This window comes from Pelobates fuscus, chromosome 8, assembly GCF_036172605.1.
Source record: "Pelobates fuscus isolate aPelFus1 chromosome 8, aPelFus1.pri, whole genome shotgun sequence".
Lineage (NCBI taxonomy): Eukaryota > Metazoa > Chordata > Amphibia > Anura > Pelobatidae > Pelobates > Pelobates fuscus.
The window spans coordinates 154,488,735-154,560,823 of NC_086324.1; the positions used below are offsets into that span (position 1 = coordinate 154,488,735).

Sequence of the window (72,089 nt, forward strand, 5' to 3'; positions counted from 1 at the left end):
AGATTGTATCAAAGTGGTAGAATTGGTTTGAGAGCTAATAGCTTTTTTATTATAATCCATCCACATAATATTTTGCAAATTCAGGGTGGGAGTGGCAGCAGATTCTATCATAAACCAGGGTTCTTGGATCATCAAAGGATCTTGTAGTAAATATATGTGTCTGATCATATTAGCGTAATAATTATATGTGATATTTGGGAAGTTTAGACCACCTTTGGAAAGTTTTTTTGACAAGATTTTTCGAGTAATCCTAGGGGTTTTATTCTTCCAGATAAATTTGGAGAAACAGACTTGAATCATAGTAAGCCAAAAGTTTGAAACTTTGAGTGGAATCATAGAAAAAAGATACGACCACTTTGATAGAATATATGAATTAATAATATTAATTCGGCCCAACCATGAGATTTCCAAGCTTTTCCATAGTCTTAATTTGGAGTTTGTATGTTTCATTAAATATAGCAAATTCTTCTCCATAGTATAGTTTATATCTGAGGGAATTATTAGTCCTAGGTAATTCAATTCTTTATCAGTCCAAATAAAATTAAATTTCTGTGATAAGGTTTCTATGATGTAATTGTCCGTATTCATATACAGCACGGTCGATTTAGATATATTTAACTTAAAATTTGAGACCTCTGAGTATTTAGCTATTTCCTGCATTAAATGAAATAATGAAATTTCTGGGGAAGTAAGAGTAATTAGTGCGTCATCCGCGTATAAGGAAATTTTTAATTCTTTGTCTTTTATTGAGACGCCCTTAATCATAGAATTATTTCTAATATAAATAGCAAGGGGTTCTAAAGACAAAATATACAATAAAGGGGATAAAGGACACCCCTGCCTAGTGCCATTGTGGAGAGCGAACCATCCAGCAACTATATTAGGTCCTACGGTTCGGGCCGAGGGAGTAGAATACAAAATCAAAATTGCGTTTAAAATCCAGCCCCTAAAGCCAAATGCTAACAACAACTCTGCCAGGTATCCCCACCCGACCCTGTCGAAAGCTTTCTCAGCGTCCAAAGACAGGGTCAGGAGGGGAAAACCTAGTCTTTGAGCCCCATCCAAGATATCCAAAAGTCTTCTTACATTATTGGATGCCATCCTTCCTGGAATAAAGCCAATTTGGTCAGAATTGACAATATTTGCTATAATTTTTTTAATTCTTTCGGCTATAATAGCCGAGTATATTTTTATATCTATATTGATCAGAGCTATTGGTCTATAATTAGCGGGATTTGAACAGTCCTTATTTTGCTTAAGTATAGGGATAATATTGGATTGCAATAGTTCTTTGGGGATAACTTTACTAACAGCAATATAATTGAATAATTCAGTTAATGGTTTTATCAAGTGGGTCTTCATATGTTTATAATATAGGTTAGTAAAACCATGAGGTCCCGGTGTTTTTTGAGTAAGCATTTTATCTATTTGAAATTGGACTTCTTCATATGTAATTAATTTATTTAAGTTAGTAAAATCTGAATCCGCTATCTTAGGGATCGGAATATTAGATAGATAATCTTTAATATCAGAGGTATTAGGATTTAAGTTTAAATTGTATAGATCTTCATAAAAAGTATTAAACGTCTTACCGATCTGTTCTGGGGAAGAATAGGTGTTTTGTCCAACTATAAGATGGTCTACTCTATTTTTAGCATATTGCATTTGTAATCTCTTTGTAAGGTTTTTGTTCGCCCTGTTTCCGGTAGAATAATTTATGAGCCTTAATTTATTGATATTAATTCTAATTTTTTCTTCCTCAATTTGGTTAATCTTCTTTTGTACTTCTTTTATACGAAGTGTTAATTCTAAAGTTGGAAGTTTTTTATTATTAGAGGTAAGATTATATAATTCGATATACAAGTCAGACAGATTTCCGCCCTTTTTTTTTCGGGAGATATAATCTAGTTTAATTAGATATCCTCTCATGACGGCTTTGTGTGTGCACCAGTTTATGGCTGGGGAGGTATCTACTGAATGATTTTCTTCCCAGAAATGTGTTAGTAAATTTGTCAACTCCTCTCTATTGCCCTGATCCTTGAGCATCGTTCAACTTCCATGTATTTCTACCAGAAGATTTAAATGAACCTAACTCCATTAAGATATAGCTATGATCCGACCAGGGATTAGTATTGATTGTAACTTTTTTAAAAAGTGGGATAGAGGTAGCATTCGTTAAACAAAAATCTATCCGAGAATAGGAGTTATGGACACTAGACTGATGGGAATAATCTCTTTCTTCAGGGTGGAGTAATCTCCATATATCGTAAAGATTATATAAATTTAAAATATGTTGAAGCTTTTTAGCTTGTTTGGAGGCTCTATTATCTCGCACATTTGGGGATGTATAAGTTTTGTCAAGTTTAACATTGGGGACACAATTGAAGTCTCCGGCAATAATAAGCGTGCCCTTCATCATTTTCGCATTTTTTTCCATGATATGGGAAAACAAGGCCATTGGGTCTATATTTGGGAGATAAACGTTAACCAATGTATATATCTTATGATTAATCTTACATACTAAAATAATATAACGAGCATATTTATCCTGTTCTACATAGATCATTTCCAAATCAAGATCCCTGGCAAAGACAAGTGCAACTCCTCTTTTCTTTTTATCAGGCAGGGAAGCCTGGATTATATTTGGGAAATTTAAACCTCCCCATTTTTGTATAGATCCCGATAACCAATGGGTTTCCTGTATAAAGGCCAGCTGAATTTTTTGCTGCGTCAAAAGATTATAAAGCCTATTTCTTTTAGTGTTGGTATTCAAGCCCTGGACATTTAGGGACAGTAATTTCAGCATGAAAATACTCCTGCAGTATCATATGAAACTCTCCTGCTCTGAGAGAAAAAAGAAAAAAAAAACACAAGCACCCCACATAAAGAGAACATAAAGGGTTCTCGTACAAACATATATACATTTACAAATAAGAAGAAAAATAAAAAAAGTAGTATTAAATCCGAAAAAGCTCATAGAGCTAATCGAAAACAATGTAGTGCACCTACACATAGAGGTGCGGAGACCCATAGAAGAAGATGCGTATTATACCCAACAGGGAAAACAAAAATTAATTTACTTATTATTATACAAAGACCCTCATCGACGAAGAATCCCTATAAGGTACCAAAAAAATAATCAATCATTACATTGTGGGGCCCAGTTTCCGACCGACTTTATCTTGTAAAATATTATATCCATTGTTCCATCTCATAGGAGACTTTAAATAGATCAGTACTTATTATTGCGCGGGAAATCTCTTAAGCAATGTAAAATGGCTTTAACCTTATTCATTTACAGTAACTTTCTTAAAACATGTGAAAAATCATCAGAGTAATCAGTGTAAAGAGTGTACAAAAGGTCCTATGTGCAATAATGTAGTGATTATATCTGTTAATCTGTGGGGTATATATATTAATATAGCCTGTAGTAGAAAAAAAACCCTCATACATATAGTAGGATAGCATTCAATAGTACCTATATAGATAACTATCGTGGTTAGGAATGCGATAATCAGTGCATAAGAGAGCCAAAAGTTCCGTGTATAAATAATAAATATATATAGGGTAAGTGTCATATAACCTGTAAGAAACTCACCTAACAATACACCATAATTAATTGTTAACAATATAAAATAACATTAGGCAATAATGTGTAGCGTGACCATCTCATGGCCCGTATATAATCACCAAACAGTAATAAGTGCAAATCAAGTAGGGGAGCTACTTGTGAATAGTAACTTGATTATATCTATAAATCAGTGTGGTATCAATGTTGCTGAATATTATGTGCTTTTACCATACACTTCTGAGCCACATTGAGTGCTATTAAATAGTGCTTGTATGAATTAAGGATACATATGCAAGTATAGAAATATAGATAACATACAATCGTCAGTAACTGATTAGAGCCAGGATATCATATATAAACAGTGGGTAAACCCACATGACAATATATAATAGCATTAACTATTGCTTATATTGGATAATTTCCCTAAGACCCATATGGGGTCACCAAGCATTAATCAATACATAAATAGAACCAAGGTAAAAAAAAAAAAAAAAAAAAGCAATGTTGGGGTTTTCGTATCTCTATTCTATTCTTTTCGATTTCATCCATTCCCCTAATTTATCATTTGAGTCAAACGTATACAATTTCTCCTTATACGTTAGACTTATCTTTGTAGGATATAGCCATCTGTATTTTATCTCAGATTTTCTCAATATCTGCGTAGCCGTAGAAAAAGTCTTTCTTTTCTGCCTTGTCTCAAATGAGATATCTTGAAAGACTCTTATATTGCGGTAGCAGTCCAACTTCAACTGCTTTTCCCTTGTGTATTTCAATACCAAGTTTTTAAAGTCCTCGGAGTAAAAGCGAGCTATAATGTCTTTAGGGTTGTCCGACGAGACTGACTTGGGTCTATATATTCTATGACAGTGTTCAATGGTGTGATCATGTACATTCACCGAAATTCCCAGTGCAATAACATAGTCTATTATAAGTTGTTTTGTATCTTCTTGTGTGCCATCTTCAATAAGATTTCTAAAGCGAAGATTCTTTCGTCTACTTCGATCCTCCAAGTCGTTTATTTTTTAGTTCGGCGTCTTCAATCATGCGTTGCAATTTTTCAGCATCATCCTTTAATTTATTTACGCAGAAATGAATTTCTTTTACTTGATCCTCAAAGTTCTGTATTTTATCCGCCAAAGACTTAACTTCGAGTTTGATCTCCAATTTAATCCCTTCTGCTGAGAGACTTAATTCCTTTTTTATATTATCCAAATTTACTGTGAGGATTGATTGTAATTGTGAAGTTGTAATTGGCTCTTTATCGACAAAGGATTTTTTAGCGTCGGAGTCTAAGCTCTCTAGGCTTGTGGACGTATCGTCCATCATGGATTTTGTAATGGACAGTTTGTCCGTTTTCTGATGAGGGGAGAAGTATATAGGGAGAGTTTTCTCTTGTGAGTTTTCTTTTTTCTCTTTTCTAATGAAAGATTTTGAGTCTTTCTTAGCGGCCATGGTTGACTTTGATTGTAATCTAATTACTTCAGCAATAGAATGTATAGGGCACTCTCTCTTCTTATTTGATTTTATTCAGAATTTGTTATTCAGACTGCTGTTAGTATTTCTTAGCCGTTCCTAGTAGGACCTGCCACTGAACTCTAATATGAGTCAGCTGGGGTGTTACTCTTAGCGGTTTTTAGGTATCTTTGGCTTTTAGATATTAGATAGCTTTTGGATATTAGTAATGGTCGCTTGTCGGTATTATAACCGGATCTTTTAATGTAGCCCCTTTGGAACTTATCGAAGTCCTCCTCTTTAGCTGAATCAGTCACCACGTAAAACCGAAACTCGACAGTGTATGTCTAACCTGAGGTAGTTAAGCGAGGACGGCTCGTGGATCATGGACCGCCCTATTAACGTATATGGGGAAACCCCCTCTCATAGGAAATCCCGGTCCGTTTCAGTGTTTGATATCTCCACGGCTCCTGTTTTGCTCCAATTTTCTGGATTAGCAGATTAATATCCGAGGTCGAAGATATGCTGAGTTGAAATGGGAGATGACATAATTCAATAGAATGACAGAGTCGATACGAAATCGATGTAAATCGTTGGCCGCCAGACAAACGCTACACGCGGTCACATCTCTCCATGGGTGTCGCACCTCCTACTCCATCATCACGGCCGTGCGTCTACGCGTCAGCACAGACGCACGTCAACACGTCATGACGCCCCCCGATCCAATTTTTGGATACATGTAAATGAATATAAGAAACTTGGGGGAAAAAAACAAAAAACAATACTCCTCAGTGACATTAGACTGTCAGGTTACCTAGCCTAGCTCTGCGCCCTCGTGTGGTCCTCATAGACGAGGATTGGGGACATAATGCCCATGCGCAGCAGGTTCCACACCCTCTTCCAAGCTTCCACATAGGAAAGCATTGTTGTCGATGCTTTGCTACGAGCTTCCGTGTCATGTGACCGAGTTTTCGTTAGGAAGACAGCCCTTAGAGGTGGATTTAACAAAATTTGGCGTTTTAAAAAAAAGGTGCAATGTTTTACATTGCAGGGTGAAAAGGACAGGGACACTGCACCCAGACCGTTTCATTGAGATGAAGTGGGTTGGGTGACTATTGAGTTCGTTTAAGGATCCAGAGCTTAGTCAGCAACCCTGAGTGTGTCTAGACTCTAGAGAGTTCATGTGTTACTGGAAATTGTGTTTTGTTTTGTTACATAGAATGAGACACTCTCCACCTGATCCATATCTCCAACACTTAGCTGATACCACAGGCATCTGGTTTGTCCATGCAAATAGCGTAGCTTTAATGATGTGAGCCAATTATAGGTAATAAATAATACAGGATCCATAAGCAGCTTTTAGCGAATTGTACAAACGTGGCTGTTAATGAGGAGTTTTATTGACTTTTATTGAAATGATGTAATCTGCCAGTCTATTAGAAAAGAGCTGTATACGAAGATTGATCGGAACTCAGGCTGCAGATAAAAAGGACTGCCAATCATTCGGAAGAGCTCTGTTAATTTGCAAGCGAAATCTGAAACACAAAAAGCAAATTATTCTGCCGTGAGATGAATCAAGGGAACGAATGATGGAACATGGCAGGAAAGGAAGCCTTCTCTACATGAACACGGACAGATCATATGTCCGTTAGTGAATTGTACAGAGCAGCATTAGCATCTCGCGTACCTACAGAGACAGAAATAACTGGGAAGTCACCGGTTGCCTTCCCAGTGATTCTATTTAAGGTAAGACTTCATCCAATAAGAAAATGTTTTTTTAAAATTTGGTATTTTTTTTCTCATTAATTTTTTTTTTTTTTTATTGCATGCTTAATTTACCATTAACTTTTTGGATAGTTTTTCTTGCAAAATAAAATCTAGTCAATGCTTATACTTCCTATATTAAAGTAATACTATAGGCAGCAAAACAACTTTAGATGAATTAAGCAGTTTTGGTGTATAGATCATGCCCTTAGAGTCTAACAGCTCTGTTCTCTGCCATTTAGAAGTTAAATCACTTTTGTTTCTGTCCATGCAGCCCCAGCCAAACTTCCCGTGGATGTCACTCACATGACCTGCATGAATAAAAATGGTTTCTCTTTCGGTCAGATGCTAACTTGTTTTAGAAGTTTTTATCTCCAGCTCTGTAAATTGAACTTTGATCACACACTGAAGGCTCTTGTATTGTCTAGAAGGCTTTTAACAAAAAATAGAGGTAAGCAATTCTAAATTAATCAGAATTTGCAATAAAGGAAGTTTGAACAGATCTCTCTTTACAGGAAGTTTTTTTAGCAATTCTGTGCAAGTCACATACATGGAGGTGTGACTAGGGCTCCATAAACAAAGTGATTAAACTCTTTATTGGCTACCTCACGGTAGGGAGGCTTGGGGTGTCAGTGAGTGTGTTACTGTGTGACTGTCTATTAATGAGTGTGTTAGTTTGTGTGTGTCTGTTAGTGTGTGTCTGCTAGTGAGTGTCAGTAATTGTGCTAGTTTTTGTGTGTCAGTGAGTGTGTGTGTGTTACTGTGTGTGTGTGTGCACACCGTCCCTCCATACACACAAACTGTACCCCATGCATACACACTGTCCCTCCATACACACAAACTGTACCCCTCACACAGTGGCGTACACACAATCCAAGGGGCCCCGGTGTAAAAATTGATCAGTGGGCCTTCCCCCCCTCCCCCCGGGCAGCTACACATGGCGGCAGGCACCTGGTCGCAGGGCTTCGACCCCTGCAACCTTGGTATGTACGCCAGTGGTTGCAGATACACATTATTAGTGTGTGTGTATGGGGGCAGTGTGCGTGTATGGGGGAGCAGTGTGTGTATGGGGGAGCACTGGAGGTGTGGCTAAGACAGAGATTACACACTTCCTTCTAGCCATAATGATTACTACCACAATGGACGTTGTGATAGGCTGAAAGCTGTCAGATGACACTCTTAGCCAATCACTGCCACCCTTAGCTGTTGAGGCTAATCTTTCCTCATTAGCCCAAGCAGTACAGAGATGGTGGGCTCAGGTTTAGCATTACAGAATTAGAAATTGTTTTAAGCTGAATGGAAAGATGGCACCAAGGCAATCTAGGCGCCATAACCACTTCAAAGAGATGATGCTGTTTCAGTGCCAACAGTGTCAGTATTATAATGATTGACAAGAGCTGTGAGGGAGACACTCAGTCCCAGATTAGAGTTAGAGTGGTGTGGACTTTTAATGAATTTTATTTAATTTTTCAGACCTCACAAACACACATTTGTTGAATACAGGGGATATGAAGACATAACAAAAAACAGGGAAGTGAAATTCCCTCTTTAATGACCATATAGAAAAGGAAGTTGAGAGGAGACATTGGCATTTATAAGGCCCTGGACAGCCCCCTGTTCGACGTCCACAACATATTGAGGTTTCACACCATACAAAACCGCCGGGACCTCAAGAATGTCTCTCTATCATTATTGCAACCGCCTGGTCACATCTCTCATTGCCTCAGCTTACACTTGACATGCTCACCTGGCAATGGAACAGTTAAACACACAACCGGATGGGATAAATTGGATCTAGGTTATTTCTTTTCCGTTTGAGAATAATCTGACGTATTAATCATGCAGGAAACTTTTGACAAGGAGGTACGAAAAGAGAAAGCAAACGCTCAGCTGGACTGCAAAATATAATTAAACGTGCTGTAAATGACAGGTTAAGCAATCAAAGAGATCTCCAGAAAGCCAACGCTTTGAAAATAAAGTCGACACAAATAGTGCCTTTGCTCCCACGTTGCTAAGAAGTCAGTGAGTCACAACACAGGCCGTATTAATTATATTCAGAAAGGGGGAAATATTTACAGAGGTAATACTTTAACTGTGGAATGAGAAAAAGAAGCAGGAACACAGCGGGAGTTGTTGAGATGGAATCCTGCCTGTTAATTGAATTTTTCTGCATTTAAGATTTCAATGTAATCCATGAGTAACAGACTGTCCTAGCGCTCTATATTCCTGTGTGAATCCACCATGTTACAGTGCCATTAGCTCTCGTATACAAGTATCACGCAGCAGGGCTAATCTACAATATGGAAAGGTAGGGTGCTCACTACAGCTCCCCACACTACCTGAGCAGCACACTCACTGCATCCCCCCACACCTCCTATAAACACACACTACCTGAGCAGCACACTCACTGCAGCTCCGCACACCGCTCCCACAACACACACTGCCTGAGCAACACACTCACTGCATCCCCCCACACCTCCTATAAACACACACTACCTGAGCAGCACACTCACTGCAGCTCCTCACACCTCCTATAACTCACACTACCTGAGCAGCACACTCATTGCAGCTCCCCACACCTCCTATAACCCACTACCTGAGCAGCACACTCACTGCATCCCCCCACACCTCCTATAAACGCACACTACCTGAGCAGCACAGGCATTGCAGCTCCTCACACCTCCTATAACCCACACTACCTGAGCAGCACCCTCACTGCAGCTCCCCACACCTACTTTAACCCACACTACCTGAGCAGCACCCTCATTGCAGCTCCCTACACCTCCTATAACATACACTACCTGAGCAGCACCCTCATTGCAGCTCCCTACACCTCCTATAACACACACTACCTGAGTAGCACACTCACTGCAGCTCCCTACACCTCCTATAAACACACACTACCTGAGCAGCACACTCACTGCAGCTCCTCACACCTCCCATAGCTCACACTACCTGAACAGCACACTCACTGCAGCTCTCCACACCTCCTATAACCCACACTACCTGAGCAGCACACTCACTGCAGCTCCTCACACCTCCTATAACCCACACTACCTGAGAAGCACACTCACTGCAGCTCCCCACACCTCCTATAACCCACAGTACCTGAGCAGCACACTCACTGCAGCTCCCCACACCTCCTATAACCCACACTACCAGAGCAGCACAGGCATTGCAGCTCCTCACACCTCCTATAACCCACACTACCTGAGCAGCACACTCACTGCAGCCCCCCACACCTCCTATAACCCACACTACCTGAGCAGCACCCTCACTGCAGCTCCCCACACCTCCTATAACTCACACTACCTGAGCAGCACCCTCACTGCAGCTCCCCACACCTCCTATAACCCACAGTACCTGAGCAGCACACTCACTGCAGCTCCCCACACCTCCTATAACCCACATTACCTGAGCAGCACACACACTGCAGCATCCCACACCTCCTATAACTCACACTACCTGAGCAGCACACTCACTGCAGCTCCCCGCACCTCCTATAACCCACACTACCTGAGCAGCACCCTCACTGCAGCTCCCCACACCTCCTATAACACCCACTACCTGAGCAGCAACTCACTGCAGCTCCCCACACCTCCTATAACCCACACTACCTGAGCAGCACAGTCATTGCAGCTCCTCACACCTCCTGTAACCCACACTACCTGGCCAGCACGCTCACTGCAGCTCCCCACACCTCCTATAACCCACACTACATGAGCAGCACAGTCATTGCAGCTCCTCACACCTCCTAAAACCCACACTACCTGAGCAGCACAGTCATTGCAGCTCCTCACACCTCCTATAACCCGCACTACCTGAGCAGCACACTCACTGCAGCTCCCCACACCTCCTATAACCCACACTACCTGAGCAGCACGCTCATTGCAGCTCCTCACACCGCTCCCACAACACACACTGCCTGAGCAACACACTCACTGCAGCTCCCCACACCTCCTATAACACACACTACCTGAGCAGCACGCTCACTGCAGCTCCCCACACCTCCTATAACACACACTACCTGAGCAGCACACTCACTGCAGTTCCCCACACTTCCTATAACACACACTACCTGAGCAGCACACTCATTGCAGCTCCCCACACCTCCTATAACCTACACTACCTGAGCAGCACACTCACTGCAGCTCCCCACACCTCCTATAACCCACACTACCTGAGCAGCACACTCATTGCAGCTCCCCACACCTCCTATAACACACACTACCTGAGCAGCACACTCATTGCAGCTCCCCACACCTCCTATAACCCACATTACCTGAGCAGCACGCTCACTGCAGCTCCCCACACCTCCTATAACACACACTACCTGATCTTACCATATGTCATAATCTATAGTCTAGCATCTGCACTTTATTCTCTAATTCCAGTTCTAATTATATATTTTTATCGTACAAAGCACGTTTATCCAGAGCGTTTTACAACTTATGCAAAAATAACATTAGTGATTATGCACACAGAGGATAAATATTTAGACACCCTGAAACAAAAGGTGGTCCGGTGGCATTGTGGGGCCCCCCGACTGCCTATACTTGCAGACTGCAAGAGCACATTACAGCATTTCCCTCTCTCTAACTCCCGCAAGCGTGGTCTGCGTGCCGCGCAGAGCGTTGCCATGGTAATCTGTGGCAATGCTCTGACGGCCGCGGGTCTCGCGGGAGTTAGAGAGAGGCAAATGCTGTAATGTGCACCTGCAGTCTGCTGGGCCCCCTTTGCAAGCATAGGGAGCCGGGGGCCTGAGGCTGCACATATATATAGCGATATGTATATGTGCAGAGAGGGAATGTTGTGCCCAGGACTGCTAAAGCAGTCCGGGCCCCCCAGGGCCGCCGGGCCCATGACAACCGTCATGGTTGTCACCCCCTGATGGCGGCCCTGAGGAGACAGACTAGCCTAGTAGAGATTGGAACCCCAAACTGCACAAACCAGTTAGGGATATTCAATGTTCTAATGATATCTCAAAACGACATAGAGTAAATAATGGTGATAGAGCCCCTCATTTGCTACGTTGGCCAATCTCCATGCTGACCAGGTGACCTATCTGTGACCAAACCTAGAGTTGATTGAAAACAGGAGTTCACATCATGTGGATCTCTTACCAGAAACATCTGCTTCAGCTCTTTAAATGAAAACAAGAAAAAAACAAAAGATGTGAATATAAAATGATTGTGGAAAATCTGTATCCTCTGAAACGTTAAGGCTAGCTCGAGGAAATACAGAGTTTTAGCTCAATCTGCAAATTGTTCCAGTTTATCAGTTTGGTGCTAAAACACACATTGTTGGAAAATAATAGATTAAAGGCTTGGGGAGATTTGCTGTTTGTTGATGAATTTTGTTGTGTTTACACTTTATATCACAGCATGCATTGAAAATGTCAGGAGAAATACCTATTCTCTGCACCAATGACTCTGCGTTCCACTGCAACAAATCTTTTCACTTACTGAAAAAAAAACTAAAACAAATAATTGTGTTATACATAAGAAAGAAATATTACTAACACGGCAGAATATTAACAAAACAAACAAACAAAAAATGTCAATGTAAATAGGCCTACCAGATCATTAATTACAAGATTCCCAAAAATGTTCAGTCGCAAATAGCCAATGATACTTGCAATGTTGCCGAAGAACATAATCTCGAAACCTAAATTGCTCAGGCAGGTTAAAAACTGCTAACGGACATCACGTTCTTTAATATGCATGAGTACATGCGTTGGACTGCTAAAATTAATATTTAATTAGTATTATACATACGTAAATGACTGTTAAGAATTCAACGTAAATATAAAATTTAAGCTAAAATAGCTCAAATGAAAGCATAGCTAACTTGGAGCATTTCACCATTTCAGCTTTATTTTAGTAAACGACCGCCTCCCCTCGAACGACTTTTGAGAGTTCTTACACAGACACTCCAGGCTCACCATACGGTGTGTATCCAGAAAATAAATAACATTTAAACTTTACTTAAAGGATTTCTCCAGCCACCATGACCACTTCTGGTTCTAGAATTGGTCATGGCGGTAGAAGTCTGTATTTGCATCGTTTCAGCTTGACACATTGCAGATACGAAGAAAACTAGTTGCACCAGCTGCTCATGTGATGTAGGCAGCCTGAAACTCTGCCCCTGTCTGCCTAATGTGAATTCTGTGCAAACACTTATGTCATTTGTCATCTTGTGATGGGACCACAAAAGGGGTGCTGGGTGCCAGATAAGTTTCAGCTTATTTTCCAAATTATAAGGGGGAAGTGAATCGAATTCTAAAGTTAAAAAAAGAGTTAGAGTTAGAGTAACCTTTTAAAAAACAAAAGAGTGACACACAAATATGAGTTACAAAGTATACAGAGAAAGTCATGATTTTTCTCTTTAAAAATACAAGCTAATCCAAATTCGTGTTTAAGTACCCATAACACCTAAACAGAGATCAGGGAAGATAGGTAGGCCCTGTATTATTAAATGCTGGGGCACAGCTGGTATATCCTTTGCTCACACCTACGAGGCACAATAATTGTAGACTATGCTAGCTTTAGTGTACCTACAATCTTAATGTTATTATTGGCAGGAGGCGAATGTTTGCTTAAGTCTCTCTTTACTAGAATTCCACAGCAGCACATTAATACCGAGAAAAAAAAAACAATAAAAAAAAGTAATGTACAATAAAACTCCCCTCCCCACACATAGCTTCCTCTTTCAAGGTGCGACAAAACAGAACAAAAGGCAGAAAAAACAATGTAGAGAAAACCTAGGATATAATGAATGCAACAACGTCATCCACCCGAGAAGAAATGTCAAACATGGCACCACGGACGGACTGTAAACTGAAACGAGAGAAACAGAATCGAAAGGGCTGGTTAGAAAATGACACAGTGTAACAACCAGAAATACCGTAATATACAGAAATCCCAACCCTTATGTAGGAAGCGGAAACACAAACAAGTGACAGGTAGCAGAGACAACAAGCAGAGTTATACACATACCTGATTACCCCAAATATCTGACAACTAGCCCAACAGGGAATGGATGAAATAGGGGGGGGAAATATTCGCCTCCTGTCATTAATAAAATTAAGATTACAGGCATGGGCGTCCTCAGGGAGGGGGCAATTTTCGTGAGATTTAAAATGAATTGCAATACCAGCGCTGGCCAGTAGGTGAGAAACAGGGATAGGAAGCTGCATCTATCCCTGCTTCTCTCTGCTGATTGAAACCGCAGGGGAGCAACACATGTAGCCAGAGACAGGCAAGTGAGGGATGGGGGGGGGGCAGCCTATAGATTAGGCAAGTGAGGGATGGGGGGGCAGCCTATAGATTAGGCAAGTGAGGGATGGGGTGGGGTGGGGGGTTAAAATAGCCTATAGATTAGGGGAGTGAGGCATGGGGGGCAGCCTATAGATTAGGGGAGTGAGGCATGGGGGGGCAGCCTGTAGATTAGGCAAGTGAGGCATAGGGTGGCAGCCTATAGATTAGGCAAGTGAGGCATGGGGTGGCAGCCTAAAGATTAGGCAAGTGAGGGATGGGGGGGGGGGGGCAGCCTATAGATTAGGCAAGTGAGGCATGGGGGGCAGCCTATAGATTAGGGAAGTGAGGGATGGGGGGCAGCCTATAGATTAGGCAAGTGAGGGATGGGGGGCAGCCTATAGATTAGGCAAGTGAGGGATGGGGGGCAGCCTATAGATTAGGGAAGTGAGGCATGGGGGGGGGCAGCCTATAGATTAGGCAAGTGAGGGATGGGGGACAGCCTATAGATTAGGGGAGTGAGGGATGGGGGGCAGCCTATAGATTAGGCAAGTGAGGGATGGGGGGCAGCCTATAGATTAGGGGAGTGAGGCATGGGGGGCAGCCTATAGATTAGGCGAATGAGGCATGGGGGGCAGCCTATAGATTAGGCAAGTGAGGGATGGGGGGGCAGTCTAAAGATTAGGCAAGTGAGGGATGGGGTCAGCCTATAGATTAGGCAAGTGAGGGATGGGGGGCAGCCTATAGATTAGGGGAGTGAGGCATGGGGGGCAGCCTATAGATTAGGCAAGTGAAGGATCGGGGGGGGCAGCCTATAGATTAGGCAAGTGAGGGATGGGGTCAGCCTATAGATTAGGCAAGTGAGGGATGGGGGGCAGCCTATAGATTAGGGGAGTGAGGCATGGGGGGCAGCCTATAGATTAGACAAGTGAGGGATGGGGGCAGCCTATAGATTAGGGGAGTGAGGCATGTGGGGCAGCCTATAGATTAGGCAAGTGAAGTATGGGGGGCAGCCTATAGATTAGGCAAGTGAGGGATGGGGGGCAGTCTAAAGATTAGGCAAGTGAGGCATGGGGGGCAGCCTATAGATTAGGCAAGTGAGGCATGGGGGGCAGCCTATAGATTAGGCAAGTGAGGCATGGGGGGCAGCCTATAGATTAGGCAAGTGAGGCATTGGGGGGGGGCAGCCTGTAGATTAGGCAAGTGAGGCATGGGGGGCAGTTTATAGATTAGGCAAGTGAGGCATGGGGGCAGTTTATAGATTAGGGAAGTGAGGCATGGGGGGTGGGGGCAGCCTAAATGAAGAGTCAGTAATGAGCAGGAAGGGTCTGCAAGGAGCAGGGGCAGCAAGGAGCAGGAAGGGTCTGCAAGGAGCAGGGGCAGCAAGGAGCAGGAAGGGTATGCAAGAGCAGGGGCAGGAAGGGTCTGCAAGGAGAATAAAGGGACAGAAGGAGCACAAAGGTAAAGTAGGAGAAGGAGCAGAAAGGGTCTGCAAGGAGCAGAAAGAAATCAGAATGAGAAAGGAGCAGAAGGGCGCAAAATAAGCAGAAAGGAGCAGAAAGGTAAAGGAGCAGAAGGAGCCAAATATAGAAGACAGTGTCAGAAGAAAAAGAAGACTGTCAAATGAAGTCGAAGAAAAGGAGATTGGAGCAGGAAGGACAAATGAAGTGAACCCTCCACTTTATACTGGACACCACATCATAAGGCTTTGGTACCTGGGCCTGGCAGGGAAACTCTGGACCTTCTCATCTCCCCAGGTAAAAAATAAATATCAGTGTTAATGTGTTCACATTTATTTACTGAGTGTCAGGAAGCACGCCGCTGGGTAGGGGTATCGCTGATCGGCTAGAGCGGTCAGCTGGCACTCTAAGCCAATCAGTAGCTCCCCATTCATAAAGAAGTAAAAAACTTTTATGAACCGGGAACTAGCGATTGGCTTAGAGCGTCAACTGTCAACTCTAGCCAATCAGCGGCACCCATGCCTGATGTCAATCTGCACTTCCTGACACTCCGTTTCAGATGCCGAATACCACTGAGCGACTTTGAGCTGGAGGAAGCCTTTGTTCGCTCTCAAATGGTTTAACCCCTTAAAGGAAAGAGAGCACCCAGGGGCTTCCTGGCATCATAGCATTTTCATTTAGATGAAGTTGTTATGGTGACCAGAATGTTTGCTTAAAGAAACACTATAGTATCAGGAATACAAACATGTATTCCTGACACCATAGTTGTGAAAACGCTATTCACCCTGGCTTTATGTGATAATGACTATGCTCCTCCCCTTCATGACACTGTCAAAAAGGGGCCAAGCATAGATGTCATTACAATTATGCCCCCTCCTGGTCTTGTGATCTATGAGTCATCTACGAGTCCTCTAATGGCCTGATGGGCAGGGGTCAGCTTTTGAAGGTGTCGAATGGAATGCGGATCGAAGAGGGTTATCCCTATGGAATCCACACAGCTGTCGTTGTCGGTACCTGAATTAGGTGGGTGACTGGAGGATAAAATTCAGGGCGGCCCCTGTGAGTGATTCACGTACATAGGGCCTCCGCTAGAGACCTCCGCAACCAAATCTTGCTCTATATCTTCATCTTTGGAGGTTTTAGAGGTCCACCTGCCATCTATCTCCAAAATTGCACATGGCCAGGGGACGTAGTACTGGTCCGGGGGCCCCCCGTAATGGCATAAACAAAAATAGCATTCTGAGATCGCCTCAGTACCATGAGATCGAGCAGACAGTACCAAAGACAGATAAAGAACCGGCAAACTAGGTAGCTAGCAGGCAGAAAAATAATTGCATAGAAAACAGTGGATAGTCAGGGAAAAAACAGAAAAGGAGGGGAAAATAGCAAAAAGCAAAAGGGAATCCTCCTGAAGAAAAAAGCAATAGTCTAGTTATAGATAAAACCTTGTAACAGGGCACAATAATATGAATTAAGTATAGGCACTAACAAAACAAGTTAAAACAATGAAATAAGCAATATATTTTATATATATATATATATATATATATATATATATACACACAATCTCACAGCCACCCACTAAGAGCAGGAGGTAGCGGTACTCTCACCTGTTCTGATGCGGAGCAGCAAAGAAAGAGGAAGTTATGTGTGGGGGAGGGGAGTTTTATTGTACCTAACCTTTTTCTGATTGGTTGTTTTTTGTTAATGTGCTGCTGTGAAGTTTTTGTAAAAAGAGACTTAAGCAAATATGAATCCTCCTGTCATGTTATAAAATACAAGTGAATTCTACGTAAATAAGTTTATCTTGAATATGACAATATAAGACTTCATAGCACAGACTAGAAGTGCTGTATGATGATGGCAAGTGCATTTTTAAAAACAGAACCATTTAAATAATAATAATAACTCTCCACAGTGGGATATTTTCCAGCATGCATCTGATCTTTGCTCATCAGTGTTGTAGATCTTTGTATTTATGTAAACATTTCTGTTTTGGGGGGTTTTTAATTAAAATTATGACTTACTTACTACCAACTGGCTTGAATTGTATCATTAACAAATTCTGGCATGAATAGTATTATCAACAAATTTGTGAAAGCTTAATAAGTGGTTAAATAAACACTGTGGCATTTATGATCGATTGATTTGTTGTCCAAAGTGGAGAGATCCATGGTAGGAAGTAGCATTACTGCAAGAGAGGATGTGTTATTTATGCTGTCATTACCACAATGACACAGTCTTCAACGAATGCCTGCAAAAAACATAAATTAAAGAGGCAACCATCAATTCTCTGCAAATAACACCATTAAAGAAAACATCGAGCATCCCCTTTTGTTTAACCTTTTTTTGCATGAGATGCGCCATCTGCTTTTAAATTTATATTAAAGTGGCTCTGTCAACCCAGTTACCAAAAATGAGTAATTCACAAAGATAAAATCTGCCTGAGATCATTAATTTATAAGAAAGCATTGGGAGGCTAATGTGCATGCGCGGCAAACTCCCCACTGAACTAATCAGCATATCCTCATAGAGATTCATTGAATCCATTGAAAGTCGATTCTGCAATCTCTGCAGGACTGAAGTCAGGAAGTCCTTCTGTGACGAGACCAATCTTGCCACTGTGCATTGGAGGAGCCTGGTTGCCCGCCTGCTGCCTTTAGACTATAGCCCCATGTTGAAATGCTTGATTTTCGCCTATAAGAACACGAAAGCCGGGTTGCCCTGTTTGAGCGGTGATACCCCAGATAGCTATACCATGGAGCCCATTCGTATAATGAAAGACTTTGGCTCCATGGCAATTGAACTGTATGTGTGTGAATCTGAGCGCCATTCAGTAATAATGTGCGCTCAGATCTAAGCTATCTGGGGATATGTTGAATGTACCTGTTTTATGCAATGGCTGCGCAGTTATATATTTTTATGTATTTTATTGTCTTTTGCTGCTATGTGTTCAATGGAGTTTTGCCTCTGTCCTTGGAGATAATTGGATTCCTTCCCAATTATCTTCAGGATAGAAGAAACTGGTGGAACTGGTTTTGGGCAGAAAAGCCATGCTTCATTTGGTCACAAAGGACTACGATTTATCTTTTGAACCACTGGACCAATTTGTATGATTTTGACATATGTTTGTATTTGGAGTATGCTGATTCTGAAAATGTTTTATGTGAATGTGATGCATACTGTAACGGACCGTTTCAGCATAAAAGGGGAAAAATGCGTTTAGGCGATAATCCCCTTTTCCATAGACAGGCACAGCTACTGCAGAACATCAGAACTCACGAGCTGGATACGAAATGACACTCCGAACTGGAACAGCTGAACAAGAAAAGCATACAATCGGCTTACACTCTTGGCAGTCAGCTTACAATCCAATCCCCCCCAAGAACGAGACGACACTTCATTTTGAGGGTTAAGCAGGAACTGTGTACTGGGACACCCAGTCTGGCTTTTATTACAACCAAGTACATACAGGACACTCCCAGGGGGAGGATGAATTTAACCAATCACATGGATGTACCTCCCACACATTTCCTCCCCTTAGATTAGCACTTAACATAATTATACCGTACACCTTTTTCCCCAATTCCTGGATGTACCCCAAATACATATGCTACACCTCCAAAACAGGTATCCCCTGATAGCCCTTATTCAGGGGGACAACATATGCAAGAATCAGCCCATTCGGATAAATGGTTCGGGAGATATGAAGTTCCAAAGATTTGACCGACCGCATGGGTAAAGTATCCGAAAACAGTTCCATGCATTTTGGCCCTGCGGTCGGTCACAAACAAGGGAATGAAAACAGGCGAATTGCCTGTGTTATAGAGCCTGGAGAGGGTTTGAATGAATTCCCTTGTTTGTGGGGTTCTTTCTACCGAACGGCGGGTCATTCGGTAGTTTCCATACGAATTTCTGGAAGTATGGAGGTCTCAGCGGTGTTTGCCTAGTCAAGTGTCCGATTTTAGTTCCAGACACTCGACGGCAAAACACCGCTGTTCGGTAGTTAAAGATGGCCGCCGCCACGTGGTTGTTTCCTGAATGGCGGCCACCCAGAGGACACAGAACACATTACATGATTGCCAATTACCCGTTTGCAACATTGTTGCAAACGGTAATTGGAGGCACACTTAGTCCTGGGTGGTCTGGTTGTTCGGTAGTTTCCTCAATACAATGAATGGAGTGATTCTACCGAACAATCAGATGAATGCGGCATATATATATATATAACCCAGGTTAACTGCATACATAAATACATATACAATATATAGGCAGTACAATAGGATATGCTTCACAGTCTTAAAGGGACAGTAGTCCCAAAATGTCCATTGCTGATTTTAAAGGGCCAGTAGCAGCAATATAAATTAGTACATGCCCAAATATAGTCTTTAAAGTGCAATATGTCCAGGGGCCATAGTCAGCAGGCAGGAGGCTAGCAGCCAGGCCTCTCCAGTTCACAGTGGCGAAGCTGGTTTCGCCACATTTCTCCCCTTGGCCAATTAGACTAACAGGGTACCTGACTTTCTGCCGGTCAGTGCCCTGGTTAGTCCAGCAACCCACCCACAAAACAGAAATAACAGAGCAGCCCACCCACACTAACCGGTTACTACATCTGGGTGAGGAAGGATTTTGTCCAAGTTCTGGTGTTTCACCACTGCTGGGTGGGAGACGGGTAGGCTGCCTTGGTGGGTTGCTGAGGGGGCAGAGACCAGCGGTACTCTGTCCTGTTGCCAGCACTACCACGGGAGTAGTCTGGTGGGCGTCTGGTTGCTGGAGACTGGCTGTCTCCCCTTTAGGTGCGCAGCTCGACTGCCGGAGGGGGAGACCGACTGTCTCCCCTTTGGATCCATCACACTGAGGCTGGGGAACAGGACCGACCGTCCCTATCCCTTGTGCTGTAAGTGCAGAGACTACGGTCCCATCTGCACAGTTGTGGGGCTTAACATCTCCCCTTGGTGAGTTAGGCTGCCGCTGGAGAGAGGGTGTAACAAGCTCCTCTCTCTGGACGGTAAACTGCCGCTGGGGAGGGGGGTTAGCAGGCTCCTCTCCCTGCCACTCTCTCTGCTGGTGGAAAGGGGGACCAGCTGTCTCCCCGGTCATTCTCTTGTCCGGCTGCTGGGGTGCGAGACTGACTGTCTCTGCTCCCTGCAGGACACACTGCCGCTGGGGAGGATGGACGACACCATCAGCTCCCTGGGGCACACACTGCCGCTGGGGAGGGAGGACGCTGCTCTCCTCTCCCTTCGCTTCACACTGCCGTCTTGGCATCTCACTTTGCTGCTGGGGGGCAGGAACAACAACCTCTGCCCCCTGTAACTCAGCCTGCCGCTGGGGAGGAAGGACTGCACCTTCGGCTCCTTTGGACCCACACGGCTGCTGGGGAGGATGGACGACACCATCAGCTCCCTGGGGCACACATTGCCGCTGGGGAGGGAGGACGCTGCTCTCCTCTCCCTTCACTTCACACTGCCTTCTTGGCATCTCACTTTGCTGCTGGGGGGCAGGAACAACAACCTCTGCCCCCTGTAACTCAGCCTGCCGCTGGGGAGGGAGGACGACACCATCCGCTCCCTGGGTTACACACTGCCGCTGGGGAGGATGGACGACACCATCAGCTCCCTGGGGTACACACTGCCGCTGGGGAGGAAGGACTGCACCTTCTGCTCCCTGGGGCACACACTGCCGCTGGGGAGGATGGACGACACCATCAGCTCCCTGGGGTACACACTGCCGCTGGGGAGGAAGGACTGCACCTTCTGCTCCCTGGGACACACACTGCCGCTGGGGATCTGGGCCGACTGCCCAGCATCCCTGTAGGGCCGGTAGAGAGATCTCGGTCCCATCTCCCCCGGCCATCTGTGGGTCTCTCCAGGGCCAGTCCATGAGGTCCCCCACTTCTGCAGCTGGTAGTGAAGCAGGAGGTACCTCGGCCCCGTTTTCCCAGCTGTAGGCTAGCAGGTCTGGGTCTGCCACCCAGTTTTCCCGGTCTGCGTCCCCTCTCTGCGGCTGGCCGGAATTTAATAGTTCTACATAGTCCATCTCCAGCCCTTGTTCCATGCCAGCGAAACGGCGGAGGTCTTGTCCCAGTCCAATAGATCTCGGGCCCTGTAACATCTCACTCCGGTAATGCACGATAGCCCAGTACCGTGACTCTGCTGGACTGCCGAAGTCGACGTCTTCTGTTAGGGCCTTCCACAACAGGCCAGGGCTAGTGTAGTGATCCCCCTCCGGCTGGATGCCCTCTGCCCTCCACGTCTCTGGCTGGACAGTGCACCACCACAGTGCCCGGTATGAGACGTCCAGGCTCAGTTCCCTTTCCACGAGGTACTCAAGTTGTCTTACCCGCTCCCCTCCGGGTTGGTCCCCCAGAAGCGGCATCCGCCAGGCCATTTGTTCCTCCAACTGGTATGCGGCACCAGGAAAGCGCTGCTGCCGTTGATACTGGACTTCTTCCAGGGCATCATCCCATAATTCTATCCGGGCATTATCTCTCCATTCTAATTCACTCTCTTCCTCAGGTGTGTGTGTTGCCCAGGTGTGCGTGTTGCCCATTTTCCCAAAATCCTTCGTAGATAGGGTCGCTGTACGGGTACTGGCGTTGCCCTCACTTTGTAATCCAGGAATGGTGTTGTCTGTAGCTGTCCCTCTGGTTGTAGGAACGATCCCGCCGCTTGCCACCAATTGTAACGGACCGTTTCAGCATAAAAGGGGAAAAATGCGTTTAGGCGATAATCCCCTTTTCCATAGACAGGCACAGCTACTGCAGAACATCAGAACTCACGAGCTGGATACGAAATGACACTCCGAACTGGAACAGCTGAACAAGAAAAGCATACAATCGGCTTACACTCTTGGCAGTCAGCTTACAATCCAATCCCCCCCAAGAACGAGACGACACTTCATTTTGAGGGTTAAGCAGGAACTGTGTACTGGGACACCCAGTCTGGCTTTTATTACAACCAAGTACATACAGGACACTCCCAGGGGGAGGATGAATTTAACCAATCACATGGATGTACCTCCCACACATTTCCTCCCCTTAGATTAGCACTTAACATAATTATACCGTACACCTTTTTCCCCAATTCCTGGATGTACCCCAAATACATATGCTACACCTCCAAAACAGGTATCCCCTGATAGCCCTTATTCAGGGGGACAACATATGCAAGAATCAGCCCATTCGGATAAATGGTTCGGGAGATATGAAGTTCCAAAGATTTGACCGACCGCATGGGTAAAGTATCCGAAAACAGTTCCATGCATTTTGGCCCTGCGGTCGGTCACAAACAAGGGAATGAAAACAGGCGAATTGCCTGTGTTATAGAGCCTGGAGAGGGTTTGAATGAATTCCCTTGTTTGTGGGGTTCTTTCTACCGAACGGCGGGTCATTCGGTAGTTTCCATACGAATTTCTGGAAGTATGGAGGTCTCAGCGGTGTTTGCCTAGTCAAGTGTCCGATTTTAGTTCCAGACACTCGACGGCAAAACACCGCTGTTCGGTAGTTAAAGATGGCCGCCGCCACGTGGTTGTTTCCTGAATGGCGGCCACCCAGAGGACACAGAACACATTACATGATTGCCAATTACCCGTTTGCAACATTGTTGCAAACGGTAATTGGAGGCACACTTAGTCCTGGGTGGTCTGGTTGTTCGGTAGTTTCCTCAATACAATGAATGGAGTGATTCTACCGAACAATCAGATGAATGCGGCATATATATATATATAACCCAGGTTAACTGCATACATAAATACATATACAATATATAGGCAGTACAATAGGATATGCTTCACAGTCTTAAAGGGACAGTAGTCCCAAAATGTCCATTGCTGATTTTAAAGGGCCAGTAGCAGCAATATAAATTAGTACATGCCCAAATATAGTCTTTAAAGTGCAATATGTCCAGGGGCCATAGTCAGCGGGCAGGAGGCTAGCAGCCAGGCCTCTCCAGTTCACAGTGGCGAAGCTGGTTTCGCCACACATACTTTTAAAATTATGAATAATGTGGAAAAACTGTATTTCTCTGCTTGTGATAATTACATTACCGATTGTGTAAGGTAATTGTATCACAGGCAGAGGGTAGGATTTTGTGTGGGAGTGTCTGAGTGTATTGTACGTGTTTATTGGTTGTTTTCCAAAACCCTGTGGGTGGTACTAATGTGTAAGATTGTGTGTATATAAGAACAATAAACCCACAGCTCTGTCTGTTCCTGCTTGACCCTCAAAACAGAGCCTTGTCTTGTTTTTGGGGGGATTTATTGTATGCTGTTCCAGTTCGACTGCTAGGAGTGTAAACCTATTCGTCTGGTTTTTCCTATTCGGCTGTTTACGGCATTCCTATGGTTTCCTGTTCGGCGGATTGGTGTCTTTGGTAGCTGCCTGTATATCTGGAAGGGGAATATCTCCTAAACAGCTTTTTACCCCTTTTATGCCTGGGGTGCCGTTACACCTTCTGAAAAGGCAGCGTTTACAGTCCTAAGGCTGCAGGAACATGCTATAAACACCAGATCCACTACATTAAGCATTAGTAGTTCTAGTGACTACAGTGTCCCTTGAAAGACTCAGCAATTCCCATCAAATCCCCGTTTAGAACAGGAACAGCCAGGGCGCACCTTCCATTGGAGGAGGAGAAATAGAAAGATTGTTTCATTTTTATTCTGTATAATTTCTGTATGCAGGATGTGAGGTATAGAGATAGAATGTATAGTAATGGTTGACAGTGACCTAAGATGGAGGCGCCCAGTTGCAGAGTTGAATTTCTTCATTTATTTATATTTTTCAGACCTAACAAATACATGTTTGTTACATACAGGGAACGAAAACATAAAAAAATATATATATTTTAAACACCTTAAAAGTGACAGTATCCCTTTAATTGTTCATCTTAATTCGATGATTGATGCTGAACATGTATCATTGGGGCTTATCAACAAAGCTGGAAGGAAGGAGCACACAATGAAAGATGTTTTATTGATTTTCATTTAAAAATTGATTATAATTGTGTTGTGTTGATAATGTGTGTTATGTTGTAATTAGATGCAACTTCACCTCTAAGGCTGTAAGCCAAAATAAAAATAAAAAAACATTACTAAATTGAAAAAAATTAAAAACTATAGTACGGTATTTTAGTAAAGTATCATCAATGCTTTCAGTATAACTGTAGCAAGTGTCACCGTGTAACGGTGGCTTGGGCATTTAATATTGTATTTAACAAGATGGACCAGTTGAAATGGTTTCTATAAATTAATAAAACATTTAAACCCGTCTGAGTTTATAACAGTTTCCTGCAAAACTGTTCAGCAGTCCCAAAGTTATTTATAATAGTACATTAAACCTAGCAGCTGATGAGCTGATATATTAGAATATCAGGAACACATATTTAACCAGAGCTGGTAGTGGGTAAAGAGAATCTGACATTTTTTGCTGCTGTACAGGTTGCAGAGGAGGTCAAAAAGATCACCGAGCCATCACCCCCTATGGTTGTGGAGGAGCATGTGGTCTTGGGGTCTTGGGAGCAGATTACTGTTAAGATCCCCCTCGGAATTTGGTTTCTCTCAGTCAATCAGAGCATCGTTCCCAGTCTATTCTCATATACATCACAAGCAGCCTCTCCACACACACAACATCACAAGCAGCCTCACCTCACATACACAACATCACAAGCAGCCGCTCCTCACACACACATTATTACAAGAATCACAAGAAACCTCCTCACACACAACACTAAGCACCCTATTCCCACCATTCATATACATGCTTCAAACATACAACATCACAAGAAATATCTCCTCACATACAACACTCAACACATGACTCCCACCACACACATGCAGCCTTCACACACACATCATCACGAGAAATATCTCCTCACACACAGCCCTAGGCAGGGCAAAACTCAGGCACCCCCCTCCCCCCGCGCCACCCCCACCCAACCTTTACCCCGTCACGCATTCTAAATACACACACACACATTCACTGACAGATACGCATACACTCGCTAACAGAAACACACACACTAACAGACACACTCACACTCAGTAACAGACACACTCACACTCAGTAACAGACACGCACTAACAGACACGCACTAACAGACATGCACTAACAGATATGCACTAACAGACACGCACTAACAGACACACACTCAGTCACTAGCAGACACAAACTAGCAGACACAAACTAGCAGACACACACACTCACTAACATACACACACACACACACAGTCAGACACACACACACACACTCACAGGCAAACACACTAACAGACACACTCACACTCGGTAACAGACACACTCACACTCAGTAACAGACACGCACTAACAGACACGCACTAACAGACACACACTAACAGACACACACTAACAGACACACACTCAGTCACTAGCAGACACAAACTAGCAGACACACACACTCACTAACATACACACACACACTCACAGGCAAACACACTAACAGACACACACACTAACAGACACACTAACAGACACACACACACTAACAGACACACACACACACTCACACTCACTAACAGACACACACACTCACTAACAGACACACATTCACTAACAGACACACACACACACACACACACTCACACACACTAACAGACACACACTCACTAACAGACACACATTCACTAACAGACACACATTCACTAACAGACACTCACACTCACTAACAGACACACACTCACACTCACTAACAGACACTCACACTCACTCACTCACATTAACACTTTTTTTTTTTTTACTTCAACCCCCCCCCCCCCCCAGCCTCCTTACCTTTGGGAATGCTGGGGGGGCATCTTTTTTCCCTGGTGGTCCAGTGGCTGCTGGGCTGCTGCTGGGTGGTCGGGCGGCGCTCTTGGGCGGCTGGCGAGGGAGCACTTCATCTGAGCTGTCTGCTCAGCTCCCTCGCGCGCCACACAGTGAGGCTGGGAGGCGGAGCCGGATATGACGTCATATTCCGGCTCCCAGCCTCACTCTGCGGCGCGCGAGGGAGCTGAGCAGACAGCTCAGATGAAGTGCTCCCTCGCCAGCCGCCCAAGAGCGCCGCCCGACCGCCCAGCAGCAGCCCAGCATGTCTGTTAGCCGCAAGGCTAACAAGACATTTGCCTTGGGCATTTGGGGGCAGCTTTTTTTGCCGCCCCCTAGAAAATGCCGCCCAAGGCAAATGCCTTGTTTGCCTCGCGGCTAATACGCCCCTGCTCACACACATCACTCAGCACACCACTTTCACCACACATATGCAGCCTCCACACACACAACATGCAGCCTTCACAAACATCTCAAGAAAACACCTTTACACACAACACTCAGCACAAGACTCCCACCACACATATGCAGCCTCCACACACACAACATACAGCCTCCACACAAATCACAAGAAATCGCCTCACACACAACACTGAGCTCACAACTCCCACTACACATGCAGCCTCCATACACACAACATCCACCACACACATCCAGCTTCCACACGCAAACCTCCCCTCAGCAACATGCAGTCACAAAGCAATCCCATGGCAAGTCTTGCTACAGCAAAGATTGCATGTGAAGTTGAATGTGTGGCCTTCATCTCACCAGTGATCACACTAGCAGCCAACCTATACCATTACAGTAGAGAATTTATCACATATGAGAAAGGTTTAAATAAAGCTTGCGTTAAAGAATGAGAATTAATGTGTGAATTATGACTCTGCCGATGCCCAACACATAATTAAGGAAAAGGTTATCCCCCCTCCCTCTGACTTTTAATTTGCGTGACTTAATCTATAGTGGATTTTCCGTAACCATAAGAAATGTATGTGATTTATTTTCGCATCCCTATAACAAAGGGAAGATCATTTTCACTGTAGAAGTCATATTTTTTTTTAACATTTAGCTGTATTATTTTAACTCCTTGTGTAGCCAAATACACCTTGTAGCATGTTAACATATTCATTGACATCAGAACGGTAACTGTCCTGCTCTTTAATCAAAACCTGCAAAATCTGGGTATTCTGAATGAATCCATCCACACAATTTTCCCATGGGATGATCTGTTTATATAATATAATCACACTAATTATTCAGATTAAGTAAATTGACTTAGCCCTTATTACTTACCCTTTAAGGGCACTTGAATTACCATAACCACCTCTCCAGCTGAGTGTAGTGTTTATGAAGTAACCACCCCCCGGCATTGAAAATGTAAAAAATATTTTTCTCCATTGTCAGATGGATATGCAATGATAGACTGGCAGCTCTGGGGACTACTTATGGTAGTTTAGTGGTTATGATGTTTAGAGTCCCCCTTTAAAGTTAAAAGTATAAGAAATGCATCTTGATCTTGCAAAATTTAATTTAAAGGGACACTATAGGCACCCAGATAACTTCATCTCATTGAAGTGGTCCAGATGCAGAGTCGCTGTCCCCTTAAGCCCTGCAACGTAAACCATTGCAGTTCCAGAGAAATTCCTAAAATTATATTTCAGGGTTAATTCTACCTATAGCAACTACCCAGGCAGCCTCTAGAGGTGTTTCCTGGTTTTCCACAGAGTTTAACATTGATTCAATAGTACTCACCACGAATGCGCATTAGGTCCCCCCATTGCCGTCAGAAGAGGAACCAGCGCTTAGGGACATTAGTGCTACAAAGAGATAAGTGAAAGAAAGGTTTTTAGCTCTTTCAAACCCGGGTGGTGAACATTCAGCTATTGGCAGATGGGCACTATAACTTTAAGAATACAGTTTAGTATAACTAACACTATAGTGTTCCTTTAACGTAGCCCAGTCGTCTACATTTTCCATCAGTGGATTTAGTGAGATATGGTTGCCTTAAACACAGGGAAATTTTGGCAACCACAATCCAGACTAGCATTAGTGTTGCTTGCTGGGTTCCTCTCCAAATCGTGACCATGGGTGATAGAATCTGCATCATTTTCAAGCATTCTAGAGGCAAATGCTCCGGCTGGAAATCGTTCAACTTGACCAATGCCCAGAACTATTTGGATCAATGCAACTGTATCCAAAGCATTTTCCTTAAATAATGTCACATCTTCTCTGCCAGAACTGTTAGTGGAACCTTATAAAAATCAGTTTAAAAAAAATATATATTTTTTTAAAACTAATTTTAGTATCTCCAAATCTTTCTTCTTAGGGTGACGCTGGATGCCATAACTAAATCACACATTAGATTGATATCATATTTGATGCAATAAATAATGCAAAAATGATTCATTAATCCTTCAAGGTGTTTATTCATCAAAGGTTTATATTTGTTTCTAATTTAATGAAAAAGATATCCTCTGGTGCTTTTTTATGGGGCTCATCCATCTAAGACTGTAGGCTAATAGTAATTCCTCCCCCACCCACCAGCGCATATATGCACTCTAAAAAAATACCTAATCGCAATACTTATCCGTGATGTGCTTATTATTTGCATACTCGTCAAAGTAAAATACACAATGTAACTCTCCCAGAGCCGGTTGAAATATCATGATTTAGGTTTAAGTCTATCTGTCCTGATTACTTGCTCCAGAATCCTTTCAAACAGGAAATTTGGAACCAATTATAAAAGGATCACTATACTATATATATTCAATATATTCTGCATCTTTGTATAATTGTAGAATGGGGATATGGGAGCAAGAAATTTATTTTCGAAGCACAGCTTACAGTACAGAGACTACTATGCAAAATTTTAGTGCATAGGGAGCTACTGATTGGCTTAGCGCATCAGCTGACTTCTCAAGCCAGTCAGCGATGCCTCTGCCCGGCGGCACACCGTGCTTCCTATATCTCAAATTCATAATCTGGATTCCACCTGGGGGACCTGTATATCAGCGCTTGAGGAAAGCTTTGGGGTTAAACCGTATGAGTATGATTTAACCCCTTAAAGTAAGAGTGTGCCCCGGGGCCTCCTGGCACCATAACAACTTAATTTAGATGAAATTGTTATGGTGGCCGGAGTGTCCCTTTAAGCAGTTCCTCTCATCCCCTATGATGAGTGAAACTTTGAGGAGAGAATTATCACATAAAATCTGATGCAGAGAAATCCAAGGAATCAGACACCCCCAGCAGACTAGAATAAGAGGTTCCTGATCTGGGAGAAGTCTTTCAGTTGCTTTCCTTATCAGTGTATTAGCAGAAAACTCAAGAACTTTGAATGTGACTATCTATTATCTATATAACGCATTGAAAATGGGAGACGTCCTGTATTTAACCACATCCTCAGTGCTGTGTCTCGGTTTGACCACTCTTACTCCCCGGTAATATGCCTTTAATCTTCTTATCTACCAGGCTAATTTTTGTTTAAAATCAAAATAAGAAACATTTTTAAAGCATGGGATTTGTAGCTAGCACATAAATAGGATAATTTAGATATATAAACTGATATTCAGGGGTAGCTAAATATCAAAATGATGTAAATTCACAGCAGTATAATTTTTAATTTATTTGTATCATCTAAAGGTTACCCGTTGGACGTCCTGGTGGCAAGCTTTGGGGAACACAAATGGAGAGAACACAGCACTTTAACAGAATGAGTGAGAAAGTAACCAAAAACAATTAGCATGTGTATTCCAATTATTGGTAGAGAAGAGGTAAATATATTTTATGACCTATATAGCAGTGATGGCTAATCTTGGCAATGCAAATACTGTGGACTACATTTCCCAAGATGCAAAGACATTTAATTTTGTGTTTTCACTCTGATAAAATATCTGTTTTCCTTGCCTTAGCAAAACTTATATTTACAATAAAATAGTACATTGTACAGTTAAATAGGTCTTATTAGGATTAATAATAATATGTTGTAATGTATGGTAATTTTTCCAAAGCGTTTTTTTAAAGTCTTTTTGTGTGTAAATTTAGAGGAAGTAGCTTATTTGTAATACTAATTAAGGCAGTGAACAGCGGCAGTACTTCTCAAATAACAATGTTAATAAAAATGTTTCCCTTACATCAATATTATGCTGCTTTTTTTTTTTTGTTGATATTTTATTTCTTTTTACCCCCGTAGCCTTCATTGAGGTGAACACATAATTGCAATCACGAAATGCCTTGAAAAGTATAAACATTAATAATTCATTCGTGAAATCACACACACTTCGCTCTTAAAATGAGATAGCTCTGCTGTCAGTAAGTCTCCGGTAGACGACACCGGCGCTGGATGAAGTGGCAGCCTTCAATCATAATAATCAGCAAAAGCCTAAAATCAAAAACCTATTAAAATTTGGGAATTAAATCATATATTTACAGTGACAGAGAAGAAAGAATCCTGCTCCCAATTAGGGATGATGGACATGTCCCTGGTATATGTTGGTTTCAAGAATCTGAAATAGTCCTGCTTACGGCTAACCCATTCTCAGACAGAATGCGTGACCTAGAATTAAAGGAATTCAAAGGTTTAATCCAAGTACAGATTTTTTGAAGTGACCATGGTGCCTGAAGTCTGTATGTGCGATTAAAGGGTTCCTTCACAGCTCAGAAATTAATAAATAAAGTAACATTGTAGGCAGTATGCAAATGTCATCTTATTGAGTTGTTATGGTGCCAGAAGAGACCTAGATTCAGCCAGTCCCACACTCCCACTAACAGCAGGATCCCAGGGAAGCCACTCTCATGCACATAAAACATATATTACAAGGAGGGTGCTTAAAAATATAAGAATTATGACATGTATGTACCTGTGTGTATGTGTCAGTATGTATGCGTCAGTGTGTGGATCTGTGTGTCAGCGTGCTTATATAACAGTGTGTGTATATGTGTGTATATGTTTGTGTCAGTGTGTTTATATGTGTGTATCTTTGTGTCATTGTGTATATGATAATGTGTGTATGTGTGTGTCTGTGTCAGTCTGTAGCTGTATTTGGCAGTGTATGTGTATATGTGCATACATCCCAATCAACATCCCAATCAAACACTAACACTACCCTCCAACTCATGTTCCAGGTTGACTACATCGGCCTGAAATCTTCTATCTGCTGGTCTACTTCCAACAATTCCTGCTTTGATGAATAATCTTAAATGATCTGCCTATGGGTCTACCTGGATGTAGAAAGAATAATACAAATACTTTGAGAGTGTTACATAGCTAAATACTTCAATTTTACCAGAATTCCAGCCTCTTCGGCTAAGTGGATCTTCACTTCTGAATAATCTCTGGATTGTCTAATAATTTATACACAGTTAAACCTAGACTGAAAAATATAAAAGAAGAGATTATCCAGTATTGGCAAATGATACAGTACATCAAGACTTAAAACGCCACGCTTGAAAGGCCTGGACATGCGGAGTCTATTGTACTATGAAAAGGCAAAATTATCAAAGTGGCATCTTGCAGTCAGCTTGCATTCATTGTGCTTTGTCACGTTATTGAACACCCAGTGTGACTGACTTTATTGGAACTTAATGTCATAGCTCCATCTGCAGGCAGAAAATAGGCAGTGTGATGGTGTACAAAAAGGGAAGGGATAGGAGCCCTAGAATAGATGGCAACATATATCATGCTACTTATACCTACCAGCTATTCCAGATGTGGTGTGACAGCCCCGATTTTGGATAAGATTTTGTTGATACAGGATCATTTCTGCTGTAAGTGCAATAAAATGGGACTGTAGGCACCAAAACAACTTTAGCTTCATGAATCAGTTTTGATGTATAGATCATGCCTTCCTAAGCACTTCCTGCAAAGTAACCTAGATATTTTAGGTTCCTTTATTGCACAGTCTGTTTAATCTAGAATTTCTTATCTCCCACTGTGATTAAAGTTCAATTTACATAGCAGGAGATACAAAACTTCTAAAGCAAGTTAAAGGGGCATAAGAGTTACCAAAACAAGCTGTTTTTGTGTATAGATAATGCCTCAGTGCTTATTTCACTGCTATTTAGCAGTTAACTCACTTTTGTTTCTGTTTATGCAGCCCTAGCCACACCTCCCCTGGCTGTGACTAACAAAACCAGCATGAAAACAAAGTGTTTTCATTTTCAATCAGATGTAACTTACTTTAAAAGTGTTCATCTCCTGCTCTGTAAATTGAACTTAAATTACACACAAGAGGCTCCTGCATGGTCTAGCAAGCTATTAACAGAGCAGAAGATAATACATTATAAATTAAACAGAATTTGCAATAAAGGAAGTGTAAACATTAGATGACTCTTTACAGGAAGTGTTTAGGAAGGTTGTGTTAGTCACATGCAGAGAGGTGTGCATAGGGTTGCAAAAACAATGTAATCTAACTCCTAAATTACAGAGAATTTAGCAGTGAGATTGCAGGAGCCTGATCTATACACCATAACTGCTTCATTAAGGTAAAGTTGTTTTGGTGCTTAAAAAAGTCAAAATTAGATGTCATCCATGCAATCAAAGGTCCCAAAAATAAACTGGAAGACAATCCTTTTGTTTTGGGTCATCAAAGGTATACCATAGAAAAAAAATTAAGGTAAAAGAAAAATGTTTATTTATTAAAAACTAATTGTGGAGAGATGAACTATAATGGCTTGAACAGAAAGCTGATCTGGACCCTATCAAACATGTTTGACATAACCAGCCAACATCCCTCCCGGACCTTTCTAATACGTAGTAATACGAGTAGGTGACACTCTAAAGCACTTGATTGGTGCATAAAAGCATACACCATTCTTTACGAAAAAAGATTTTCTTGAAAACCAGATTGAATAAGAAAGACAACATGGATGTAATGAATGAGAGAAAAGGAAGGAAGGAAATAAAAGGGCAGTATGGCTGTAGTGAGTGAGAGAGAAGGGCAGTATGGCTGTAGTGCGAGAGAGAAGGGCATTATGGCTGTAGTGAGAGAGTGAAGTTCAGTATGGATGTAGTGAGTGACAGAGAAGGGCAGTATGGGTGTAGTGAGAGAGTGAAGTTCAGTATGGATGTAGTGAATGACAGAGAGAAGGGCAGTATGGGTGTAGTGAGAGAGTGAAGTTCAGTATGGCTGTAGTGAGTGAGAGAGAAGGGCAGTATGGATGTAGTGAGTGAGAGAGAAGGGCAGTATGGCTGTAGTGAGAGAGAGAAGGGCAGTATGGATGTAGTGAGAGAGTGAAGTTCAGTATGGATGTAGTGAATGACAGAGAGAAGGGCTGTATGGGTGTAGTGAGAGAGTGAAGTTCAGTATGGATGTAGTGAATGACAGAGAGAAGGGCAGTATGGGTGTAGTGAGAGAGTGAAGTTCAGTATGGGTGTAGTGAGTGAGAGAGAAGGGCAGTATGGGTGTAGTGAGAGAGTGAAGTTCAGTATGGGTGTAGTGAGTGCCAGAGAAGGGCAGTATGGATGTAGTGAGAGAGTGAAGTTCAGTGTGGATGTAGTGAATGACAGAGTGAAGGGCAGTATGGGTGTAATGTGTGAGAGGGTGAATTACTCCCATGTGTCTGTGTGTATTTAGCAGTCTCTGTGTGCAGTGGTGTATTCTGGTTTTGTGCTGCCCTAGGCAAAACAAAACTCAGGCACCCCCTGAGGCACGCGAGGGAGCTGAGCAGGAGAAGCAGAGCTCCCTCGCCGTTCGACTAAACTCTGCTCCTGTCCCCCCGACCGCCAGCCAGCCCAGCCAGCAGCAGCCCCACTGGACACCAGGGAAAAATCCAAAATGTAAGCAAAAAAAAAAAATTGTAAGTGTGTTAGTGTGTCAGTTGGTTAGAGTGTGTGTGTGTGTGTGTCTGTTAGAGAGTGTGTGTACTTTTTAAAGTATGTGTGTGCCTGTTAGTGAGTGTGTGTGTGTCTATCACTGAGAGTGTATATGTGTTTGTTTGTCGGTGAGTATGTGTGTTTGTCATTGAGAGTGTATATTTGTTTGTCAGTGAGTGTGTATGTATGTGTGTGTGTCAGTGTGTGTATCTGTGTGTGTCACTGAGAGTCTGTGTCTGTCACTGAATGTGTGTGTCTGACACTGAGTGTATATATGCCAGTCAGTGAGTGTGTATGTGTGTTTGTCAGTGTGTATCTGTCAATGAGTATATGTGTGTCCCAGTGTGTGTGTGTGTGACACTGAGTGAGTGTGCGTCTGTCAGTGAGCATGCATGTGTGTCTTGTCAGTGAGTGTGTATGTGTCTGTCAGTTAGTGTATATGTGTGTCTGTCGGTGAATGTGAGTGTGTGTGTGTATGCCTGTGAATGTGTATGTTTCATTGAACGTGTGTTGGTTTAACAGTGTGTGTGACAATAACTGTGTATCTGTAAGTGAGTGTATGTCAGTGCATGCATCAGTGAGGGCATGTGTCTGTCAGGAAGAAAAAATTAGGAGAGGGGGGTGCCTGGTGGGGGGGTTCAGGGTTTTTATGTGAAGGGAGTGTAGGAACTTTATGTAAATGGGGTGCAGGGATTTTATATGAAGGGGTGTATGAATTTGATTGGTAGGGTTTTTTTTCCAAGTTGATATACAGTTTACAAAACAAATGTGGGTGTTTTTTACATTTTAAAGAAGGGGATGCCAAATACAGGGTGCGCCCCGGGTGCCAAATACTCTAGGTACGCCCCTGCTGGTAGTATAATTGCTGCGGAGCTCTGTAATACTCTGAGACACTCCAATAATACTGGGCTCCTAGAAAAGAGAGACATTAGGATAGCAAAGAGGGACATACGGATTTGGGTCCAAAATAGGGACCATCCTTCCTAAATAGGGATACTTGGGAGCTATGACACCTCTTGTCTCCTCTTACCCTAAACAAATGTTGGCTAACCCATCCAAGGATATTACAGCTACCTTTTACAGTCTGGCATCTGGTCTACCCCACTATCTATTTATCTATGTGTCTGTCAGATCTAATTATTATTATTATATATTACTGTATATAGTGCCACCATATTCTCTCTCTCTGTATATATATATTATAGTGTGAAAGCATACAGTTTAATAGATAATCAATGATTTATTTCCACAATGGTTGAAGTTTCGTTGCCTGGCTTTGCCATGCTGTCACTGTTGATGATACCCGTTGCCTAGCAACCGGTCTCCAGGCGCTGGAACGCCGTGCAGGCAGTAGTTGACAGCCGTTGCCCCGGTAACCGAGGCCCAGTCCGCACACACACACACACAGTGTCCGCTCGCCATGTCCGCCCAGGTGCTCGTGTCCAGCCCGCCGGCCCCGCAGAGTGTCCCGGTGGGCAGCCTGCCGGCAGTCAGCGTGCAGGAGGCGGCCAACACCGGCCAGCACTCCTCCTCCGGCCTGGCCACCGCCGGCTTCCGTACCGCCCGCTACCTGCTGGAAGAGTGGCAGCAGGGCAACTACACCGCCTTCTACCGGGCGTTCGCCGACCGCGACAGCTCGGAGCGGGCCAGGGGGGAGCACAAGCAGGTGGCGGCGGAGGCCGAGGCCCGAGCTCAGCGCAGCCAGGCCGATGGCACCAGGAAGCTGGGGGAGAGGCTGCTGGACATCCACTACTGGCGGTCGGAGCTGGCCAGGGAGACCGGGGAGCTGGCCGCCGAGACCGAGCTCCTCCTGCAGCAGAGAGACCGGCTGGAGAGAGCGCTGGACACCAGCGAGATCCCCCTCTCCATCTCAGCGGACAACCTGCAGTGCCGGGAGAGGAGGCAGGGGGCCGAGCTGGTCAGGGATGGGGTGGAGGTGGAACTGCTGCAGGTAAATTGTGGGGACCATAACAACAACTCACAGGATGATGGGACTTGTAGTCATCATCCTACAGCATCCCCCTGTCTGTCTGTCCTGACATAGGAAACATGTAATTCAGTAGCAGATCATCCAGCACAAAAGGACATTTAAAAAAAAAAAAAAAGTAAATTTTCCATTTTAACAGAGTCTCTTAAACCTCACCCACCTAAATTTAGACCAGGGATCCTCAAACTCCGGCCCACCAGATGTTGCTGAACTATAACTCCCATGATTCTTTAAATTACATAGATAGCCAGAGAATCATGGGAGTTGTAGTTCAGCAACATCTGGGGGGGCGGAGTTTGAGGACCCATGATTTAGACTATATTTCTAGTATACATGAAACCATGGATTGCTCTATACTTGGGATGTAAAACGTACTTATTTATTTACTTATTTAAAACTAAAAATTTTACTTTTTTGGTTGTTTTTTTTTTGACACATCAATAAGTTACATTGTATTTACCAAAACAAAACAAAAACGTAGAATTGGTCGTCCCTTTAAGATAAATTGTCTAATCATATGTAAACATGCAGGGTTATTTACTAAAATTGTCGGGAGTATAAAGTGAATTTTCGAAGTTAAGAACAAAGTAGCTGAACTAGAAGCATTGCTGACTTTAAGAAAATGTTCCAAGTTTGGCTACTGTGGAATTGAACTCGAAATTCACTTGGAGTTCACTTTTAATTCCTGCCAATTCATAATATAGAGAATAACATTAATGGTGGTATTTGGGTTAAGTACAGATTTGTAAAACTATAGCAACACTAAGAACCGGTACGTGCACATTCTGTCTGGCAATAATGTCACAAGTGTATTATATGTTAACGGACACACTAGAGTGCATATCGCCCCTCCCTAACTGCAATAATTACTACTGTAGGGTTAAGGGACCTGGGACACTGCACCCAGACCACTTCAATGATCTGAAATGGTCTGGGTGCCTCTAGTATCCCTATAATGTATTTTCACATTGGGTTCGCATGGATTCCATATATGGTAAGGTGGCATTTTAAATCCTTGCCACAGTGAATGAAGAATTCGAGCAGTGATAACACTAAATTTTGGTTATGCTTGCTGACATTCATGGTTGCTTCTAAGCAGCTGTGGATGTTTTATCACAGTCTGTTCTAATAGTGATGTACTCTAATTCACTTGAATGCAATTACACACTTCTATGTACATTATAGTAATATATGAATTATTTTGCAAGCCTATATATTTCCACTACAGAGTTGTGAGTTGTAGCAATAACATAGAAACATAGAATGTGACGGCAGATAAGAACCATTCGGCCCGTCTAGTCTGCCCAATTTTCTAAATACTTTCATTAGTCCCTGGCCTTATCTTATAGTTAGGATAGCCTTATGCCTATCCCACGCATGCTTAAACTCCTTTACTGTGTTAACCTCTACCACTTCAGCTGGAAGGCTATTCCATGCATCCACTACCCTCTCAGTAAAGTAATACTTACGGATATTATTTTTAAACCTTTGCCCTTCTAATTACAGACTATGTAATCTTGTTGTGGTAGTTTTTCTTCTTTTAAATATAGTATTCTCCTTTACTGTATTGATTCCCTTTATATATTTAAATGTTTCTATCATATCCCCCCTGTCTCGTCTTTCCTCCAAGCTATACATGTTAAGATCCTTTAAACTTTCCTGGTAAGTTTTATCCTGCAATCCATGAGCCAGTTTAGTAGCCCTTCTCTGAACTCTCTCTAAGGTATCAATATCCTTCTGTAGATACGGTCTCCAGTACTGTGTACAATACTCCAAGTGAGGTCTCACCAGTGTTCTGTACAATGGCATGAGCCATAATAATAGGAAGTATAACACCCGTCATATACTAAATATTTTTTCATTGTGAAAATGTTGGTTCAGTATTAAACTAGCTAGATCAGTTTTTTATTCAGTGGCGGAAGGTCTATTTTTTATTTTTAAATGACTGGCTTGCTTTATTGTGATAATAAAGTAAATTATCTTAATTGTAATCAATCACTAGTTTATTAGTTTTATATTCTTTTTTTTTCTCCAGGAAGTGGAATTAATAAGAAACATACAAGAACTTCTAAAGCGAACTTTGGAGCAAACCGTTCAGCAGATTCGGTATAAATTAATTAACGCAGCTGTTACATATTATATGAGTTATATGATTAGAATGCTTAACCCCTTAAGGACCAAACTTCTGGAATAAAAGGGAATTATGACGTGTCAGACATGTCATGTGTCCTTAAGGGGTTAAAGGGGCACTCCTTACATTCTGTTGTTGTTTCTTTTGTAAGAGTTTAGTAGATATACGCCCAAATAAAACGTGCTTGTAACTCGTTTAGCATGTTTTCTTTGGGGTATATGACATTTTGGCTTGCAATAGCTGCAGATCTAGTATCTGCAGCTACAGCACGCTCTCCCCTTCTTCCCCAGCACAGACTTTCTCATCTGTGCCAGGGAATAACCAATCGCAGGCTTCGTACAGAGAAGTATGTGGACCAGCCACACGTGTTACAACTCACGGAGAAGTCGTTCAGAGTAGGTGTTCTGTGCAAGCGCCTATCTTTGAGTTTAGTGCTGTCGAGCTAAACTACCAGGAAGTAACACCTTCCAGCTGTGTGACTGACAGCCATGGATGTTTTAGCGTTCATTTATAAGAGAAAAAAAAGAAAAAACAGGGTGCAAGGCAGTGGTGTACACACGATCCATGGGGTTTCACTGAGGGTTAATCCAGCCTCTAGTAACTGTCTCACTGACAGCTGCTAGAGGCACTTCCGCGATTCAGCTAGAAGTCCTTAGGAAAGTATTGAGTAATGCTTTCCTATGGACGGTTTGAATGCGCGCATGTGCATTCGGAGCTGAGAGGCGGATCGGGGTGGAGAGATCCCCAGCGCCAAGGGAGCCCGGCGCTGGAGAAAGGTAAGTGCTGAAGGGGTTTTAACCACACACACACACTCTCACGAACAGACGCATACACACTAGCTAACAGACACACACGTTTACTGACAGGCACACACTCAGAGACAGACACACATACACACTCACTTACAAAACAAACACACACTAACAGACACACACAAACTAACACACTCAGTAACAGACACACTCACAGACACACACACTGACACTCACTAGCAGACACACACTGAATAACAGACACACAAACTAACACACTCAGTGACACACACACACACACAGTAACACTCACTAACACACTTACTGACACTCACTAGCAGACACACACACTAACATACACACACACACAGTAACACTCTCACTGACATACACACACTCACTGACACACAAACTAACACACACACACACACACAGTAACACACTCTTTGAAACACACAAACTAACACACACACAGTAACACACTCACTGACACACACACATACACAGTAACACACTCACTGACACACACACACGATGTAACACACTCATTTTTTTTTTGATTATTTAATCCCCCAGCCTCCTTACCTTTGGGAGTGCTGAGTTGATTCCTTGGGGTCCAGTGGGGATGCCCGTCGGCCTGTCCTGCAGGCGCGCGAGGGAGCACTCTTCCCTGAGCGCTCTCTGCCCAGCTCCCTCGCACGCCGCTTAGTCCGTTATATATTTATAACTATAAGGCACCTCATTTAAAGGGAGAAAAAAGTAGTCGGATGCAAAACGTTAAGTATATATCAATCATCCGCCAACAATAAAAGAATTGTGTCTGTTTAGAATCTTCAGGACTTTGTATCCTTTCAAAGGGTTACTTTAAGAACCATAACAACTTTGCATCGTTGGAAAGTTTATTGTGCAGAATGAACACTGCAACCATTCTCGCTGTGATATTGGCTTATAACTGCAGTGTGCAAAATGCATAATATGTAAAACGTAATCACTACAGCTACAAGACAAATCTTAAACAGCTTGATTTACTAACTGGTGGCCTGGACTATATGGGTATTAATTTATAGAGCACTATAACTCATCCAATGTGACGAGTAGAGTTGGGAGTAGGGATAGACTACTGTCACATAAACTATACAGCTGGACAGTAAGATCAGACCCCGCAATCCAGAATAAGAGGAGATTGACTGGTTATGCGGTCAGGTGAGGTTGGCAGGCTACTGACCCTTTGTGCGCTAACTGGATGTCTCTATTTAGCTATGAACAGCCCTGTCAGAACTGAAGTGGTTATGGTCCTTGGAGTGTTTTTTGTTTTTTTTTTCTGGTGGACGAATAGCTCATTGAAAAATTGCTTGTTAATCTTTCATGATAGTTTTTCTTTAGATACAGTTACACAATACCAAAGACTGAATATTTTACACCTCACTGTGTCATTGGCACAGGATCAAATGTCCCATTCCTTGCTGTGGTTATCTTTTGTCTATATAAATGCTGTATTTAAAGGGGGCACACAAGAGATCTGAGCTCTTGTCAGGTTAAATGATAAATCTGAGTTGCCAAAAAAAGGTTTCTCCTTAACTTGTAAACATGAACCCATATGTAAATGACATGAACGTATTCCAAAATGATCTCATGCTTGATGTGTCAAAGCACCTGTTGTTTCTGGAGGTGTGGGGGGGTTGTTTTTTGGTGACGTAGTAGGTTTATCGATATTGCCACCACTTTTTCTCATCAGAAAAGTTTGTTTTAATGTCTCCTTTCTCTCGCTCTGAATTTGGATGCCATTTCTGAAGAGTTCTGTTCTGTAATAAATGGCATTTAAGCAGAGAAAAGCCAACACTTTTTTCAGCATTTTTAGACCAATTCTATAAATACTAACAGATTAAAGACCAGAAATACAAGACATTTTTCAGAACACTTTCCAATAACGTCCCCCACTGTGCTGATTACCTCGGGTTCAGTACTAGTAATTCTTTGTTGTATACATCTTGTGGCTTTATCTGTATAAATGACTGAAGGAGCAATGCTAAGGTGCAAATATTTCTGCATTTATCTATGACAAAGCCACTAGTCTCTAAGTACTACCCCTCATCTCCTACTCCCAAGAGGAAGTGGTGACAGTATCAGGTCTTAGCCATCTGCTGTTCCATTGAGGTGCCAACAAAGGGCATTTGAAGGCAGTTATCCTGTTGAACTCTTTTGGAAATGGTCAATTAACACAAGCTCCCTGTGACTCCAAGGCCTTTGCCAGTTTGGTGGTGCCAAAACAATTGATGCCCCTCACTGCCATACAGTTTTCCACTTAATCTTTTAAATATCATTAGGGAACTGAAGCACAGCTACAGACCAATCCCAAGTACTTCCTGATTTCACATCAGAACTTCGGCATATATTCAGGCTGTTATTGGCTACTCTTCTGTGTCCCCTATCTCTCATTGGCTGTATAATCCAGAGATGTGGTTGAGGCAGCTGACGTAAGCCAATCACAGAACAGCAGTAAGTGCAACAATAGCCTTGCAGCCTCTGAAATTGCTTTAGTATAGTTTTATCCTATAAGCAGTTCATTAAACAAACAAACAAAAAAAAACACAGATTTCCTTTTAATGGCCAATTATAGTATAGAAACAGACCTTTGAGATGTTCTTCCTCGAACTTGTTGATTTCCTGCATCTCAACCCTTTGTTTTTTTTAAATGAGACATATTTTCTCTTATACCGCTATGTTGATTTCAGGCATTTCTAAACTGATTTTTGTTGTCTCTTTAGAATGAATCGAACTGCTAAGGAAACTCTGGAGATGGATTGGTCAGATAAAGTCGAGGCATATGAAATTGATGATAAAAACGGGAGATACAATAATCAGAGTACAGAGATCCAGTTTCACCCAAACTCCTCTAAATACGAAGACAAGTAAGGAGAAATCAATGAGGGGAAAGCTTTCGGTCTATAATTATTTTGCAGCCCTATTACTGATAAATATAAATTTTCTTGTTTGTTCCAAACATCCCTCCTTTAGTTTCCTCTCACGTATGTTTAACCTAGAATCATACCTGGTATATATAATTTCCTCTTTTTCTGTGTAATACGCATTTTACATGTAGTGTACCTGCTTTGCTTTGTACAGTGGTTAATTTTAACAATTATTGCTCACCATGTTTACTGTTTAAAACCATGCTTGTATTGAAAATTTAAATATATTACAACCCTGATTTCTTCAGAGGATGTTGCGTCTACCAGGGTGCCATCAGAAATTTCTGGGCCCCTTGCACAGCTCAAGTTCTGGGCCCCCTGCACAGCTCAAGGTCTGGGCCCCCGGGTCCCACCCTTGAATCCGCCCACGGGGCCCACCCTGTGTCTACCCACAAGGATTCAGTGTGTGTGTGTGTGTGTGTGTGTGTGTAGCGAATGCAGCGTGTGTGTGTGTGTGTGTGTGTAGTGGATGTAGTGTTTGTTTGTGTAGTGGATTCTGTGTGAGTGTGAATATGTGAGGTAGGATGGCCTAAGGGCTGCATTCTGTAAGCAAAAATTAGTTTTTTTGTTCTATTTTTTTAAATTAAAAAAAAAATAAAAAATGTATTCCCTCCTCCATGTCTCTAACCTGTAGCAAGGGAGGAGAATTGAACACCATGGTGGTCCGGTGGCAATGTGCATGCTCAGCACACATGATCTTCCAACATCTCCTCTTTCCCTTTCTTACTTGAGCCCAGTCTGAGTGCCGTGCGGAGTGTTGCCGTGGTAACCCGCGGCAATGCTCTGACAGCCAGGGGTTCACCAGAGGTGGAGAGAGGAGCTGCCAGAAGCTGAAGATTGTGTGTGCTGGGCCCCATCTTTTCTATACATGCAAACAGTGGCCCTGTCAGAGACTTTGTTTTGCCGCCTTTGGCGACTGATTACATGATCAGAGGAAGACTTTGTGTCCACGAGCAGTCTGGGCCTCCCGGGACTGCAGGGCCCGTGACAACCATTATCATGCCCTCATGGCGGCCCTGTATGTACTTATCTCTGAGATGTGGGAAGATTGGATTTGTGTGAATTTATCAGCCAAATGATTTTCTCTAGAACTATTCACTAACCTGACTGATCCATCTTGATGGATCGTTCCTGGGTGTAATTTCAAATTGTTTAAGATGGATGCATTTTAACTCAGGACATTCAGTAAACTAAGTTTGGGCGATATTCAGGGACGTTTTAGCAGCGAGGCAAACAAGGCATTTGCCTTGGGCAGCATTTTCCAGGGGGTGGCAAAAAACGCGCCCCCAAATGCCCAGGGCAAATGCCTTGTTAGCCTTGCGGCTAACAGACATGCTGGGCTGCCGGTCGGGCTGATGGGCTGGGCGGGCGGCTGGCGTGGGAGCTCTTCCTCTGAGCGGTCTGCTCAGCTCCCTCGCGCACCACAGAGTGAGGCTGGGAGCTGGAAGATGACGTCATATTCCGGCTCCCAGCCTCACTCTGGAGCGCGCGAGGGAGCTGAGCAGACAGCTCAGAGGAAGTGCTCCCTCGCCAGCCGCCCGCCAGCGCCGCCCAGCAGCCCGCACGCCAGCACCGCCCGCCCAGCAGCCACTGGACCACCAGGGAGAACGAGAACTACCCCCCCCAGCATTCCCAAAGGTAAGGGGGGGGGGGGGGTGTGTTTAAAAAAAAAAAAATGTGTTAGTATGAGTGAGTGTGTGTGTGTGTGTGTTTGTCTGTCTGTTAGTGAGTGTGTATGTGTGTATGTCTGTTAGTGTGTGTGTCTGTCTGTTAGTGAGTGTATGTGTTTGTATAAACAGTGCTGGTATACCTAATGTAATGCCCAGGGGAGAGGGAGTCCGACTAGCAGTAGGTCACTCAAAAACTGGAAAAATAGGGATTCACTAAAACCTATACATAAATGGAACACTCTGCTATAGTATGCTCCTGGTATGTGTGTGTATGTCTGTTAGTGTGTGTGTGTTAGTGTGTGTGTGTGTGTGTGTTTGCCTGTGAGTGTGTGTGTGTCTGACTGTGTGTGTGTGTCTGTTAGTGAGTGTGTGTGTGTGTCTGTGTCTGCTAGTTTATGTCTGTTAATGACTGTTAGTGTGTGTGTGTTTCTGTCAGTGAATGTGTGTGTGTATTTAGAATGCGGGGCGGAGGGAAGGGTTGGGTGTGGGTGGCGGGGAGGCGGGGGGGGGGGGGGGGTGCCTGAGTTTTGTCCTGCCTGCCCAGCACAAAACCAGGATACACCACTGGCGATATTGCTATATATATGGTAAAAGGTAATCAAATGGTAATTCTTCATTGTGCATGTAGCCAAGAAGGGTGAGATCCCAAGGTGCTGGAGAAAACCACTCCTAAACATTTGGATACTAAACTGTATGATGGCATCAGGATACCCTAGGCAACAGATCAACTACAGTAACCTTATGTTGCTTAGAGTTCCCATTCATTTTGTTGCCCATACTCATCTGATAGAATAGGAGTTTTAAATTAAAATACCTGTCTCTATTAATTAATCTTGTACCACTTTTCACTGGATGGGCCAATAAAACAATAGAAATTAAATATTTACAATTTTTCCATTAGCAAGATTTATTTACTAAACCACACATTGAACGGAAGTTAGGATTTGTACAAGAATGTTTTATTGCCTTAAAATACGCTTGATATTTTTGGCTTTTCTGGTCTCTCCAGCAGGTGGCAGAACAGCATCATACATATACAACCACAGCATTCACGAGACAAATAGTAAATTAAAATGAGCTCTGTAGGGACCTGTGTTCTCATTTAAAAAGACGTCTAAAGGTTCAACATACTTATTAAATATATTTTCATTTAAAGCAATCTCTAGAATTGCAGGAAAAGCACATCTTCAAAGAACACTGCAAAAAAAACCAAAAAAACAGAACAAACATTAAAAAGTATTTTGAAATTTGTCGCACACGTTCATCTCTACGCTGGTTTTAAATTAAATTAGCTCTGTAGGGATGCGTGTTATCTTTTTAAAGTGACATCTAAAGGTTCCGTATACATAGTAAAAATATTCTCATTTGAATCAGTCTTGAGAATTACAGACAATGCAGGAAACAATATAACCATCACACATAAACAAAGAAACACAGGAATTGCATTTTGAAACATTTGTCGCACACATTCTTTTCCATACTGGTTTTTAATCCAGGGGCTTTGACGAATTAATGAACTACCCCAGGGCTGTTTTTGCAAAACAGCATTCCACACTAATGCATTATAAATGATTAGTCTCTTTATCACACTTTTCAATATATTAGTATTTACAAGGCATTGTGGCATTATTACCATGGGGAGAGGGGATGGTGTGGAGTCACCTCTATTAAAAGATAAGAGTTATAGAAAGCAGAACAGTAGCTACACTTTGATATAAAACATTGCTAAAAACAATAGATGACTTGCAATCAGAGCAGGCGCAAAGCAGTCATTTAAGAGAAGATTTTCAGCTCTTCACAGGGAGGAATTAAGGAGATGATTTTGGCTGCAAAACCTTTAAAGCGATGTTCGTTTGAGGCAAATACATACCATTTTCTTAGAAAATGTATATTATCATTGTATTTGCATATTCATATTATAATTTGCCTTTTTGAATATGTCTGATCTTAAAAATACTAATAAAAAAGTACAAATACGAGTGCTTGCTTTTTTCAGAGATCAATACTACACTTTTATGTAATTGGAATAGCACTGATGGCTCAGAAAATAATGTAGCATTGATTTCTAACTCCTTAACGGTCAAATATTACACTTTGTAGTGACCATAATCTGACCCCTATAGATTTAAAGCAAATGGAGAAGTCCTTCTTAATTAGTTCCGAGAGTTTAATGCAACCCTGAACAACAAGTTCTTATTATATTGTCCTTAGAAGGACACCCTAAAGTTGATATAAATTTATAATTTTTTGAATGTCAGTGTATTCTCATTTTACTTTTGATGACTGCCTCCCTCCTCCTGCTGTATGCTATACAAAAATCTATAAAACATACTTTTATTACAGCATTAAAAAGGTATTCTTGGTGCAGCGGGTCCTCCTCCAGTGAAGTCATCAATTCTGATGATTTTTATCCAATCACAGAGAAGTCCTGATTCTAATGTTTTTTTTTTTATGTGAAGCACTAGCTGTGTTCAGCTTTGGCATGCTGTGCAAAATTACACCAAATGTAAAGGCCTTTGAAAATCAAGGATCTTAAGGAGGAAGCAGATTTACTGGCTGGTTAGTTACCTTTCTGACAGACACTAGAGGTGTGTTTTATCAAAATGTAAACATTGTCATTTCTCCAAAATAGCAATGTTTTAAATTGCCATTTTTGTAGTATGTGCTATTAATCACAGTGAAAGGCCAATGGTATGGTGAGAGCATCAGCTGGTGTTCTTAGCTTATCACCCTCCGCCAAGGCAAATCTGCTGTGTGAATGGTGGCTGGAAGAAGAAACAGTGGAGACAGTTGTCGGTTCCTGGGGACCAACTTTGGATTTGAAAGCAAGGTGGCATCCAGGCCCCCTGTCCCAAAAGCAATTTCATTAAAAATGTTGTTGTTATGGGGCATGACTGTTCCGTTAACTCTTTGATTTCTTTAGTTAAAATTCATCTTTTGTTTGCCTGGGAATTTTCTGCTGGGAACATCTGTCACTACATCAAACAGGAACTTTCAGCCTATTAGCCACAGATATTCCCTGAATCAATAAATAGAAGCAATATCCACAGTTCCAAAACCTGCTTTTCCCTGTATATCCTGAGCACCATGACCTATTCACTGTAGTAATGCACATTGTATGTTCTTGATCACAAGCCAATATTATCTCTTTGTTGTATATAATTCATTTGGTTTAGCCAACCTTCCAATATTAAAGACTAGTTAATAAACCCAAGTTTCTGCATTCTCTCAGTACCACCACGCCTGACTCTTGGGCCCAGTTCAGCCATGACAACATATACAAAGCTGAAAGAGAGAGACTGGCCTCAATCAATCTGCGTTCCCTGATCGACAACATCCTTCAGGATACTTCACAGGACATGCGTACCCAGTGTGGCGCCGTAGACCATGCCTTTGCAAAGCGCTGTGAGGAAGTGGAAGATGCCAGAAATAAATTAGAAATGCATCTGAAGAAGGTACTTCTTAATATATTGTGTTATTTTGTACATGTGCACGGCTTTCATCAGAGTTAACCTTTTGACAGTGCGAGGGGTAAGTAGTGCAAATGTGCAATGGTGAAAATGGGCAGGGGAACCGAGTTTGTGGTTTAATACCAAAAAATGTTTAATGCCATCTCTTTTGTTTTTCTGTGTGCGTGTCTTTGACAGTAGGTGGCGCTGCTTGCCCTGTCATGAATCTGAAACTGCCTGGGTGCAGTTTTTACTTGGGGCAAAAGACACATAATTTCTGTGATCCTGTTTAAAGGGACACTATAGGCACCCAAACCACCTGATATTAATTTCAGGTGTTAGCTGTTTCTTTAATATAATCCCTTATAATATAAAAGCCACTGCTTTGTCGACTAATACGTGCTGATTGTTTTCTCTTAGGTGAAAGTTCAGGCTGTTTTTACAATAATACTTTCAGGTGATAGGTACCACTCCAGTACTGGGTCCAGGTCACAGTGACTTCTTGAGTTATTAGTAGCAGCTTATAGAAGCTTCTGTGATAATGATTTGGGTGATAATCATGCCTGCTTGATTATTAAAGGGTCGCTCTGGACTCCTAAAGCACTTTAGCTTGCTAAAATGCTTTAGGTGTGCAGAGTGTGTTCTCTTTTTTCATTTTAGAAAAAGTGCAGATTTTAAGAGAAATTAACATGGTTACACACTCTCCAGCTGTCAATCAGATCGCCGGTCCTGTTACTTCCTGGTTGTTTAGCTCAGTGGAGCTAAACTCAAGAGGCAGCAATTGCCCAGAGCACCTGCCTTGGAAAGACATCTCATTGAGCTGCATTGGGAAGTCTGTGATTGGAAAGCCAAATAAAGTGTGTAAGGGGAGGGATTGTAAAGGTAACAGACTAGATTTCTGCAGCTTTTACAAGTGTGTACAGCTTTTATATTGTTTATAGCTATACCTCCTGTTAACGTGTGCATGTTTTCATGAACTGACAGCTAGCTTTTAGGTAATCGTTTCAGGTGAAAGCTTTCTCCGGACGTGATTTCAGAATGTAGTAATTTCCCGAATTATCTATCTCACATGATAGCTTTTTCTCTGGTATATTCAGATAATAACTGTTCATCGGTTCATGATTTCAGTGAATAACTGCTTTCTGGTGGATTCACATCTCAAGTGATATTTGTTATTCTCACTCGATACGATTATTGTAATAACCTTACAGCATATCTCACCCTGAGCTATTAATAGAACAATGTTTTTCTGTGTTACGAAAGGTGCGACAATGCTGTGAGCGGATGATCACTGATCGTAGATGTTGTTAGCAAACATCTATTTTCTGTACCCCTCGTGTTGCTCCTGCTATTAGAATTAATTCAGTCCCATATTTTCTCTGGCCCTTTGGCCCCTGTCGCATTTTGTCTTTAGTTTCCATAACAACCTTTCTAGCTAATAGGAGAATTCTAGATCATTATTACAAATACCCAGTACTATTTTACTTATTTTCTGTCTCATGGTGAAGTTGAAGCCGTTTTGGACACAGACCCTCTTGATACTGATTTAATTGGGGACCTAGGTAGGTGATAATGCTTTGTTCTCTATATTTTCTTGTGATTGGCGATTTAAAGGTACACTATAGGAACCAAAAAATATTTAGCTTAATGAAGCAGTTTTGTTTTTTGATCATATCCTTGTAGTCTTACTGCTCAATTCCCTGCAATTTAGGAGTTAAATCACGTCGTTTATACAGCCCTAGTTACACCTCCCAGCATGTAATACAGGCTATTAACAGAGCAGGAGATAAGAGGTTCTAAATTAAACACACTGCAATAAAGGAAGTTTCAAATTTAGTTCTCTCTTTACAGGAAATGGAGTTGCCACCCCCACCCCACCCATTTGCAACTATAATATTCACCACTCTTCTGGGAAGACTTTCTACAAGATTTTGGGTTGTGTCTGTGGGAATCTGTGCCCATTCAGCTAAAAGAGCATTTGTGAGATCAGTCAGTGATGTTGAATGAGAAGGTCTGACTCACAATCGGTGTTCCATTCATCCCAGAGGTGGTCAGTGCAGTTGAAGTCAGGGCATTGGTGCAGCCACTTGAGTTCCTCCACACCAGACTTACTTACTCGTGCACAGAGGCACAGTCATGCTGGGACAGTAATGGGCCTTCCACAAACTGGGGACACAAAGTTGGAAGCACCCAATTGTCTAAAATATCTCTTGTATCCTGTAGCATTAAGATGACCCTTCACTGGAACTTAGGGGTCTAGCCCAAACCCTTGCAAACAACCCCAGACCATTTTCCATTCTTTACTAAACTTTACAGTAGGCACTGTGTATTCCACTAGATAGCATTTTCCTTGCATTCTCTACACACAGGTCCTTCTATCACAGGGGTTTAGAACTCAGTCCTCAAGTACCCCCTACCAGTCCAAGATTTAGATATTACCCTGTTGTGTCTATAGTGTTTTTTTTTCTTTTCTAAAACAAATTGGACACAACTGGGTGATCCCTAAATTCTGGACTGGTAGGGGCTATTTGAGTGCTGAATTGGGAACCCCTGTTCTATCAGATTGTCAGATAGTGAAGGATTATTTAACACTCCAGAGAACACATGTTCACTGCTCCAGAGTCCAATGTTTTATGTGCTTCAGTACTCCGTGCCCTCACTCTGCGAGTATACGTGGCTAGCACTTTATGGTTGGGCAGTTGTTGCTCCTAGATGCTTCCACTTCTCAATAATAGCACTTACACTTGACGAGGGCAGATCTAGAGTTGTGGCAAAGGTGGCCTCCTATGACAGTTCCATGTTTCTAAGTCACTAAGCTCTTCAGTACGACCCATTGTACCACCAGTGTTAGTCTATGGAGATTGTCTGTGCTGGATTTTATGCATCTGTTGGCAGTGGATTATTATTATTATTGCCATTTATATAGCGCCAACAGATTTCGTAGCGCTTTACAATATTATGAGAGGGGGGATTTAACTATAAATAGGACAATTACAAAAAACTTACAAGAACGATAGGTTGGAGAGGACCCTGCTCAAACGAGCTTACAGTCTATAGAAGGTGGGGTATAAAACACATTAGGACAGGAAATATCTGTCAAATAGGGTGGGAGTAAAGCAGAGCTGGAGGAGAGAGTAGAGTGCTTTGGGGGAGCGCAAGAGACAGGTATGTGAGGTAGAGGTTAGTCTGGGACGCCATAAGCTTTCCTAAAGAGATGGGTTTTAAGGCACTTCTTAAAAGATGCAAGACTAGGGGAGAGAGTCTGATGGCGGTAGGCAGGCTATTCCATAGGAAGGGAGCCGCCCGCGAGAAGTCCTGCAAAAGTGAGTTGGCCGTACGGGTGCGAACAACGGGCAGGAAGTGGTCATGGGCAGAGCGGAGAGACCGAGAAGGGGCATATGGATCTGTGAGGAGATATAAGAGGGGCTAGAGTTGTTCAGTGCTTTATAGGTGTGAATAAGTACCTTGAATTGACTCCTATAAGATACAGGAAGCCAATGTAAGACCTGACAGAGGGGTGAGGTGTGAGAGGACCGACTAGAGACGAGAATCAGTCTGGCAGCAGCGTTCATTATGGACTGTAACACCTGAACTCAGTAAGCAGTATGGGTGTTAACATACATAAAAGCATATGCAAGGAAATTCACTAAATTGAGAATTAAAAGGGAATTTCCAAATTTATGCAAAAGTAGCCAAACTGGAAGAATAGCTGACTTAGAAATGTTTTCCAAGTCAGCTATTTTGACTTTAAATCTGATTATGGAATTATTTGCATGCTTTTTTTTTTTCTTTTAAAGAAAAAAATAGAATCTAAGTTTTTGTCGAAATGTTTAGGTTATCTGTTTGTTACAAGGATTCCGTGTCAGTTATTGCATTACCCGTTTTACAATGCAGAGCCATTTCAGTACAGTGCTTGTACCAGGTACCAAGCACAGCCACCCTGTCTGTGTAAATAGTGCTTTGAATACATTAAAGAGACTTCTGCCTGTGAATGGCAATATCCTTGCAAATATTTGAGTTTCTTCAAATGCTTATAGGCAAAGTTATTGGTTAAATAAAACTCAGTGAGGCTGCCTAGGAAAAGATTCATGAATAATTAAATGCATTTATCCTTTTTCACTTTTTATTTTATTTATTTTTACAGACCTTGGGTGAAATCGGGGACCAGGAGAACAACATTGCGTTTCTCAAGCAAGCTATTAAGGATAAAGAAGCACCAATGAAAGTTGCTCAAACAAGACTTTACCAACGATCCTATAGACCTAATGTTGAGCTCTGCAGAGATCCCGTTCAGTTCAGGTATGCTACGCATGGTGGTGACTCACATTTGGCACGGCAACTGATGTGGTTTCAGTCTCTCAAGATGTTCAGCCTGCCATTTGTCTGGCTTACCGTCTTGAAAGTCTGACTCCACGGCACCTGGAATACCAAATGACATGTAGAACTGTACTAACAAATACGTGAAACATCTGGGCTATTATCTTGCAAAATCTGGGTTCGAGAGCCAGGTTTTTTTTATTTTTTTCTCCACTGTGACAAGTTTATTCCTAAATTAATGAGTGAGACATCTATTGCTCTGTGCTGAAGTGTTTGAAGATTGATGAGATGGCTCTTAATAACATGTCTATGCCAATTCTAATCAGACCTGACTAGCAAGACTCAAAGGGACCGTGACTCATGTTTCAGCAGCGTAACTCTGTCCATTGAGATAAGTTCAAGTATTGTTTAATTTCATAGTATTATGTTCTATGCAGCTGAAACGGTTTATACTGTTGCTAACTTAAAATGGATTTAACTTGTTGGTGGAATATTTGCCTATGAGGAAAAAAATGCAAGCAGGTTAGCTCTGCCTCAGTATTTTAAGTTGTGCGGGTCACTACTAGCAGTTAAAATAATAATAAAAATAATAATAAATATAAAGATTAATTATATACCCAACAATTTGCATTGGCTGCTATACAAGTAGTGAGAAGTTTGGGTTTCCTCTATCTCTAAATGTAATTTTACATCCATGTACACCTCCAAGCCCATCATAGGTTGGGGAGATGTGTTACACCTTGATAAAGGTACTAGCATAAACCAGTAAAAAAAACTAATAAAAACACATCTGTTTGTATTGTAAAAACCTATAATAATGTATTATTCCACTGCACATCAATCTGAAATGTAACAAGTTAATAAGGGAATACAAAGCTGTTTTATTGTATCCAGGTCTTCTTCTCCAAAAATGTTTGTTTTTTCTGTGTTTGGTTCTTTAAATCTGGTCTTACTTTATTGTGCAAGGTATGTTTTACATTTACTAAAAAAAAAAAATAAGGATATAATTGTAGCTAAGGGGTTGTTTAAAATTCTACTATACTTACCGACACACTTCCAACCTTAAGTGCCATGATGCTAAGTCCTTATGAGCTTTCACCAGTGATGGAACGCTAAATGTTTGGGGACAATTCTACTGCGGTCCCTTATCTAATGCAAAATTTTACTTATGGTCAAGGCAAAAAAAGCATTTTCTGTTTATACGCTGTGGTCCCAAAACATTTTATTCCTTTTAAAATTCAAGAGTTTTCTAATTTAACATATTGGGGTAGAAGCTACCAAAGGACCATATCAACCTCCATCAGTGATGTGACTTTAGAGAATCTTTAATTTTTAATCTCAGAAAAAGAACCTTGGGAATAATGTACGCAAAATGATATCAACGTGAGTACACTCTGAATACTCTTGTTTATGTGATGCATCCTTCATCACTCAAGTACTCAATGGGTTGAATGCATGCATACATCTTGGGTTTAGCTTTGGTTATATTGTTCTACGGTTTAATACAGAAAATGGAAGAATAAAGTGGGGTGGGCACTCCCTTCGCGGGTTGCGGAGGGAATGCCCACCCCACTTTATTCTTCCTTTTTCTGTATTACATTATTTGGGGTTCATGCCCTTGGATATCTCGGTAACTCTTCAGGGGGAACCAGTGGCGTCTTTGGACAACACTGCTATCTCCTTTCTCTTGTTTTGTACTGTTATACACTTTGCTGCTGTATGCCGTAGCTTTCCTTCATGGGTATATATATATATATATATATATATATATATATATATAAGTGGGTCTTCATACTTTCTGTCAAGTTAAGTCAATAAGATAACTGATTTTTTTTTTTTTACTGTTAGACAGTAGTGTGATAGACGTACAGTAGTCTTTTTTGCTTCTTTTGTTCTATCTAAAAGACCCTACTCTCAGGAATCATCATTTCATTCCCACACGGGAGAATTTCCTTTGAAAATTAGGTCTTTGTGCACACACTACAACAATGGAGTTGAAAATGATTCTGAGGCCGTAATCTATAAAAAGAAATTGCTAGTGATTTCTTCTCTTTGTGTGCGGAGTGTATAAATTCCTCGACCTGTGTTTAGACTGCTACGATCGCTTTAATAATCCAGATGGCACAATTGTCACGCACATCGTAGTCATCAAAAGTGTATTTGCGGAAGTGATTAGAACACAAACAGATCTTCTACAAAATCAAAATGACATTGTATAAGAATGGATTTCCAGGAAGCCCCCTAAAATTGTTTCCACGGTTTCTCTATACTTACTGCCATATAAATACTAATATAGTCATTCATGTGGGTGTGAGTTCAAATGGGTTAATGATAGCCTCCTCACTAGCCACAAGAATAATAGAAGAAAATAATCTCTATGCACACTCGGACTTTTCATAAGAATATAGCCTTGTTTCTATATTTAACTCCCAAAGGATGACAATGTCAAAACGTGCACATGAGGGTACATTGAATCTAAAATAAGAAGGAAGCTTGGTAACGATATGAAAGTGATAGCGTAATAATCGAATAACCACCTGCTTCAGCTTAGAGCTTTATTGATCGTGTGTAGCAAGGGTCTTCATACATTAAAAGAGGAACAATGATCTATTTGAATATCTCCTAAAATGGTCATTGTTCTTACAATTCAAGTGTAATTTGAAGCTACCGTTAAAAGTTACAAAATCTTAACTGGACATGTGCCTTTTCTACAATTGGACAAATAAGTCTAAAGATTTAATCTCTTCAGATCTATTCTGAACTTTTGGTCTAAGCGATGTCCAAGTAAACATGGTCTGCTCCTCCTCTCCTTTTGAGACCACTACTGTAGACCCAACGTATTCAGCTTACATCAAAACCAACCATCCTTTACACCATCATGGACCTGTGCCTGGGTCTGTTAACACTTCCTCTCTCTATGGCTAACTTCTGCAAAAAAGGAAAAACAATTTAGAAAAAAATTAAAATAAGTATTTTAAAAAGTAGAAGAGAAATTACAGTTTGTACTCCATCAGTTATATTGCATAAAATGGCTGATAGTAGCAAGATGGCTGACAGCAAATCAATAGCAGGTTCCACATGTTATCACTAGCAATATCCACCGTTACTTGAGATTTAATAGCATACGGGAGACAATTAGAAGGAAGGTGAAGCTTCTGCAATGGAAATGCTAAAGGCTAATTCCTTCAGTGATTACCCTCTCCCTTCTAGGAAAAAGGAGACAATCCTGAAATATTGACATGCCTTGTTTACTACGATTATTAAGCCACCATAAGCCTGGACATGCTCTCTGACCATTGTGTATCTTTGTTTAGCCGCCCCTGAAATCCTGCTAGATCCCCGTATATATTAGAACTGCAACTATCGGACCCCATAGGTATAGAATAATACAGTTTGCCAATACATATAACCACTACGCTGTAACAGTAAACGGCTTTGCTAATGCGTGATCTTCGAACAAGCAAGTCTTCAGACACAGAGATCACCAGGTTTGATATACAGTGAACTTTTGCAATGACAGTTTTAGAGAAAACAAAACTAATCAACACAGAAGTTTAAACAGTGTGCATTACAAGATAATTGCTGAATTTCTGAGACACAAAATCATCATTGGAAGGAAGAGAAATATGTTGCTTGGTTGACCTGTTGACTCTCCCAGTCTTCAAATTGCTGTGTCTGTCAATTGGTTTACAGCTTCCAATAAACCCAGACCACCAAGTTCTGAAGCTTAAGCTTATCTTGGTTAAAATATTACAAATATCTTACTCTCCAGGTGAATAAATAAAGTGACAAGAAAACTTGTGTTTGTTTCCTGTTAGCTAAGCTTTAAACTCAAATTGCTGGTCTTTGATGCTTTTATGTAGATCCACTGTTTACATTTGTGGACCCACTTTTTAACTCATTTGACCAAAAAAATCTTACAATATGTCCTTTTTTTCTTAAGTTAGGTTAAAAAACATACAGATAAACACTTAGGCACCCAAATACACACGCAGGCATTTTTTCTAGACACAAGACTTGTGCATGATGAAAACACTTGGTTCAGCCTAATTAAATAAAGATATATTGTTTGGTTAGTCTGAAATTCGTTCATAGGGCTCAGATTATTTTCAACCATGCAAAGGATTTGGGAAAATGTTTTGGATGAACACAAAGGGTGCAAAGCTGCAAAATATATACATGATATAAATATTATATTATGTGTATATTCTGCAGTACACTGATCGGCACATTTTCCTGCTATTTGGTTCACAGATCAAGTGAATTGGAAAAAAAAGGACGAACAGCAAAAAAACAAACAAAAAAAACCCAGTAATATATATTTTTTTAATTTAAAATTTTTATTACTTTTCCTCCTTTTATATTATAGTTTCTTTTTCTTTTTTTTTTTTTTACTGCTCTTCCTTTTTGTTTCCATCTATTGATCATCTCTCACTTGATTTGTGAATAAAGTAAACATTTAGTGTTTACTAAATCATCTTATTTTACATCAATCATCTTTTTTTTTTTTCTTCCCACCAATCATCTTTTTTTATGGCCATAGACAGAATTTCGAATCACAAAACGAACGAACATGCTCGTCCATTGCCCAGTTTGTTTGTTTGTGATACATCCATGGCACTTCCGAGTTACGGAAATCAGATGACCTGCTGAATGCCCGAAATTGGACAAATCCCAGTTCGTTTGATATCGAACTAACAAGTCTAATAGACACACATACTGGTACATACAGGTACACATGCACAGACACACACATTTTTATAGACACGTGTCACTTCCTACTGCCGTAAATGAAAAATGATGCCACTCAGAATGCTTAGAAGATGATAACATCCGAAAATTCTCTACTGATTCGTTCATCTAAACAATAAGGAAAAAAAAACTATTGCTATCTGTCTTCATGTTTTACTTGAATATTTTTATTAACTTGTCTTTATTTACTTTTTTTTAAAGGTTGATCAGTGAAGTTGGAGAACTCACAGATTCCATTGAGGTTCTAAAAATGAAACTGGAAAATGCAGAACAGTGTCTTATAAACCTGGAGGACACCAGGATGTCACTGGAGAAAGATATTGTCAACAAGGCTAACAGCCTGTTTATTGACAGGGAGAAGTGCATGACCCACCGCACTCGTTACCCTGTTATCATGAAGCTCTCTGGATATCAGTAGATATTTTGAAAGAAATAGAAATGATTTATAAAGAGCTTGATTTTCTCATTGAAGTGAATTGAACTCAATAAGCTATTTATAAAGAAAATTATTTCATTTCCGAAGTGAATCGAAATGAATAAAGTTTATGAACTAATGCATTGTTTTGTATCTATTATTCTTGCATCTAACTTTTGTAATTGGCAGTGTAATAATACCACAGCAAGCTTAAAATCAGATGATTGGTACAATTTAAGTACCAAAACCGCTTCATCCCATTCTATGGGTTATGGTGCTATGGGTCTTTGGATGCTCCGCCCCCCCCCCCCCCCCCATGTTCGTTCTAGACATTTTTAAGTGGTTTGATAGAAAAATCCTGGTACCCAAAGCACAATACAAATATAGTGCATTCCTTTTTAGACTACCTTTAAAGCACTCAACGTTTTTATTTTTACTTTATTTTTTAATTCTTTATTTTGTGGTGCTGAGATATACAAACAGGCTTACATCGCCACGACAGCTGATATATGCCGATGAAGTAGTACATAATAAACATTATCATGGCAGTCAATGATAGCACATTTTTATATGAATCAGGCTAGGCATACATTTCTATGTCCTTGGTTACTTTCAGATTGGCAGGAACAATAATTAGGGAGACATTCTGGTTTATTTCAGGAATGTATGAAGGTTGTGTGCTGCCCACGCTTACAAGAGTGTCTGTGCTTCTGGAGCTGAGTGTCTGTGTAGCAGGTGCTAGGGTGTGGATGTAATTTCGTCCAGGGCTATACGTGTAGCAGGTGTGACTGTTAGGTGATTTAGATATCCAGAGAGCTCAGAGCGGGGTGTAGGTTGATTGTGGGCGCGGGTTGTGTTAATAGGTATGCTAGTCTATTCGCTATGTGTAGCTTGTTTTTAATTACCCCTGGGCTTGTGGTGGGGCGAAGATAGTCGGGTAAGTCCAATAATTCTAAGTTTTGATAATGGAAGGTCAAGGAAAGAGGCCTAAGCTTTGAATGCCCATGCTATGCCAGTCGCCCGGTGTCCCTTAGGGGCCTGAGGCAGGAGTCTCGCTTCGCAGCACGTGGCTCTCATGTCGTGATTGTGGGTGATCCTGGAAGGTACAAGCCTAGTTTAGGGAGTGTGGTGGGGGTGTTAGATCTTGGATCTAGTTGCTGGCAGTTCATGGTGGGGGTGTCCGTGACCTGTGTGGGAGATGGTGTGTCTGTAGTCTTGGGGCCAAACCATATGGGGTGTCCCAGGGGGGGGTCTGTGTTTTTGGGAGTTTGCGTCTCTCCCTTCTATTGAGGGCTCTTATTGTGGCATATGAGGCCGTGTGGGAGTGGGTTTTAGCCTGCCTGACTATGGCGTGCATTTATGTGTCATATAACTGAAAACTCCTGTGAAAACAGCTTAAAACTAAACACGTAAAATATGTAATAAAGTATGGCTCTTTAGTATAGTGCGGAGGCACGGTAGAGTGTCAGAGTCAGATATGTTTCAAGTCAGAGCCCCTCTCTTTTCTCTTCCTCTGGGGACAAAGGGCTGTACTCTTTACGGGTCCCAGGTCTGTGAGGCAGAGGAGGTTGCAGGTTGCCCGGGTTGTGGGGATATCCCCAGTGCTTGGAGGAATGGCCCTGCTTTGTCTATTGAGGACAGTCTTAGTATGGTGCCTTCTCTGTTGACGGTTAGGGCTCTGGGAGTTGTCCATCTGTAGTCGATGCCGGCTTCTCGTAGCTGGTGTGTCACTGGGCCCATTGATCGTCTCCACAGTAAGGTGTTGCGTGTCAGATCTTGGTAGAAGGAGATTTGTGATGATTCAAAGGTGATTGGGGTTTTATCTCGCACTGCGGCCAGGATCCAATTTTTGTCCGTCTGTGATTGGCACCGGACAATGACGTCTTGAGAGGCTGAGGTTGGCGCCTGCTTGGGTTTTTTGATTCGAAAGAATCAATCGAATGTAAGTTTCTTTGCTTGGCTATGCGGGAGGAAAGTGTCAGTGAGGCGGCGTAGGTAGTGGGGTAACTCAGACATAGTGATGGAGTCAGGGATGCCCCTTAGCTTAAGGTTGGTGCGCCTGGTTCGTTCTTCAGCCAAATCCACCCTGGCTGTCAGGGTAGAGTGGGATGACAGTAGCTGTTGGACTGTTTCTTTTAGGCTCGTTACCTCCTGTCTCATGTCCAGGATGTCTTCCTCGGAGGCTTGTGTGCGGGCTGTCACTGCCTGCAGTTCTGTGCGCAGTAAGTCTTTGTCTGCAGCATGCATCTGCCTCATCTCCTGCAGTAAGTCGGCTATATCCTGTTTAGGGCTGGGGCCTATTTGTCTTGTCCCTCTTGTTGGGTTGTGGGGGGACTGGGTGTGTGGGGTTCCTCTGTTACACCATCTGAACCGCATGGACTCTGTCCTCGGTCAGGCGAGGCCGCCATTTTGGGTGCTGCTGGGCGTTGTAGTAGGGCACTTATATCCTGAGTGTCTTTGTGTGTACCCTGTTGGGGTTTTTGGGATTTCCTGCCCATTTTTTCGGTCTCCCAGGGAGAGGGTCTGTGTTGGGGCTGGGTTGTACCTGATATATCAGCAGTCCAGGATGAAAACTCAGATGCAGGCCACCCACTGTGGTAGTTGAGGTAGGCCTCAGTTCTCCTCCGGGTTTTCCTTCCCGTTCGTGTGAACAGAAACGGCATCTGTGGTTGGTCTGCACTTGGGGGTTGCTAGTGGTGATGTTTCCCCCTGGGAGTAGTTTTGTGGGGTCGCAGATTGCTGTGGATTGTGTGCCGTTTTTCCGGAGCTCTGAAAATTGTCGGCCATTCCAGTCCATCGCTTAGCTCCGCCCCCCCCCCCCAACGGTTTTGGTTTTTAACACCTGATATCTGTGTTTTATACTTATTTTTAGATTTTTAAGAGAGAAGAAATCAAAAATTTTATATCTGTGATTTGGTATGCATTTGGAGGTTGCTTGTGGGGCTACTTATGTGGTGGGAGGCTGATTTTGGGGTTGTGCATCGGAGGATGGATCTGTTTGCCATGTAGTGTGTGTGTTGGGTATTTGCACTGTTTTCGTAATTGCCAGTCTGGGCCTATCACCAAACATTACACATTAAATTATCCACTACATTAACCCCTACATTTTACCAACACTAAGCATTAATTCCTACAGTACCCTAACATTAAATATTAACTAGTACACTACCTTAAAACTTAACTAACCCGAAAGTAAATATCATGTAATATAAAAGGCGTATAACGCTGAACCATATATTAGGGGGAAAAATACCATCACAGGGTTCTTGAGATGTTTTTCGACTACAGGACCGAAGGTCTGGAGGGGATTTAATTATACAGCATGGCAAGTTTAACAAAGAACTAAGACGGAAATCTTAGGATAGAATCCCATGGGTCTCGTTTACCAAGCCAAGCCATATCTCACTAAATCCTGTCTTTTGCTGTTTGTTAGAACACTGAGCTGCTGCATTTGAAGCATCCCCCACCATCCTAATACAGTAAATAAGCTTACAGTCAGTATGTTTTTCGTTTGATCTCTATTTTTGTACCATTTGCAATAGTTGCCTGGAGCAGTCATGTAATTTTGCAATTCTAATTTTTAGTGCTTATGGGTTGTTTTTTATTTTTTATTTTTATTATTATCACTTACTTCCTTCTTTCCGACAATACTGTTAGTACATATAGAAACAGAATAGATTTTCATTTGGAAAATAGCACTATCCATTTAAATCAGATATAAAATAAAATGCCACCAACTAATCTATATCGGTTTTATTTAGCCAATGTCCTCATCGGTTTAGCTGCACCATTTCAACATAACATCTTTTTTAGTGTGTTAGTTTAATAGCTAGGTAAAATAAATTAGTAAGTAGGGTTCAATAAATTGTAGAAATACTCCCATACTAGGAATGCTTTGTATTTGAGTACACTTCCAAAATGGCAGTGAACAGCACAATGGATTAAAAGGGACACTCCACTGCCCAAACACAAAAAAATGCATTTATTTAATTTTGCGTTTTTTTCACTGGGGGTATCAAAAAACAACTTGTGAAAGTGGCAGATCTCTTGCTTGCAGCCTTTGCAAGCCCTCCCCTTCTAACCCTGCCCAGACTTTCTGTGGCTGTCCAATCACAGACTTCCCAATGCAGCTCAAGTCGTTGCAAGGCAGGTGCTCTGGACAATTACTGTCACTTGAATTTACCTTCAATGAGCTAAACAACCATGGATTAACCGAACCTGTTGTCTGACCGATAGCCAGGGGCGTGTAACAAGGTTAATTTATAAAAAAGTGTCATTTTCTATTGAATTTCTTATTGTAAAATGAGGAAATAAGGTAATGAGGTAATAAGGACACACTCTTCACACAAAAGCACTTAAATAATCTAAAGTGCTTTAGGGGTCCACAGTGTCCTTTTACAGAAAATAAAGGCACACAAAAAAAAGTTTATAATCTTACATGTCTACTTAAAGGGTTGCTACAACCACCATGACTACTTCAGTGAGTTGAAGTGGTCATGGTGGTAGAAGAATGTATGTGCAGTGTTTCAGCTTGATCGAGACCCTGTTCCACACACCAATCCGTCCTTAAATTCCTAGCAGATAGGTAACACTGTCTCGTACCAGGGCCCCAAGAGTCCCAGAGGCTGCGTGAAAGAGTCCAAGCCACCAGCAAAAGCCAATCTTCCAGGAGCAATGGGTAAGGGTTCCTCTTCTGCTGCGTGAGGAACATCTGGTTTGAATGTAAAAGGAACAGGCAATTCCAGAAGGTCTGGGGACCAAGGCTGGCTCTGCTACAGAGGAGCAACCAAGGTTATCATCCCCTGTTGAGATAGAAAATGATGAAGAACCCTCACAATTATTGGGAAGGGGTGGGGGGAGAAGCGTAGGTTCTGTGGACAGTAGTTTGCAGGAAGAGCCTGCCGGAGAGAATAGTAAAACAGGGGATACAAACAGATCTCACACTAACACAACACCCAAAGATAAAAATAAAATAAACATCAGTCACAATCCAGCAAACTGACACAATAATACAATATTATAGAGAAACCGTGAAGGGAGCTGAAACTCTGATTTGTACTTGTCATTGAGCAGCAAAGAAAGAGGAGGGGCTTGGGCTCATTGTGCCTCACATATAAATGACTTGTTTCTGATTGGTTCTTGTTTTTCTATGGGTTTTTTTGCGGTTAAGAGTTCAGTAAAGAAAAATATGCAAAGTATGAAGCCTCCTGTCGTAGCAAAATTGTATTTTCATGTGTGTTAATGTGTGTTTTATAGATATTTTGAGTAACATAGCAATAGAGCTATTTTTATATGAATTGTATGCACTAGGATGAAGGAACTGCCAATCTTTATCAAGCAATTTTGCAGTTTAGAGCAAATTAAAGATATTAGGCCACAAAACCTACCACGCTGAGCAAGCCAGATAAAGGGCTTATCGTTATATCAGAAGGCAGGAGCTAGAGGGCCCTTATAAGTAGTTTCTTGTTGCCATAGTCTGTATTGGATTATTTACTCCTCAAAACCAAATGGGAAAGGTACATTCCTCAGTTTCTGGTAAAAAATTGTAGCTTTAAAGTAAAAAATAAATAAATCTAATTCATAGACAAGTGCTAATAATATACCAATATATACGTTCCAACACTGGGAGATATGTGTGCAAGACTGTAGCGGGTGAGGCATGCCACCCTAAAAAGATGGTTTGTCAGACTGGTGTGCATGCTTGCAAAATCGTCCTGCAGCCAGTCTGGCTATCCCTCTCATGTAGTCTATGTGCAGAGCACATATGAACTTATGGACTAAGTTTAGTTTGAGCAGTGTGACTGCATTTAGTGATACAGCCTGTTTGTGTTTTTTGGGGACTTTTCTCTACTAGAATGTTATTAAAATTGGACCACCAGAGAGAAAACCTTGGATGTGGGTACAGGCAGGGCCGGATTAACATAGAGGCTGATGGAGCTGTAGCTCCAGGCCCATGGAATAGGCCAGGTGATTTTTACTACTCTTCACATGCTCTTGCTTAAGTATGGAAACTTAAGAGGGATCTAGGGAAAAAAAACTGGTGTGGACTGGAATTAGTTAAGGTAAAGCTGTCTTTGTACACTTTGCAAATACTCTTGCTCTTTCAGTCTCTCTAACACTGTGGCATGTTCCCTTTCTTCTACACTCAATACATACACTTTTTGTCTGTCCCAGACTGTATAACAAGAGCTTCTGCATGCTGGTAAGAAGGTAATGTATTAGGCAGTCTTTGTGCGTATGTGTGTGTTTGTGTGTGTGTGTGTGTGTATAGAAATCAGTTTCTGTGTGTTTATGTGTTAGGTATGTGTTCATGTGTATATATTAGGCTGTTTGTGTGTGTCTGAAGATGTGTAGCAAAGGCAGAATAGAGGGTCAGAACAAACATGTATCGGCAGCACCCTGTGCACAAAGAGAGAGTACCTTTTTGTAGTACTGTGCCAAAACAAGATGTTGAAGTCCCTTAGTGTGCCGGTCCTATTTATTTTTTATATTGAGATGTGTGTTACTGTATTCTGCTTGTGTACTTTATGGTTGCTGCAGTTGCTTTGTACCATTGTATTTATGTGTATGTGGGCTATTATATTGTATATGTTCATGAGTAGTTTGTGATATTGTGTATGATACCTATGAATGTGGACTGTGTATGGGGGCTGCTTGTGGAATTGTGTGTGTGGATGTTATGTCACGTTGTGTGTTTGGTGGTGTGTATATGTGTGGGGCTGCTTGGAGTATTGCATATGAGGGGCTGCTTGTGAAGTTGTGTGCGTGTATGTGGATGGTCAGTGGTGTTGTGGTTGTGGGGACTGTGTGTGTGGGCTATTTATATTATTTGTATAATAGGAATACTTCTTTTGCAGCTCTGTGTATATTTCTAGCAGTGTGGGTGGCTTCTCTGGGATCCAGTGGACAACAGGTTGGCCAGGTGCAGGTCAAAATCTGTGATGTCTGCTGTGGGCTGCTCTACTCCAGTGCAGGTACTCGTTCATAAGTGTTGGGATGGAGTTATCTTAGATCACTTCCTTTAAGCGCTGTAATGGGTAAATTAAGGATTGCCCCTCACCTGACAGGCCAGTACTAGTTTGGCTCTGGCAACATTGAGTGTCGTGCAAAGGCATCTTGAGTGCCATGCACGGCACACGTGCTGTAGGTTGCCTACCCCTGAGATAGTGTATAGCAGCCCCCTACAATTGGGTAATACTGGGGCAATGGCATTAAACTGTCACAAAAGGAAAATCCAAACAGCGGCAGAAGACGGTTCACTGATTAAGCTTTTCCTGCCGTCGTTTGAATTTCTCTTATTGAAATGCTGAAGTTGTTGCTGTTTTAACAGTGGACATTTCACTGTTGTTTGTAACTTTGCCAAACTATGGCGCCCTTCCAATAAGCCTCATAGTACAGTTTTTACTCTGATTTGTACCTCTGAATATGTTAGCGTGTTTGTATGTATATATATATATACATGTTTGTATGTATATATCCGAAAATATTCAGCTTTGATATTAATGAGTTTTTTGGGTTCATTGAGAACATGGTTGTTGTTCAATAATAAAATTAATCCTCAAAAATACAACGTGCCTAATAATTCTGCACTCCCTGTGTATATATATATAATAAAATTAATCCTCAAAAATACAACGTGCCTAATAATTCTGCACTCCCTGTGTATATATATATATATAATAAAATTAATCCTCAAAAATACAACGTGCCTAATAATTCTGCACTCCCTGTGTATATATATATATATATATATATATATATATATATATATATATATATATACATATACACAGGGAGTGCAGAATTATTAGGCACGTTGTATTTTTGAGGATTAATTTTATTATTGAACAACAACCATGTTCTCAATGAACCCAAAAAACTCATTAATATCAAAGCTGAATATTTTCGGAAGCAGTTTTTAGTTTGTTTTTAGTTATAGCTATTTTAGGGGGATATCTGTGTGTGCAGGTGACTATTACTGTGCATAATTATTAGGCAACTTAACAAAAAACAAATATATACCCATTTAAATTATTTATTTTTACCAGTGAAACCAATATAACATCTCAACATTCACAAATATACATTTCTGACATTCAAAAACAAAACAAAAACAAATCAGTGACCAATATAGCCACCTTTCTTTGCAAGGACACCCAAAAGCCTGCCATCCATGGATTCTGTCAGTGTTTTGATCTGTTCACCATCAACATTGCGTGCAGCAGCAACCACAGCCACTGCTCAGAGAGGTGTACTGTTTTCCCTCCTTGTAAATCTCACATTTGATGATGGACCACAGGCCTGACCACAGGCCATGTCATTAGATTTTCTTCTTTTATACCCTTTCTTGCCAGCCACGCTGTGGAGTACTTGGACGCGTGTGATGGAGCATTGTCCTGCATGAAAATTAATGTTTTTCTTGAAGGATGCAGACTTCTTCCTGTACCACTGCTTGAAGAAGGTGTCTTCCAGAAACTGGCAGTAGGACTGGGAGTTGAGCTTGACTCCATCCTCAACCCGAAAAGGCCCCACAAGCTCATCTTTGATGATACCAGCCCAAACCAGTACTCCACCTCCACCTTGCTGGCGTCTGAGTCGGACTGGAGCTCTCTGCCCTTTACCAATCCAGCCACGGGCCCATCCATCTGGCCCACCAAGACTCTCTCTCATTTCATCAGTCCATAAAACCTTAGAAAAATCAGTCTTGAGATATTTCTTGGCCCAGTCTTGACGTTTCAGCTTGTGTGTCTTGTTCAGTGGTGGTCGTCTTTCAGCCTTTCTTACCTTGGCCATGTCTCTGAGTATTGCACACCTTGTGCTTTTGGGCACTCCAGTGATGTTGCAGCTCTGAAATATGGCCAAACTGGTGGCAAGTGGCATCTTGGCAGCTGCACGCTTGACTTTTCTCAGTTCATGGGCAGTTATTTTGCGCCTTGGTTTTTCCACACGCTTCTTGCGACCCTGTTGACTATTTTGAATGAAACGCTTGATTGTTCGATGATCACGCTTCAGAAGCTTTGCAATTTTAAGAGTGCTGCATCCCTCTGCAAGATATCTCACTATTTTTGACTTTTCTGAGCCTGTCAAGTCCTTCTTTTGACCCATTTTGCCAAAGGAAAGGAAACTGCCTAATAATTATGCACACCTGATATAGGGTGTTGATGTCATTAGACCACACCCCTTCTCATTACAGAGATGCACATCACCTAATATGCTTAATTGGTAGTAGGCTTTCGAGCCTATACAGCTTGGAGTAAGACAACATGCATAAAGAGGATGATGTGGTCAAAATACTCATTTGCCTAATAATTCTGCACTCCCTTTATATTACATTTTTTCAGTGTTATGATTTAGTGGGGAAACGTATTAGTGCCCCCCCCAGTTTTAACTGTAATATCTTATGTTCCCCCCACCCACCCCCCGTGTATTTGCATTGAATACATTATTTATCTATGTAAAAAACAGATACAATTTTTTATTAGACTAACATAATTTTTTAATGACAAGCTTTCGGGAAAACCTCCCTTTTTTAAGTCTGAAGTCTCAAGTCTTGAGAAAGAGAGGTTCTCCCGAAAGCTTGTTATTAAAAAAAATATGTTAGTCCAATAAAAAAAGGCATTACAAGATACACATTTTATCTGTTTTTTTACATCTACATCACTGGACTAATACGGCTACAATCTCTACTTGATCATTTATCCATGCAATATACGATGTGTACAGTACATTTCCGTGGGATTTATATTCGAGTGAGCTTGCCATGACAGGTTCACTTTAATTGCCTAATTGTTAATATATATTTAGAATAAATTAAGTGTCATATAATTAAATGAGCAAAAGAATTTATAGGTGATTTTCAATGTTTTATTTGATGGTGTAATTTCCAGAAAAGTGACAATTACCCATTCAATGAAAGATGTCAGACCAAGCGAAGACTTGTTGGTTAACGTTTTATACTTTAACGTTTTTTAGTTTACCGTATAACATTGGCTGCCTCTTAAGAATTTCTGTTCTACTACTTGACCTCACATTAAAAATAAACAACTAGCATGACCGTATGTGTTAAACAAATCGTTATGAGAAAGCCCAGTGTCCTTTTAATGACATAAAACATTGTGGATGACCTTTTATGTAGCTGCAAGCTGACAAGCGCCTTTCTTCAACTCTTCGTTAGCTAAATATCACATTTGCGGTAATTAAGACAAATACATTTAGCGTTAATGATCTTCCTCTAGGAGACATTGATCTGGGATTTTACACAAAATCTAGGAAATACCGTATGTCTCTTCAAAAGTAAACAAAAACAAAAACAGGTAAAAATCACATCTTAAATCCAACAGCAATTTTAACACTTCTCAAACACTTTCACAGCTTAATTAAAGGGGCACCAGGATCACGTCATCTCAATGAAGCGGTCTAGCTGCTATGTCTCTGTCTATTTAACCCTGCAACTGAAAACATTGAGAGCATTTGATTTGATGCAGCGCAGTGTTTGACGAACATGCGCACTAGCATCCCAAAGTGCCCCTGGGGGGGATTATTGGATTGGCTCAGATAATCAACACTGATGATCTCAGCCAAAGAGGTGGAGCAGCAGCACAGAGGGCAGTGTGCTGTAGGATGTAAAGTAAGTAAAACATAACTTTTAAACTCCTGCAAGGGATGGTGGACACTGACATATTACATATGTAGGAGGACACTGTAGAATTAGGAATGTATGTTTGTATCATGTTCCTTTAATAAATTCAGTGCCGGAGTAAGGATCTTTGCTGCCCTGGGCAAAAAATAATTTGCCACCCCTTCCCTCCATTTGTTGTGACATTACAATATCTAACCCATGTGATCCACCACACATATGCTCCATGCCTTTTTACGATATTTACTTTACTTTGTTCCCCTAGCCCCACTGTGTGCCTCTCACCTTTGTCACACCACCCAGCCTCCCTTCTGTGTGTCTTTGTCACACACCCCCAGCCTACCTTCTGTGTGTCTTTGTCACACACCCCCAGCCTACCTTCTGTGTGTCTTTGTCACACACCCCCAGCCTACCTTCTGTGTGTCTTTGTCACACACCCCCAGCCTACCTTCTGTGTGTCTTTGTCAACCCCCAAGCCTTCCTTCTGGGTCTTTGTCACCCTCCCAGTCTCCCTTTTGTGATTGTTCCACCACCCCAGACTCCCTTCCATGGTTTCTCTCCCACCTCGCACCTCCTAAGACTTTCTTATCTGGTTTCTCACCCACTCTCATGCCCCGCGCCTGCTTACCTTCAACCTCCTTGTAGCATGGCAGAGCCGAAGACCAGGGTAGAGGAGCTTCTGTTTCCTCTCCCGGTCTAACAGAAAGTAGTTCAACTCTGTCAAATCTGGTAGAGGTTACAAAAGCTTCTTTATATTGGTATGCGGCCCTGCCATGCTACATACTGAGACCGGCACTCTCCTTCTGTCGTTCAGCTGGAGACTTGTTCAGAGATGAGCTTTTTGACAGTATGGTTCTGGACTGCTCCTATGGGTTTTTAAAACATAATGCGCTAATGATATCGGTTTCTGTAAAGATACAACTAAGCTGCAACTCGTTTGAGACAATCCTGAGTTTTCCTGCCTACAGGGGAAAGCTACTAACCTCTTATCCCTTCTCAGAAAGTGTTTTTATACATGTATTTTTTTATAACTTTTATGATACTTGGCTATTTAGGTCTACCGTTTTAAAGTCATGCAAGAAAGCCCTAGTCTTACTGCCCTGGACATAGCACAATGAGACAAGCTAAAACACTGCACACACAGTCCCCTACCACCATGACTACTACCAGTCACTCAAGTCATGGTGAGTGGAATAATCCTTTAAATTACCCCTCAGCCTAAGCACCCCCCAAATCTTAGCCTAACCCTAATCATAAACATTGCTGGACCATTGTAATTGATGGCACAGTCTCACATATTGCTGATGTGTTGTGTTCTGAATACAATTCCATTTCAGCATCTCTCAGAAGACAATGGGACTTTAAAATACAGTTGTATTCCACGTGGTTATACTGAATTTGATTACTTTATTGTTATACTGTCACAACTAAAATAAAGAATTTAAAAAAATAATAATAATAATTGTATTGAACAGTCCCTCCACATGTTCCAGTAATCATTTCTCTCCTGCCTCCAGACTGATCAACTAAATTTACTGCTCTCATAAAAACATTGTACTCTGAATTCTATGTCTGTGTTTTCATAACCCATGTGTTTGAATTAGATAATCAATTTGTCTCTCCAGTTTATCTTTCTTATCCGTAATGTAAACTTCTGTAATGTGTACATATCATGTGCATATAATTGTAACTATTTGTATACATTATTTTATTTTTACATCTAAGCTACCTACCAACATGTTCGGCACGCATTGCTTTTTGTATACAAGAACTGATTTGGCACAATGGTTCTTCATATGCTTGGACAGGCGACAGGAGCAAGTCAGATACAAGGAGAGCAATTTGATTTGTGGTTTTGCCAGAGTAACTCCGAAAGGTGCCAAGTCGTCAAATCAAATCATTTCCAACAAACGTAAGGAGCTGCACTAAATCCCATAAATCTGAGCCAGGGTGCAACCAAACCAGGACCTAGCACCAGGTTCCAATGGCAAAAGCATAAAATACAAAAATGGTCCAGGCACTCCAAGATCCAGAAATGGCAAATTTATTGAAGCCTAAAGTAACACAACGAAACTAATAGTTGAACCAAAATAATTTCTGTAGATCTGGATAAATTTTCTGTGAGTTTTTTCAGGAGACACAATTCTGGTGTGATACCAGTATGGACCTGGTCTGGAATGGTTTGTATAAGTGTATGCATTTTACTCCAGTAAGTGTTTTAGTACAGGACTAAAATATGTGAATAAGTGGGCCTATGTGCCTGCGCTTCCTCCTACATGTATTATTTCTAGATAAATGTAGTTTAACCCCTTAAGGACACATGACGTGTGTGACACGTCATGATTCCCTTTTATTCCAGAAGTTTGGTCCTTAAGGGGTTAAAGAGGCTGGAGGGAGTCAGGTACCATCTGTAGAGATGCTCATAATGAGATAACTTGCGGGAGTTTAATTTGATACTTTTTAAACACAACACATTCTAAAAAAAACTGTGGGGATTGAAAATGCAGATACAAATACATAGGTAGTGCAGTGTATTTAATTATTAATTCATTCAAATGCTAATTGCGGCAATTACCATGCAAGTTATATGTATGCTGTCAGAAAGCGTACATGCTCAGCTCTATAAATATTATATAAGAAAAAATATTTATTATAAGGATTGGACTAACAACTGCTTAAACTATCAGTCTGTTTTCTAGGTTACCTGTTATAATTCCCAGCAGTATAAACACAGAGGTTTTATTCATTGACCTAGCTGCCCCAAAAAAAAATCTTAGGGGACAGCATACCACAATAAATGTAGAACCCCTTTAGGATCACATGTTAAGCCACGCAGTTTTCTATAGGCAAAATGATTTACCGTCACTAGAGAGGTGACCTGTGTAAGCTACCTGACGTCACCTTTTAATATAAATATGCAATTTCTCATGAAAAATAAATAAATTATTTAACAAAGGTATATAAATTCTTTTAAAAAAAAATGTATGTTATGTATTTTTAGATTTCCAACTGGAATTTTTGCATCTTGAATTTTTAATTTTTTTTTTTAAAGCCATATGTATTATTATTATTATTATTATTGCGATTTATTTAGCGCCAACAGATTCCGTAGCGCTTTACAATATTATTAGAGGGGGGATTTGACTATAAATAGGACAATTACAAGAAAACTCACAGAAACGAAGGGTTGAAGAGGGCCCAGCTCAAACGAGCTGACAGTCTATAGGAGGTGGGGTATAAAACACATTAGGACAGGGAATAGAAGACAAATTAGGTGGGAGTGGAGCAGAGCTGGAGGAGAGAGCAAGAGGTAGAGGTTAGTCTGGGAGGCCATAGGCTTTCCTAAAGAAATTAGTTTTAAGGCACTTCTTAAATGATTGAAGACTAGGGCTTGTACAGCATAGCTTACTCTAAAAACACCATCGAGTATTGTTTGTACCATCTTTCTTGGACAGTAAAACATATGATTGTAAAAGCGATACCATGGCTGGCAAAGATTTACACCTCGCATTCCCCCTCACCCACTAGGTTATCTGGGGAGGATTTGTCCCCCTTATTACCCCTACTTCCTACACGCATGGATTTCTTTACGTACCAGTATATTGTAATGAATTGAAAAAAAAACTGCTAAATTTAGTCTAGAGAATTACAGATTCTGAAAAACAAAAATTCCAAACACAACTATCATTACAACCTGACTATATTAGAAAGTTAATTAGCAAATCTGGGTATATGGTTTCTAGCACACCTTTAATAAACGCTCCTCAGCCCTTTAAATCATTTTGTGTTTAATACAATTAGGACTATTGAATTGGCATCAAATGAAATGAAATGTGCACCTTTTGGTTGGGGAGAACAGTGCAGTATAAAAATATAGCATTTTATATATCTTGAAAATGATGCAGACTTCCGATGGCTGGTAAAATTAGCCTTTAACCCCCTTAAGGACACATGACATGTGTGACATGTCATGATTCCCTTTTATTCCAGAAGTTTGGTCCTTAAGGGGTTAAAAAGAGCAAGAATCTTTACATCGTAAGAGAAAATGTAACTCCGAATAACATGTCAAATAAGTAATATACAAACATTTTGTAAGTATATGGCTGTTTTGAAAAGCAGCCAAAATGAATCCATATAAATAAATAAAAAATACATTGAAAAATACAAAAATCATGATATTAAATACTGTGAATAATGAAATTATAATCAAATTATCTATTGACGCGCACTACCACGTGATTCATAAAGTTTACACAGCAATGTAACAGTGTTAAATTTCACTTGTGTGTTAATGTACTCTTGTGCTCGTGTTGAACACTGTGCATATCACTGACATTATTGTATCTATTTATTTATTTTATTTTTCTTTATTCACAATTCACAAGTAGTGCAAACAATACAACGCGAAATAAGTGTCATGACGAATGCATGGAGTGTACACTAGCGGGTGACCCGACAACATTTTGGGATTTGTGGGTTTTATTTTTAAGAACAGTATAATAGCATACAAAATGGGAACTTTGCGTCCAGCACCTAGGAAGGATCTTGTGTGTCGTGTAATTGCCTATCACTACTTTAATTATCTTCATACATGATGTACAGCCTATGTGGGTTGGTGCCACATGAAGCTTGCATGACTCTTTGTTTATATTGTAAATCTCTAGCAAGAAAAAAATACAAGGCAAAAAATTAACCTGCCATCCACAGATTACGGTTTGATCCACATGGCACATTTGCCAGGAAGCACATATACCTCTAGTCTAGGTATCACCAGCAAATATATGGATGAAAAGAGAAGGTTGAATCCCTCTCGGACAACGCAGTGTCCTGGAATGTGAGGAGATACAGAACATGGAATAGTCTTGCCCAGGGCCGGCCTTGG

At 41.6% G+C, this 72,089-nt stretch overlaps 1 protein-coding gene across 1 annotated transcript; it reads left to right on the top strand.

The window, feature by feature from the left end:
• The first annotated feature begins 35,503 nt into the window (after window positions 1-35,503).
• Window positions 35,504-56,698, top strand: TEKT4 (tektin 4). The gene is made up of 6 exons (XM_063428935.1): window positions 35,504-36,080; window positions 38,152-38,222; window positions 41,765-41,908; window positions 46,871-47,093; window positions 51,232-51,386; window positions 56,358-56,698. Exons 1-6 carry the CDS (start codon window positions 35,550-35,552, stop codon window positions 56,572-56,574), a joined length of 1,341 nt encoding a protein of 446 aa, XP_063285005.1. The 5' UTR covers window positions 35,504-35,549; the 3' UTR covers window positions 56,575-56,698.
• Window positions 56,699-72,089: the final 15,391 nt, after the last annotated feature.

Excerpts from the sequence above, each read along its gene's own strand:
- TEKT4 (XM_063428935.1), top strand. The coding sequence starts at position 35,550 with ATGTCCGCCCAGGTGCTCGTGTCCAGCCCGCCGGCCCCGCAGAGTGTC. Across the intron at positions 38,223-41,764 it reads CAAACCGTTCAGCAGATTCG|AATGAATCGAACTGCTAAGG; the intron begins GTATAAATTAAT and ends TTGTCTCTTTAG. Across the intron at positions 51,387-56,357 it reads AGAGATCCCGTTCAGTTCAG|GTTGATCAGTGAAGTTGGAG; the intron begins GTATGCTACGCA and ends TTTTTTTTAAAG.